This window comes from Desmodus rotundus, chromosome 3, assembly GCF_022682495.2.
Source record: "Desmodus rotundus isolate HL8 chromosome 3, HLdesRot8A.1, whole genome shotgun sequence".
In the NCBI taxonomy this organism is placed as follows: domain Eukaryota; kingdom Metazoa; phylum Chordata; class Mammalia; order Chiroptera; family Phyllostomidae; genus Desmodus; species Desmodus rotundus.
This window is the reverse complement of record NC_071389.1, coordinates 192753490-192822802: the sequence shown is the minus strand read 5'-3', so window position 1 is coordinate 192822802 and position 69313 is coordinate 192753490. Positions and strand designations below refer to the sequence as shown.

General features: G+C 56.9%; 2 protein-coding genes across 2 annotated transcripts; both read right to left on the bottom strand.

Moving 5' to 3' along the window:
• Positions 1–23573: 23573 nt before the first annotated feature.
• On the bottom strand, positions 23574–41790 carry MCM5 (minichromosome maintenance complex component 5). The gene is made up of 17 exons (XM_024579329.3): positions 41638–41790; positions 41221–41395; positions 39575–39701; positions 39366–39494; positions 36943–37115; positions 34913–35068; positions 33228–33394; positions 32590–32761; positions 31572–31683; positions 30115–30258; positions 29780–29845; positions 29396–29572; positions 28682–28794; positions 26966–27094; positions 25801–25943; positions 24766–24893; positions 23574–23893 (listed from the first exon to the last, which is right to left on the bottom strand). Exons 2-17 carry the CDS (start codon positions 41385–41387, stop codon positions 23792–23794), a joined length of 2205 nt encoding a protein of 734 aa, XP_024435097.3. The 5' UTR covers positions 41388–41395; positions 41638–41790; the 3' UTR covers positions 23574–23791.
• A 2318-nt stretch (positions 41791–44108) lies between these two features.
• On the bottom strand, positions 44109–50667 carry HMOX1 (heme oxygenase 1). The gene is made up of 5 exons (XM_024579258.3): positions 50510–50667; positions 49278–49398; positions 46896–47387; positions 45840–45939; positions 44109–44851 (listed from the first exon to the last, which is right to left on the bottom strand). The coding sequence occupies exons 1-5, from the start codon at positions 50530–50532 to the stop codon at positions 44721–44723; spliced, it is 867 nt and encodes a 288-aa protein (XP_024435026.2). The 5' UTR covers positions 50533–50667; the 3' UTR covers positions 44109–44720.
• Positions 50668–69313: the final 18646 nt, after the last annotated feature.

Here is a 69313-nt window from a genome sequence, read left to right as displayed (position 1 = left end):
GTCCAGTGAGGGGGCCCACGGGGGTGGCAAAGAGGCCTTCAGCTCTGACAGTCTAGGGGTTTGTGATTCAGAGGTCACCAGCTAAATGTCATTTGCATCTGCCCCAGCTGGTGTAGCTCAGTGGATTGAGCACAGGCTGGTGAACCCAAGGGTTGCTGGTTTGATTCCCAGTCAGGACACATGCCTAGGTTGTGGGCCACATCCCCAGTAGGGGGCACATGAGAGGCAACCACACATTGATGTTTCCCTCTCTTTCTCCCTCCCTTCCTTCCCCCCTCTAAAAATAAATAAATCTTTAAAAAAATGTCATCTGCATTCAATAGTCTTGACCTCCTTAGCCTTGACCGCCTCCCTACCCACTCCCAGTTCTGCGCCCAGAGGAAGCAGCAAGGGCCAGTATTTCAGCAAGTCCCCAAGGGGCTCTCGTTGTCACCCTGCTTCCTGGGTGCCTGGTGTGCAGGACAGCCTCAACCAACACCTGACACTCAGAGGCTTCCTCCAGGCCTGTGCCATCCGCCCACACAGAAGTTTCTGGAAAGACACAGACAGGACACTAGGCATCTCCATGCTCAGATGCCTTCCTGTGTATGGGAGAAACGCCACACTACCCGGGAAACCCTGGAGCACGGAGATAAACCCAGACCGGGGAGCTGGTGTGATGACCGGGTGATGGGCTCCTATCATACTCTTCTCTCTACTTGTGAGGCTGCTTGGTAATTTCCATAACAAAACATTAATGACAAAAGTTAAAAATGCTCATTTCCAAGACACCTGTGGAAGGCACAGTAGGTAGTCAAGGGAAAAATTCCACCCAAAGAACAAAACGATGCGATCCCTACCGCGAGTGTGAACTCTAAGGAGCCCTGGAGAGTGGGCAGTGCCCGGGGTTCCGCAGAGCTTACAGGTGTGTGGGTGCCGGCCCTCCACCTTGTTCAAAACATCACGCTCCATGGCCAAGTCCCTTGGATGTGATCAAGGGTTCAAAGTCATTCTATGTGATACGGAGTTAGCCACTCTGCACTGATGAATGCGTCTTGATTAGTTTCTTTGTGTTACAGGATGGTTTTTCTCTGATTTTCAATTAAGCGTATCCACCTAATTACTAACATCCTATTTTTGAAAGCGAAGAAAAAGAGTAATTTGGGTCAAATAAGTGTTTTCATGAAAATAAAGAAAAAACACCCCCAGCACTCTCTCAGTCCCTGCCTCCCTCTCCCCTCCTCCCCTCTGCCCTCACCGCCACCTGCAGCAGAGCACAGAGTGGCTGTGCCCCTTCCCTCAAGCTCCTGTCCCTGCCACAGGGCTGGCCGGGCTCCCAGGCTGCACTCAGCAAGGACTCAGCAAAGGCTGTTCCCTCTCCAGAAGAATCACGGGGCCGCAGGACGAGGGAGGCCCAAGAGTGGCTGAGATTGAAGGAGGCAGGTCAAGGCCACTAAGTGCATTTACTCTGGATGTACCTGATTTGAAGATGTGGTGCTCAGGCCCCGGGACAGGGCAGCAGGCCGGCCTGGTGGAGCTCTGCAAAGCGCAAAGCAATGGGAGCTGCTTCCTCACCTCCCATCTCCTTCATCTCCTTCGTATGCAAACGGCCTTTGGTGGGCACCTCCTGGAGCCCCGTGAAGGGCAGAGCACTGGGATCCTGAGCTCGCACAGTTGCCTAGCACCCCGGCATCCAAGGCCCTGCCTGGATCGGCAGGGTGTCCCTAGATGCCTGAAGGCAGCAAAAAATGCAACGGTCGTACTTCATGTGCTGAACACAGCGAGCATTTTAGCTCCCGTAGGCGAATCTCCAGCCCCGTGGCGTTTGCTTGGGGAGCGATACCCTCCCCATGAGATCACTCCGTGAGGTGACTGGCGGTCTGCTGAGCGTACGCCCCAGCTCTGCACCCCAACCTCACACAGGGACTCGGAGGGATCAAAGGACCAACAAGCCCAGCTGCCTCATTTGATAGAGAGGAGGAGACACTTGTTCAAGGCCACACAGCAGAGTGGACACGGACTAGACATCATCTGACCGGCCTCTCCCCTGTGTATGACCTTGTAGCGGCCCCCACTGCCCACAGGACCAGGTCAGACGCCCTGGCCTCGGCTCACAGGCTCTCACCACCTGTTCCTGCCGCCTCCCCCCACCCCCATCAGCCCCTGTCGCGCAGGACTCACCCGCATCACACTACGCCCTTCTGTCCATCTGTACCCAGACGGCTGGGACACCCCTTTGAGCTCGGCCCCAGGCCCTCCCCTCCAGGAGGTGCGCGTGCCCAAGCGGCATCACAGGCAACACAGTGAGACTCCAGAGCCCACAGTCCTACCCATCACACCCCCTGCCCCGGCGGGATGGGGACCAGTTGCCACTTCCCAAACCTTTGCTGTCCCTTTCGCTGGGCAGAGGCGGTCTGCAGGCAGGGTTGGCGGCCAGGAATTGGGAGGAGGGTCTCTGGAGCAGCAGGCAGAGAACTCCCCTCCTTTGCTATGTCCTCCATCACGCCGGTTCTTGAAAACCTCAAAGGGAAGGAAAGTCTGGGACTGGGCTTGTACTGAGAGAGAAAGAAAGATCCCCCCCCACCCACTTCACCCATCCTTTACTTGCACGGAGCTGGGGCAGGGCCACCTGAGGGAGGTCACTCTGTGCTGAGGATAGGGCTGGGGCCCCGTCCCACCCAAGGTGCCCCTCACCCCCCCAGTCCTTCACTCAGACCCCCTCACCTGCAACCCATAAGGCGGACCCCCAACTCCTGCCCACCTGGGGGATGCTCAAGGCATGAGAGCCAGAGGCCATCCTGGATAGGAACGGGGTCCAGGAGCCAGCCCTGTTGGGTTTGAATATTGCCTCTGTCACTTACCTGTCTGTGTGGCCTTAGGCAAGAGACAGAACCTCGCTCTGCCTCAGTCTTCTCATCTGGGAGATGGGGGCAATGACGGTTCCTACCTCCGGGGCGTTGAGCCGAGGACACACGTTCATTAGGAGATACTCAGGGTTCAGAACTGTGTCAGGCGCATCATCGGAACACCAGAAGTGTCCGTCCGTGTCGGTGGGCACCAGGCTCGGGGCTAAGTCTCATTCTCAGCTGAACTAGCTGGGTGACCCTGGGCGGGTCACCTACCCTGTGGCTGTGTCCACGGTGGCTACATGGGCACGGTCAGTGCTTTGCCCCACGTGCTGTGGCAGCCATTCTAAGATGAGATTGGCTACGATGATGAGTTTGCTCTCGAGGAGCTTACAGCCTGGTAGGCGCAGAAGACAAGGAACTGGCCTCTCATCCAGCAGCTCAGCACTGGGCTCCTGGAGTCCCTGGGACAGCATGCAGGGGCCACCAACCTGCTGGCCGCTCAGAGGGATCTACCTGGGCAAAGGTGGGCGGGGAGAGGACATGGAACAATGGAAGGATAAAGGACACCCCCTTTTTGGAGCATCTGTCCCCCACAGGCCTCCCTACCCTCTCCTAGACCCCTCCAATACCCCCGAGGGAATTAGCTGGAGACGGCAGCTAACTGGGGAAATAAAGAATGATGTTCTGGTCAACTCCAAGGAGGAACTTTTAAGGGGACAATGGTGGGCAAGGAGAAGTCAAAGAAAAGTTTAAACTGGACATTGAATATGGAGATCTGGGGCTAGCTGCTGTGTGACCTTGGACAGTGACCTGACCTCTCTGGGCATCAGCAGCATCTTCCATCCTGTGTGCGGTGTACAGGGGGGCGGAGATGCTCCTCAATCTGCACTGGCCCCACTAGCCTGGGAAACCAGGCCTTGCGGTCTGGGATGGTTGTCCTGCCTCCCCATTCAGGTCACTTCCCAGATTTCTCCCGCTCCCGGGAGAAATGGGAATGCCAAGCCCAACCTACTTCAAGCTCCCTGACATCCCCCCACCCCCACCACCCACCACTGCCCTGCAGCCCTAGGCAAAGGCAAAAGGCGGGCAGAGCCTCATCAGGGCCCCCTTCAATGAAATACAAGAACTAAGGTTTGTGGCACACCTACTATGCGCAGCAGCTGTCACCTCCTCCCTGGGCACCAGTATCCCTGAGGTCATCTCACTTGCCCCTTTCTCTCTGCTCTAGGAGTTCAGCTTCATCCCCAAAGCCACAAGCAGCTGCCACAGTGCTTTTTAGAGGGGTCACTAGTAAGTCATTCTCTCAGCCTCCCTCCTTCAAAGGCAGGTGCCCCAGCGGAGAAGCGGGGTGTGACGGGGCTGCTGTCCGTGTCTGCTCCGCAGCGGTTACACAGCTGGAGCTGTGCGCCAGAAAGGCCGCACTTTATAGCGAGTGTCACACCAAAGAAGCCGAACTGAGAGTCACCTACATAAATAGAAGCAGACAACTACACACGGATTTAAAAAGGAGAAAGACCCCTGAGCTCCGCCGCCTGACGCACAGGTGAGCCCTGCCGTCCTTGGCATCCTGGGCTCCCGGCCACTCAGGCAGGTCAGCAGGGAGGACGCTGTCCTTGGGAGAAAGGCGTCCCCTCCCTCAACTGCCTCTTCCAACCCACGAGCACAGCCTGCCCGCTCAGCCGCTCACATACTCCACCCCCAACCCCGAGGAAACTGCAGCCCCTCTCCTGCTCAGTTTCCCGTCTGTAGTCTGGGAGTAACTGTATCTCATTGCAGGGCATGGGCTGGGGGTGGGGAGAAACACTGCAAACCACTGACACATTAAAGACACCCCAAGCAGACCCCTATTGCTGTTCCCTCCAGCAGGCCTGCCCCACCGCCTGGCTCTGGGACTCACCAGGCCTGCAGAGCTGAGCCTGCCCCCTGAGCTCACAAGATAGGAGCCGCCTGCGGAGGAGCCCCACGCTGCCGGCCTGGCTGTGGCCAGGACTTACGTGCCCTTTCCTCTCGGGGAACCTCTGATCTTCTGGTCCTTTCCTTTCTCTACAGATGTTTGACCCCAGAGTCTCCTGTCTCCCACCCTGACCTGAGGTCCCAGGCAGAGCGATATGGAGAACAGAGAATTTGGGGGTCACGCAGACCAGGCACGAGGTCTTGCCCTATACCTTCCTTGCTGTGTGACCCCGAGCAAGTCACTGACCTCACGGGGCTTCCCTTCCCTCTCCTGGAGCCCATGTTGGCAAGAGGAGGAACTTAGAAGGATGCAGGAGGCGGGGGCCTCCCCATACATGGCCCCAGTGCCCCCCAGGAGCTGCGTGCGATTGAACCACATTTTCTGCACCCGGGAACCAGCAGCTGAAGGAGCCCAGAAAGGGCCCTGCTGAGATAATGAATGAGGAACCTCTGTGCGCACGAACCAGGCACCAGCCCACCCCATGCAGGCACCAGCCCACCCCATGCAGGCACCAGCCCACCCCATGCAGACACCAGCCCACCCCATGCAGTTTTGAAAACTCCTCACAGCTGGGGCGGTCAGACCTGCACGTGAGAACCCACCTTCCCTTCCCTGGGGCCCGGAACAGTGCTGGGGAGGTGACAGCAGCAGGTGTGCTCCCAGGGCCCTGTACTGTTATCTGCCTCTTCTCTGACCCACACCCTGCTGGCGCTCTGCCCCCTCACTCGCCCCCCTCTGCTGACACACGGGTGTAGGGAACAGAATGAAGCCATCAGGGCATCTGAAGATGCCAAGGGCCACATGCACACTGTCCCTCAGCAGGGAAGGGAGCAGAGGGGCTGCAGGACTGTGGCCGGAAGTCCCTGCACGAGGGTTCTCATGCCCCTGTGTCAGCTCCCACAAGGAGGCTGAGGCTCGGAAAGGGAAGCCAGGCATGCCCCATGCACGCAGCTGGGAAGCAGCAGCACGGAGCTGCCACCCTGTGTCAGCCACAGAGACCATGCTCAGTCCCACTGCAGCATGCCACCAGTGTCCTCCCCTTGTCCCCTCATCGAGGGGGCTCTCCTGCCTCCTACCTCCCTCCACTTTGCCCTTCCTCAACCCATGAGTGGAGGAGCTTTTCCCACGGAAAGCTCGCAGGGTGTTTCTGTCCTAGCCTTGCTTAAGAACCTGCTGCGGCTCCCCATTACTTCGAAGAATTAAGTCAGAAGCCCCAGCCAGGCACACAAGTGTCTCTGTAGCACCTGCATAGCCCACCCCCCTCACAGACCCTCAGCTCCAGGGGGCAGATCTGCCAGCCCCTCCTCTGAGAGGCCTCCCCAGCTGCAACATGCCCACCTAGCTCCTCCTGCTTGAACCCCACGTGTTGCAGAGGGAGGCAGAAGAGAAAAATCACAGTGATACAAAGTGACAAGGACTCAACTGCCATACCCGGCTCAGAAGACAGAAGGGGCCAGGAGCCAAGGAAGGCAGGCATCGGGAAAAGGTGAGGGAGCACATCCTCCCCGAGGGAGCCCAGCCCTGCCAACATCTCGACTTCAGCCCAAGAGTCTCCGCCAGACTACTGATCCACAGAATTGCAAGGACATCGTGTATTGTCTAGGCCACCGAGTCCGCAGTCATCAGGGAGGGCAGTGCTAGCAAACGAAGACGCCCGCACAGAGAAGAGCACGCAGCAGCCTAAGTCACCGGGGTCCTGGCACCACTGCTGAGCTGCCCACCCCTTCTAAACCTTCGTTTTCTCACCCACAGAAGCGGCAGATCCGAGCCTCGCGCTGGCTGCTCAGGAAGGCTGAGCGAGGCTGAGCGAGGCCGAGCGTGGTGAGTCCCAAGGCTTCCACCGGCAGGCGGGGCCTTTGGGTCAAAGACAGACACGGGTGTCTCCCCGGGGTTCCCTCCCCCAAACCTAACACCCCGGCGCCCGTCTTGCAACCCGCCCTGTGTTCTGCCCGCTGTGTAAGCAGAGGCTGGGCTCCACACACAGGCTGCTGGCACCCCTTCACTGCAGCCTTCACTTTTTAAGAACCATTCTTTTCGTTGGTAAAAACAATAGCTATGATTATCCGCGTGGCTCTGGGCCAGGGCTGATTTTGTCCCCAAGGGACATGTGTCAATATCTGAAGGCATTTTGGCTGTCACACCCAGAAGCTGGTGCTGGCATGGAGCAGGCGCTGGCCAAGGATGCTGCTAAACACCTTGCAATGCACAGACGCCCCCCCATGAAGAATTACCGGAATGCCCGGAAAGCTGGCGCTGTGTGGGCACTCATGCGTGCTCGGCCAGCTTCAGACACTTGGCGTCAGGAGCCTCAGCCTTGCAGCAACTTCACGAGGCCGTGATGACATCCAAGAGACAACGTTCACTCTCGGAAAGGTCGGAGAACTTGTCTAACATCACACAGCTGGAAAGGGGCCTTGCCAGGCCTCTGCACACGACTCCACAGGCTGCCCTCAAAGCCAGGGAGGGCCCTCCTGTGTCTGCCTTCTGCAGATTGAAGGGGCGGGGGTCCCGGCTGGGCTCAGCATCTATAAGCCCAGTTTGCTGGTACCGGTTTCCCAGGCTGGCAGAGTTGACATGCTTGGCTGAGAGTAAGAGCTACCGGGGCCTTTCCTGGCCCCCTGCCCCCTCAGCAGAGTGCCTGGGGTGGCCACTGGGTCAACTGTCCTTATAAACCAGAATCCTGGTTCAAGGGCTCCCCACAGGCCCCACCTCCCCAGGTCTGCTGGCTTTGCACTGGCATGGTCCTTCCCTTCCGCATCTGAACCCCTGGCATGAGCTGCCATCGGGAGAGGGAGACCACCCCCAACCCCGGAATATGAGAGGGGCGGGCGGGCTGCCCAGGGCCACTGATGGTGTCTCCTCAGGTGCCCAGCACCTGCTCACAAGTCGGGCACAGAGCCTCAGGCTCGCTGGCCTGCAGGCCGCCTCTCCGCCCAGCCCCTCTGGGTTCAAGGAAAGGCTACTGCAGTTTCAGTGTGATCAGCAGGCTGAGTTCAAGTTAGGTCTCTGTCGTGACCAGCTGTGCTACTCTGGCCAAGTTGCTCGACCTCTCTGAGCTCAGTGGGAGCAAAACCAGCACGAATGCCTTAAGGTCCTTGTGAGGCACCAGGCGGATGGAAAAGCGCCTTACGGGCTGCGCGGCCTTGCACAGCGTTGAGGGGTGAGGGGAGATGCTCAGGGGACCCTTTTTCCTCCAGTGACATCTGTTTGTTTAATAGAGAACAATGACATTTACCAGGACACCCTCTGGGTGTAAATATTTACCCATGGAGAGCTCTAGGAGGACCCGGCCCTGGGGGAGGTGAGATCCTGGGGAACATCCAGGCTGGGAGGGTGGAGCAGAGGGAGGCAGCAGAGGGGGGAAGGGAAAGGGTGAAAAGAGGAGAAATCACCACTGCTGTCTGCTGTTGGCCCTTCCACGCCCTGACCTCACGGGGGCCTCAGAGTCCTGCGTGGGGAGGTACTACTCTCCCATTTGACAGAAGAGGAAAGTGAGGCCCAGAGAGGGGCCGTCACCCGGCTGGGTGCTCGGGGCAGCCAGGGCAGGGAGGAAAGGGGTTTCCTCTGGGAGGCGGGGGTGGGGTAGGCTACCACCCAGAGCAGCTCCACCAGTGGAGCAACAGTGTGGGACTGTCCCAGCCTTTCCTCCCACTGAGTGCCCCCAACACCCCATCTGCATGCCTCTGTCTCTCTGGATCCATCTGTGGCCCTGTGCCCCCCCCCCCGAGTCCCCCACCTCTCCCTCCTTCTCTCCTTCTCTGACACAGACCAAACAGTCGATTCACTCCACGCGGTCCTGCAAGTTCAGAGCAGTGGGTGGTCGGCATTGAAGTCCTGCCCGGTGTAGGTGTCTCCAAGTGGCATTTCGCCTGACACCCCTTCACCGCTGAGACACCTGCGGCAGCCACCCCCCTCCTCCCCTCCTCCCACACACAGCCATGGGGCACCTCCAGGGGCCAGGCCCCGTCGTCACAGGGCCAACAAGGCAAACAGAGCTCCCGTCACCTGGAGATGGACAGCGACTCGGAGGGTGACACCGCCCACCCAGAGAGTGGGGAAGGTGGTAAGATACAGCTGGGGCATGGGGGAGACAGGTGAGGGAGGGCTCCAGGGAGGGTGGTCCAGGCAGGGGCTGCACAGGTGCGAAGGCTTGGGGGGCTGGGCCGAAGGAGGTTTGGGGGATCAGGGAGAAGGATGGAGGTGCTGGGACACCTGTAGTTAAGGGGACTATGGTGGGACAGGGTCAGGGTGAGCTGTGCAGCCCACTGTGTGAGGCTGAACCAGGTCCAGCCATGACCTGAGTGGTTTTACACAAGGGTTAGAGGACATGGATGGAGTGGGACGGGGAGAACGGAGGACAGAAGCCAGGGGCTGATGCAGCCCCAGGCAGGTGGGACCCAGTGGGTGAAGCCCAGTCCCATCTGAGCCAGCCCCACCCCCCTTGCCTTGCAAGACCAGGTGCTGAAAGGGGGTCCCGTGGGTGCTCTGACAGCCTCCCAGGAAGCCAAAGGGACCAATTCCATCCAAGGGGCCTTGTCTGTACCTCAGCCACCCAGCCTCTGTCCTCATGCCTGCTGGCCTCAGCTCCTCTCTCCTCCCTACAGAAAGGAGCTCATTTTTGAACCCACTCTGCCACTGCTGGTGACCCAGCCAGGCCCAGGGAGCGCTTTATTGGGGCGGTGAGCCTGGCCTGCTTCTGCAGGGGACAAAGGACAGTCCAGTCATCAAAGGGTGTGTGTGTGTGTGTGTGAGACAAAAAGTGCAACACAACATGAAGATGCACAAGGATGCAAAAGCCAACCCCAAGTGGACCTGTCCATCTGGGGGCTGCCCTGCTCAAAGCCAGATCGATTGATCGCCTTCCAACGCAAGGGCGCCCCCAGGCCGGGGCTTGCTCCGCCCCCACAGCCCCCTGTGCGCGCGCTGTTGGCAGTGGCGCCTGGCGAGAGGGCCGCATCTGTTGGACTTGCTAACGCTTATCTCCCCACACTGCGACCACGAAGTTTGACTTAAATATTCCGGTTGCTGTGGCAACCTTCTCCATTGCTTCTACCCCTGTCATTCTCTATTGCAAACCGCAGTAGGAACTTTTTGTTCAATTGGAAACTTATGGTTGCCAAGGCAACCCTCTTACAGCACCCTGAGTATGCAGGTGGGCAGCAGGTGAGGGTGGGGATCTGTCTATTGCGGCAGAGGACGGGTCCAGGGCAATGGGGGGAAGGGTGAGGGGAAGATGTTGGGGTAGAACATGGGAGCAGGGGGGAAAAAGGGCGTCCACAAGTTCACTCATTCGTTCTCTCCCTCACTTGCTTATAAGTCATTCATTCATTCGTTTACCTGCACCTACGGCCGCTCGAGCATCCGTTCTGTTTTCTGGCTCTTTTGTTTCATGTGGGTGGGTGGGCAGAGCCCTGCACAGGCGTACAGCCCACCTGGAAGAGCAGGAACAGAAAGGGCACTGCCTTTGGAGTCGGACGGAGCTGGGTTTGCATTTAGACTGCTGACTCTCCTCGTTTATAAATGGAACACAGAACAGAACCTGCTCCGGGACCACTGGGAGCAGCAAACATCGCATTGATACAGGTCTTCCCACTTGAGAGGGGCGAGGGCAGCGACCATGGCCCCCCGGTTGGTCCTACAGTGGTGGGGAAGGGGCTGAGCCCGAGCGGGGAGGCAACGTGGAGACTGGGAACAGTCCAAGGCGGAGGGCAGGGCTGGGGGAAGTCCTCATGCACTCGCTCGGAGAGAGGAACAGAGAGCCCTTCCTCCCCTGAGGTCCCTGAGGTCCCAGAGGAAGTAAGGGAGGGCCAGGGTAGGAGCAGCGGGCGGCATTCCAGGAGGGCTCCCTGCCAGAGCTTTCTAGGCACTGCCTCGCTGCACCCTAACCACCCATGGGAGAGTTTTCTTTCCCCCCGTTTTGCAGATTTGGAAACTGGCGCTCAGAGAGGTGGAGTTGGGTCACCCAGAAAGTAGGCGAGTTGATCCAGAATTCAACCGTGGGCCGCGTTCCTGCCAAACTCCTCATTTAATTCTCACAGCTTGGTCCCAGGAGGCGTGTTCCTGCACCCCCAGTCCCGCTGATGCGCGGAACACAGCCTGCGCCTGCGCGCAGCTGGGTGCCTCCGCTGAGGCCACGTGGTGAGAGCTGTGCTCCTTCCCAGCCCCGTTCGCCCCGCTGGGCTGTACACCCAGGCCTGGGACCAAAGCTCTGCCCTTTCCGGTCCAAAAGTCACGTGGGAAGAGGGATAGGAGGGGAACCTATATAAACCTGTTATTTCTGCTCCGCCCTCAACCTCCAACAGCCTGACTTCGTGGGGACCTGGGCCTGTTCATGGGTCAGGGTGTGGGATGGGGTGAGAGGCTCGGGCAGGGGCTTCCAAGCTCCTGTGGCCACACTGGAGGGTGGAAACCAGGCTGGGAGGCCAGGCGGGCGACTGGGACAGCACAGCACTGTTTCCTGCTCCTTCACTGTAACTGTCACCGCCATCCGGGCCACAGAGGACAGACCCGGAGCCCCTTAGAACTGTGCGGACTAGAGGTGGCAGAAGAGGAGGAGGGAAAGGGTGACCCTGGGAGACGGGCATTTTATCCCTCCTTCTGGGGGACATTAGGTGACACATCCAAGGCTCACAACAACTGAGGGACGTGCAGCTCTGAGACTGAGACCGGGTTTGCAGCCTGTACCCTGGGCCCTCTGGCCCCACCCTCTGCCCCCCGTTCTCCCCCCATCCAGAACATTATTCCCCCAGATGGCACCGGGTCTGCAGCCTGTACCCTGGGCCCTCTGGCCCCACCCTCTGCCCCCCATTCTCCCCCCCATCCAGAACATTACTCCCCCAGACAGCTGCTCATACTCCTCAGAGAGGCTTCCTCTGGTCGTCATCTCTGAAACAGGCACCCCCTTGGCTTAACATAATCAGCGTTAGAGGCAGGGGGTGGGGGGCTGGGCGCTTGAGACAAGAGGGCCGTGTAGGGGTTCTCTGCTCCATTCTCCATTCTCTCCACCTGCCCCTATGAGTATAGTTTCCATCACAACAGTTTTTAAAATAGTAATAGAAATCAACATTCCTCCCACCCTCCTCTGTCCCTTGCCCGGGTTCATTTTCCCTCGGGGTATCTCGCCCCACCTGCCGCTGCCCCTGTGTTTATTTGTCCATAGGTAGATGGGCCCAGGAGACGGGGCTTTGTCTTACATCTGCAGGCTCTGTGCGGGCAGGCAGGTGGCGCTCAGTGAGTGTTTGCCCATCGACGGAAGAATCAAATGCACCAACGGGTGGGTTTGGTCTAGAGAACAGCGGTGCCGTGGTTCAAGGCTGGGCCTGGTCCTGTTCCAACCATAGGTGCAGAGTCGAGAGAAGGACAAACTTCTGCATTTTATTCATTCAACAAACGTTTAAGCACACCCCTGCTTGTCGAGTCCTGCGCTGACGCCGAAGGTGCCAAGCGGAGTCTCTGACTGTGTTGGAGATGGGAGAGGGGCTGTGGGAACCCTCACAAGGGGCACCTCACCCAGGCCTGGGCAGCAGAAGGGCTTCCTGAAGAAGTGATACCTAAGTTTAATCGCAGGCTGAGTGGCACACAGCCTGGGGAGGAGGGCGGGTGTCCAGGCAGAAGATGCAGCTCAGCCACAGGCCCGGTGGGAGGACGGGGCGAGGGGGCTGGGAGAACCGTTCTCCGTCAGTGTGGCTGGCACAGAGGGTGGGGGTGGGGCCCTTCCCAACCTGGCAGTCCAGCCCCGAGGCCTCCCACTGAGCCCTTCATCGCGTCCCTGTGTTCCAGCCTCACACCGCAGAGCAAACACCAGTGGGGCTCAGACACACTTCACGGCGTTGAGGGGGCCAGGGTGCACCCCCAGCGTGTATGCCAGGAAGCTCTGGCTCACCACCGGGGGGAACCAGGGAAGGTATGGCTGCATTCTGTGCCTGAATTCATGCCTTGGCGGTTCACTGGGCACAAATGCCAGGCCCTGTTCCCCAGGGTGGACTGGGGGGAGGGGGTAGGCAGAGAGGCTGAGGGCTTCCCCAGACCATGCGGCTGCCCCTTCAGTCCCTGTTCCCTTCTCCTGGCCCACCCCACCCTTGAAGTGTGTGTGGACCCTCCACCCAAAAGAGCCGACGACCCACATGTAGGCCACTCACTTGCTCTTCCCAGGGTTGAGACAAAGCAGAGAGACATTCCTCGGACAGACTCTCGGCCTGGTGGGTTCCTGTGCAGGCAGCGAAAACTCACCTGGGGTAGGAACCCCCAGACCGACGGGAGGGGGCATGGAGGGCGACACTCCCTCCTGCTCCACTCTCTGCAGCTGACCGAGCTCTCTGCCATGCAGCTCCGAGTTTAATCCCCCTCCTACAGGTGGTAAGACTGAGGCTGTCACTTTCCCAAGCACACGCCACCTTCAGGGCCAGAGCTGGGGTGGCAGCCCCGGCCCAATGCCCCCCCCCCCCACCCAGCCTGGTCTGCTCACCGAGTGGAGCAGGGATCGTTCCCAGGAGCTGGAGGGCCAGGGCAAGCTGGGGCCACAGGGTGAGGGCTCTGCCCACGCAGGGGCCTGGTGACCCCCCAGGGGGTCTGGGCACGGAGCAGGAGGCGGGTGCCGGGGGATTTGCCTCCGTGAAGGGAACGAGGACCTTTAGAACAAACCTCGCATTCCCAATAGACTCTCGGAAGGAAGATGCTCAGAGAACTGGGCGAGAGGAGAAGGAAGGGGGTGAGCAGGTGAGCTGCTCAGGGTGGATCTGAGAACCAGTCTGGAAAAGCCTGCGGGCAGAACCCACGGAAGCTTCCCGATCCTTGCTTCTTCCTCCTCCCTCGGACCACCCGCCACCCCCTTTACGAGGCAGCCTGGACGTTCCTCCGCTCACCTTGAAGACTGGCTGGTGGTGCGGTGCCTGGGGCACTGTCGGCCTCCCTGCCAGACCTGGAGCTGCCCTCCTACCCACCCTTCCCTCGTGCATTCGCTCACAGCGTGCGGGGCAGCGGTTCTGGCTGCCGGGGACCCAGCGGCATAACAGACAGGCCTTGCACGTTGGTGGTGTGACAGGGTCAGGAGGGAGGAACTTCTTTGGCTCCACACCTGGGTTACTCGGTGGGGAATCCCGGATCCAGGGGCTAGAATGTTCCAGCTGAAAGCTGGTTACAGGGGCTCATCCCCCAACCCCACGAGAGCCTGGCATTCCCCCGCCAGGGCTTTGCTCCTTTCGCTGCAGACACCGGCTCTTCCACCTCTGTGTCAATGGCCCACCTGCCCAAAGGGCCTGAGAGGGGCTTGAGGGACACGGGCCCAAAGGAGCAGTAGCTGCTCCTGAGCTCATCATCTGGTGGGCAGCAGTGCGGACTCACTGTCCGCATGGACACAGGTACCCTCTCCAGGCCATCCCCGGGCTGGCAGCTGCAGGACTGGAGGAAGGAGCCATAAAGCAGGAGAAAGTGAAGTCCTGCATTGGAACAGGCGGGCAGGAGAGGCCAGGCCCCGCAGAAGGAACAGCCCGAGGTGTGGGCAGGGACCAGCCAGGAAAGATGGCAAGGACACAGGGTGGGACCCTGCGGGTGAGCGCCTCTTTAAACCTGTAGCCTGGGTGTCTCACTTGCTACGCCCTCACGCCAGTCCTCTGCACGTGCCAGCACGGAAATGTCAGGGACTGTAATGACAGCGGTGACTTACGAAGGTGTGGTCCTCCTGAGGAGGACCGGGGCCGGGAAAGCAAACGCCATCCCTCGGCTGGCCAGAGCAGGACGCAGCTCCTGCAGGCCAGGGCAGGCATATGGCCTCTGCAGGAACGCAGCCAACTGTGACAGCCCCACCAGAGGGAGCCTAGAACGCCCCCCCAGCCTCAGCCCCCTCCCGTCGGCCATCTATAGCAAGCCCAGCCACACACTGGCCAAACCCATCAGGATTACCCAGTTGGGCCCAGTGGGGTCACAAGGGCCCTTAAAGAGGAGGCAGGGGAGCCAGAGACAGAGGGGGTACAAGGACAGAATCAGAGGGTGAGAGGGAGACAGAGAGGGGCCGAGGTCACCTCGAATACACACAGTCCCGTCACCACATGCTCCCCGGGCCCCGACACTGTGCCGGGCTCTGGGGACACCGAGAGGAAGAAGGTGCCCTGCCCACCTGCAGGAACCCACAACCTTCTGGTGTGCGGGACGATGTTCCAACCAGCCCAGCCACCAGCCAGGGCTCATCACTGTTGAATCGGGCTTAGTGGGCTGCTGAGGGCAGGTCCACACCTCCTCCCGTCTTATCCCCTGTAGCACCTGGTATGCGGAGAATATTCTGGTCAGTTCGTGGGTCACAGACCCCCAGAACCTCAGAGCCCCAGCGGCTTCAAGGACCAGCTAGTTCACAGCCACGCCCGGCATGGCTCCCCGAGGGGCTGCCGCACACCTCCCCAGCCCCAGAAGGGCCTGTTTACCTTGCTCGGGCTCTGCCTCCAAGCCAAGTCCCCGTTTCTCCGTTTTTTCACTAGCACCCTTTATCCCAGAGCCTCGGTGAAGACTGAGAGTATCTAAATATTGTGATGTGACGGGAGGGGCGCTAGGACCCACACGCATCTGCAGTACCACCACAGCGGCGTAGAAGTGATGCCGTGGATGCGGACTGGAGCTGCTGGACAGTTTCCCTCCTTCTGGGGAAACCCAGCAAAAGACGGCGTGCCCTTCCCACTCTCCAGGAGGCAGGGGCTCGACAGGTGGCGGCAGGCCTGTGGCGGAGGCAGGATTCGAACCCAGGGCCCCACCTCCTGTCCGGCCACTTAGGGGGCCGGCGGAGGGTGTTCGGGAGGGCTGAGGTGGAGGCCCCGCAGAGCTCCCCTGTGTCCTTCTGCCTGCCCCTCCTGGCCTGGGCATCACAGGTCCCCGGGACAGAGGCTGTGGCAGGTGGGCCCGGGGACAAGGCTGCTGCTCTGTGGACCACGTTCTAGAATAAGCCCCATTCCCTGCGAGTCATCACGGCAATGCAAAAGTTGCTCGCAGAAGCAGATTCAAGAGCTGCCGTCACTGCTACTGTCACCAGGAAGAGCCTCTGTGGCCAGGCCCCAGGGCAGGCCCTTCACTTGTTCACCACTGGGCTCGTCACCTGCAGATGCTGGGGGGGTGGGGGGTGGGGCATGGCCCTGCTGTGGAGACTGAGACCCTGACCAGAACCACACCAGGCCCGGGCCTGCCCAGCTCCACACTCAGTGGTGGATGGGAACTGGGGGCCTGGACACAGATCCCGTCTCCCTGTCTCCCGCATCCCGGGCAAACTCATTGCTTCTGAGCCGCACTTGCTCCTTCCCCACCCAGAGCATAGGTCTGTGTCCCACTGTGGTGGCAGGGAGCAGAACAAGCAGGATGGCCGGTGAGCAAGGGACCCTGGGACTACTGCTATAATCTCCCGCCCTCAGGGCTTCGTCACAGCCTTGTCCCTGGAGGGACTGGTTTACTGCGCCACCATGTGGCAGTGGCATCAGACAGAGCGGGCAGCCATTGCTTTCTCCTCCCCTCTTCCAGGTGTGAGCAGCAGCTCTTGCTTTCTCCTTGGGGTGGAACTTCCAGTGACTTTGTCCCGTATACTCCGGAGAAGATGTGAATATCAGTCAGACTCCAGTGTCAGATGACAGTGTATTCTAGCTAATCTAAGCAAAAAGATTTTTTTAAATTTTTAAACCATATTCAGTGACTGAGCATCCAGGAACAGCAGCCCAAAACACCCCACACAACCAGGCCACCATGGGGGCCGTGGCTCCTGCCTCCACCAGAGAGCTGAGACTCAGAAGTCACCGCGCGGTGGCCAGCTCCAGAGCCATGCCCACTCCACCAGGCTCCACACGGGTGCTCTGTGCCCTGTCCCCCACCACGACACTCAGTGCCAGCTTCCCGTCCAGACCAGGGCTTGGCACGGCAGGGTTTATGTCCCCGCTGGATGGCTGGTGCCTGCAGGGGAGTCTGGGGAATGAGGTGGCGTGCGGTTTTCCAGCTTCTGCAGCACAGGCGGCATGCCACGTGGAGGGTGTGGCATGTGCCACAGGCAAAGTCTGACCCTCACCATCATCACTGCCCTCGCAGGCGCTGGTAGTCACAACTTCCCACCCCTTCCCCTGCAGGGTCAGCCCCGGGGAAGGGGGCAAGAGCCGAGTGCAGGGTCACACACACCAGCAAGGACAGTAACACGGCCACCCCACAGACAGGGCCTTCCCAATGAAACGGGAGGCCCCTTACTGTGTGTCTGTGAGAGAATGGCAGGTCCCGTCTGGGCCTCAGTCTCCCCAGCTGGAACAGCGCTGGCCATCTGCTGCTGCCCAGGTCCCTTTGGGCCCCAGTGGTCAAAGTCCTGCTCCAGCAGAGGGGATCATGATTGGATGGAGGCAGCGCCTGCCCCAGCACCTGCCTCCCTTCCATCCTCCCTCCTCAAGTGCCTGCATCCCCCAGCTGGCTAAGGCTAGACTGGGCTTGAGCACAGGGTTGCGCAGATGCTGTGGGCCAGGGCCTAGACCGTGGCTGGTCCACCTGAGGCCAGGGGCTGGTGCTGGAGGCTGGCCTCTTGTCTTCCTCCCCAAGGCAGGGGAGGAGGATGCAGCAGCTGCTCTCGGACATTCCCCCCACTCCCCGTCCCAGCTCTGCTGCTGGGGGGGGGGGGGGGCTCCACGTGGGCACCGTGCACAGGACTGTCGGAAGCAGTGTTCCAGCTCCCGGGCTGGGGGATTCTGTGCTCATGCCTGCCGCCCCCACCTCAGCCAACCATCCCAAAGCACAAGGCCACCCTGGGACCTATGCACCAGGCAGACGTGGAGGCCCTTCCTTGAAAAGACCCCAGAGCACTGAGTACTCCCGCAAGGCCCTACGTGCTGGTGCAGACATTCTCTGCAGGCCTTCCTCCTTCCAGGCAGGAAGTGAGCTCTGCTCGCTGTATTCCACTGTCTAGGAAACAGAGCGGATGTTCCGAGAATTTAGTCGAACTAAAAAAGTCAATAATAACGGTAATAGAAACACTGAAAGAGTGTGTACCATGTGCCAAGTTCTTCTAAGAATGCTACATACAGGAGTGCGTTTAGCCTCCGCTACACCCTGCACGCTGTGGGTATGACCAGCCTCTCCATGACGTGACGGACGCGTGAGCAAAGGCCACATTCTCCCAGTGGGAAGGCGCCGACCCAAGGGAAAGGAGACCCATCACGAGGCACACAGCACAGGAGGGCGAGTGGCCAGGTACCAATCTGCTCCCTATGACACCCATCTCTCCAGATGTAATCGCAGCTCTTCCAAGAGGTGCAGCGGGCAAAAACACTGTTGTCTTCCCCATGTTCCTGACCTGTATCCATCAGGACAGGTCATCTTAAACTGTGTGACAAACCAGCCCCAAGCCTCAGTGGCTGAAAACAATAAAGGCTTATTTCTCACTTGTGCCACATGTCCATTCGAAGGGTGGGGACAGGACAGGGCTGTGCTCCTTGCTGTCCTCACTGAGGACCCCGCCGGAATTTCAGGAGGAAGGGAGCTGGAAGAATTATGAACTAGTCCCAAAAGGTTTCCACAGAGAAGTGACACGTTCCTTCAGCTCCTGTTTCATTGGTCAGAGCCTGGAACATGGTTAACTGAAGGGGCAGGGATGTATGATTTCCAATGGGCCCAGAAGAAGGGGGAACTGTGGGTTCTGGTGGAAAGTAGTGGGTTAATGACTCCCTCCTGGAGTGTGCTCTGTGCTGAGCGCTGGGGAGAATTACAAAACTCAGCAGAGCCCGTCCTCCAGGAGAGCTCCGTCCTCCAGGAGAGCTCCTTTTGGAGGGGAAACAGAAGAAACTACAATCCAGCGGGACCAGTGTTCTGACAGAGAGGGGTGCTCAGGGGGGCCCTCACCTGGTCCCGGAGAGCAGAGAAGGCTTCTGAGAAAGGGACTGTCCACAGAGCAAGGCTGGGCGCAGGGGCCCCGCCCTCCCACATGGAGAGAGGGGTGAGCTGGCAGTGTTCTGTGGGGGAACCACTCCCTGAGCCCCATCTCACAGGGCAACCCCAGGGGGATCTGGGATCTGGCCTCCATGGACCCTGGAGAAGTTCTGCTCTTCCCTCCGCAGGGCACACTGAACATGGGTTCCCACCAGAAGCAGGTCGGACTGTCTGGGATGAAGACCCCGGGAAGAGGGGCGAATGCAGGCCCAGCTTCCCCGTGCTAGAGGGCACACCCTTTTAAGTGCCACCAGCCCCTCTAAAGGGACAGGCAGGCTTGCAGCTGGGGGACTCTGGCAGCCAAGAGATCCCCAAACCCACCCTGGCTGTGAGCAGGGCAGCAGCCAGTGACTGAGGGTCCCAGACCACATCGCCAGTCTAACTCTAGTACTGGGGCGCCTACAGCTAGGGAGACCCAACAAACTGTAGCTGTGGTCGCCTCGAAAGAGGAAAGTGGGTGTTAGAGGGGCAGCTTTGGGCAAAGGGGACTGAGTCTTACTTTCGTTTTTTCCAATCTAAGCAGTAATTTTTAAAAAGTTAGATATATATTTGACTTGAATAAAAATTTCCGAGTGTAGACTTTTAAGTCTCTAAGATAGTAAGGTCCCTCTAAGACTCAGATTTTGTGGTCCTCAGAGGTTGTCGGCAAGGTTTGGGGGTCAGCAGCTCCCAGGTGTGGACCCCAGCTTCACCCATTGCTGTGTAACTAACCTCAAGATGCCTCTGCCTCCTCACCTGCTATCGGAGGTGTGGACACCCCCTTCCCCTGGGACGGTGTAAGGTTAAATGGGATAAATGTGCCAGGTGTCCCTGGGTCTGGCACCCGGCGAAGTTTCTGTCTAAACAAGGCGAGTGGTGAATGCCCTGGAGGATTCTGCAAGCTGAGTCTGGGCTGCTGAGTCTGAGCCAGGGAGTCTCTTGGTCCCCGGGAAGCCACTGAAGGGAGCCTGAGAATGGCCAGGCAGGGGCCAGGAGGTAGGCTGATGACTGCAGCTGTGCCTGGTGCTCTGGCGCCCCCTTGTGGACACAGTCCTCCTCACACCCATAGGAGGATTGGATTGCCCTAACTGGTGTAGTTCAGTGGTTCTCAATGTTTCTCTCCCTCTTTCTCCCTCCCTTCCTCTCTAAGAATAAATAAAATCTTTTTTAAAAATCTGATTGGGGGTAAAATAAAAAAGGACCATGACTTGGGACAAAGAAAGAGGCAAACTGGCTGCTCTCTCTGAAGCCCCGCTACGCAGGACTTCAGGCCAGCAGATGGAGCGCCATACCGGCCACAGGCCCCATCCGCCAAGCGGGTGCCCGGGCTCACACCCCGACTGTCCTCCACCTGCGTCACCTCACCGTGTCCTCCCACACCTTGCGCAACTTTCAACATTACCCTCTTAAACGCTGGGGAAACGGAGGCCCGGGGAGACTGGAAAAAACAGAAGTCGATCAGGGCACACGGCCCGAAGCGGTGGCATTGGCGCCCAGCCGCCGGACCTCACCCTCAGTCCGTAAGGATGGGTAAGGGTATTACCTTCTGTGAGTGACGGCCCTGCCTCACCCCAGTCAGACTGGGCTCCTCACTTAATAGCTGCGTGACACAGCCTCCTCCCTGAACCTCAGCCTCCACATCTGTGAAGTGTGCAGGGCTTTTGTGACGTTAACAACAAAAATCCTGCATCCCAGGAACCTCAATCCCACGTAAACTGGGAGAGCTGGACCCCGTAAATACGGGAAACAGAAACCCACCTTAGAGCTGTGGCCACAGCTGAATGACAGGCAGGAGAAGTGCCCACTGGCCCTGCTTTTCTGCTTCACAAACAGTAGCACGTGCCCGGAGTCTTGAGCCCACTCTGAAATGTCTGTTTTCTGTAACTTCAACACCAGCACACACTCGGAGCAGTCTCGTGGGCGTGAGAAACGTGACCCCATCATTCTCACGCCCCTCCATGGAGAGATCCCAGGCTACAGAGGAGGAGATCGAGGCTCAGGCAGGTACGGTAAGGACCCAAGGTCACGACTAGAAAGTGGCAAAGCTGGGATCTGAACCCAGGCCATTTGGCTCTCAGTCCACGCTCTTGGCCACCAGGCTTTATTGCTCCACATTTTAAGTGAAAAATGCTCATTTGTGATGTGTGCACTACCACAGCTGTGTCAGAATCAGTGTGGTGCACTCTTCGGCCAGACCGTGTTTTAAAACAAACATCTGCTTTTGCTCATCTAGACTCGAAGCTTCCATCACATCACTGATTGTCAAATAAATACAAAACTGTCATATTCTTACTTAAATACTCATATTAAACATTAAACAATTAAAGCCATGTAAAATACACATTAAGCAAATTACAGTTAAAGCCACGTAAGTTTCCGAACCGACAGGTAGAGGGACTGAGCTGTGAGTGAGCCCACCCGGCCTCTCCTCACTCACGTGCGCTCCCTGCATCGGGCTGGATGTGGAGGTACGAGGTAGCCCTTCATGGGAACGGAAGTGAAGACCCACGGAGGCCTGGGGTTCAGTGGGGGCAGGGGGCACCAGGAGAGGCCGAGTCATGGAAGGCAGGAAGGGTGAGAACAGAGAAAGCAGCTGGAGGACAAGAGGCATGGCCATTCTGTGAACACCGGTTTGTGCCCGGCCAGCTGACGCCTGACTTCTATCACCTTGGTCAATCCTTGGAGCCACCCCGGGAGGGGACTGAAGGCACCCCCTTTTTACAGATGAGAAAAGGAAGAGAGACAAACAACATGACCAGCAGAGGAATGTGTATGTCCCTGGAACAGCATGTGGCAGGAGGGCAGAGAAACCGAAGCCCTGGCCAGGTTCAGAGCCTTCTCCTCGGATCTCCCTGGGGCCCGGGGCCCAGCCCCTCCGTGGGTCCTGGCCTGAGTGCTCCCCTCCGGACACAAGCTGACTTTTATGAGAAAGATGATGGTGCATGGAAGACATATACAGTTGGACAGGCAGCAGGGACAATGGCCTAGAGAAGTAGACCCAAGACACACAGCTGGGAGGCACCCAACAGGGAGTGACCCAGGAGAGGGATCAGCCATGCTGGAGACATCTGAGGTGCCTGCAAGGCCTCACCCTGGCAGACATCCCCCAAACAGCTGGGCTGATGAGCAGCGGAACTCTGCTCACCTCCCTTACCGCTCCTCACTTGGTCTTTCTCGGGGCTCAGTGATCTCCCCAAATGCCCAAGTACTTCCTGGCCCCAGGCCTTCTGCCTGCTGCTCCCTCTGCAGCAATGAAGGGGTGGCTCTGTGTGCTGCCCCTCCTATGAGCCCTATGCCCCGCCCCCACCAGCCACAGCCAAGCCTCTGGTCCCTCCACAGAGTACCTGCCAGTCATCTACCCAGGAGACAGGGACCAAGCCAGGGCAGTCCTCTCCCGAACTGCCCCTCTTACAATCAGGACGGGCTACCCTGAATCCTGGCCCGGCCATCACTCGCTGAGACACGTGGCTCTCTGAGCTCGCTTCTCCACCTGTGAAATGGAGGGGACCACAGTACCAGCACCCATGACTCCTGCGGGACTAAGTGCACCCCACTGCACAAGCATGGGGTGATGGGCAACAGCCATCACCAGATGAAACCTAGGTGAGCGCATTCCCTGGAGAAAGAGCCCGCTGCATTAAGAGAAATGCGGCCCACAACAGCAGGGTTAGGGCTCAGTCCCCAAACCAGGACCCGAGGACCAGCTCTGCAAAGACGACTCTCCGGTGAGGAACCGGAAATGCGTGCCAGCTCTCAGGAAGATCTCCATCCAAACGAGAGGAGAAAACACTGTTTAAAGTTCCCCGAAGGTATCAAAGAAGAAATGGGCTTTGAACACAAGTGAGTCAGAGAGAAACGGATTTAGCTCCTCTCATCTCTCCACCTCCTGGAAAGCTGCAGTGGGAGCTGTCAGCAGCTGGAAGTCGTTCCCCAAAGGCTCACGCAGAGGCGCATGCGGAGGCCCCATTGTCCTGTCCCGTCCGCGATCTCCGGAGGACCAGAGACCCGACTCCGCCGCTCGTCATCACTGCCGTCACGATTCACTCGGTGGTTATTTTTAAACATTCCATCTGCTAATAACGTATTAGAAAGAAATGTTTAACGTGTTTTTCTAAATTCCTGTTCTGCTTGAGGATTTGTATTACTAAATGTGTTTTATTTCACTGATTTAATTTTGTGAATTCTGGCTTTGCACGAACAAAATGATACTCATGTAGGCATTTCAGTATCAGCAAAAAGATAATGAGCTAACTAACGGCGTCGTTCACCTTCGCTGGTATTGCTGCCACTACTGCTTTCTACCCCTCGAACCGCACAGCTCAGGGTGGCAGGACCCGTGGCCTCCAGCTTACTGACCGCCAATCCGACACAGAGAAGCCAGTGCCACCCAAGCCCCCCAGCACGCAGGCGGCCCCTGGGAGAGAACCGCCTGCAGAATCCCAGCGCTGTGGCACATCCCTACTCTGCTCTGAGGCCCCGGCAGGTGTCCACGCCCCTGCACATTGAGACCACCAGTCTCGCCGCACAGCCAGGTCAGCCTGCCTGGGCACCTCCCCTGCAGCCCACTCGTCCTCAACAGCCATGTCACCCCATTACAGACTAGGAAACTGAGGCACAGAAAAACTGGGTGAATCCAGCCAGTCTGACTGCAGAACCACACCTCCTGCGCAACCACAAAGCTGCAGGGAAACAACCATGAGGCTGCCAAGGCTTACACACCTTACACAGTACTTCCCGCACACACTGAGCTTGCTGAACTCTCGCCAGGGCCCGCGAGAAACCAGCTTCATCATCCCCACAGAGCAGCTGAGCACCTGGACCACAAAAGTAAGAGCCTCGCCCAGGAGCCCGAGTGGCAGATGCAGGTCAGGAACCCAGCAGAAGCCCACACATACCCAAACACACACGGCTTTATTATTACAGTGAACTCCAGAAGCTCCCTTCCTGGACCTGTCTGGGCCCAAAGTGCAGAGGCAGCGAGCAGGACAGGGTGGCTCCTTCCCCTGGGCCAGAGGGGAGGGCCCGAGGGCGTCCGAGGCGACGGCGGTGGGGAGGGGAGGCAGAGGCGGGGCGCGAGTGCTGCAGCGGGTGCTGGGCAGGCCGCGCGGGCTCACTTGAGGCGGTAGAGGACCTTGCGCTGCATGCGGTGCTGGATCTCGCCCCGGCGCAGCATGAGCTGCAGGACCTTGTGGACGGCGTGCTCTGGGTATTTCTGCGGACACAAGGCCGGATGCAGGAGCCTGCTTCCCGAGGGGCCCCCAGGACACCCACCAACCCGCCCCCGCACACACGGAACTTTCCGTCACACCCCGTGTCCTTTGATCATGAGGGCTCCCACTTCCTGACCGCCTGTCACACACCAGGCACTGTTCCAAGTCTCCGCAAACACAACTCACTCCACCGCCACAACTGCCGGTGCGGCTGGCACTGCAACCACCCCCACTTCACAGCGGAGGAGACTGAGGCAGAGAAGCTCCGTCACTTGCTCAGTCACACAGTAGCTAAGTGGTCCACCTGACCCTAGAACTCAAGTTCCTGACCTGTGCTAGCTCAGCCCTGGTGCTCTCGCCTACCGAGTGGGCATGGTTCTCCCCACTGCAAAAAACGGCCCTAAGGATCGGAAGGGGAGTGTCCGTAAGAGGAGCCAAGACCAGGCCCCAGGATTGTTCTTGAGACTTAAAGATGGCGACAAGTTCTCCATAGCAGCTGGAAGGCCAGTGCCTCTCTATGGGGTCAAGAACACTGTCCCCAGGAACCTGGGAGGCTCACCCACCTGTCTCTGCTCATCCCCACCCCACAAAAGCCAGGGAATGGGGGGAATGGATAGATGGAAGGGCAGGGAAAAGCCTGGGTGTGGCTCCACCGGAACCCCAGCCACCTGTCCCCTCCCCCTCACAGGACAGAAAAATAGCCCTACCCCAGGCTAAAGCAGTCCCAAGGGGAGGCATGACAGGACCGGGTTTGGGACGAGCAACAGCCGCCCCACGACGGCCCTTTTGCCAGACAACTGGACACCGGTGTTGGTGGGTGGGACCTGGGCTGAGGGCACCCTCCCCTCCCCTGCCAGACCCAGCAAAGGCCCACCTGCTTGGTGAAGTCCTGGACGATGCTGTGCTCTGACACCTGGGAGCCAATGGCAAAGCGGCGCTTGAGCTGCTTCTCGATGCGGCTCAGCATCTCCTGGTCCTCCTGGCTGGTGAAGCCCTCCACCCCTGTGGGCACGAGAAGGGAGGCGGGTAGGTGGGGACAAGGTGCCGGGGATCTCAGTCAGCCCAAAGCAGGAGGCTTGGAGCCATAGAGGCCTCTATCCCAAGGAAGAGCGGCTAGAGCCACACCCCGAAGAGGAATTTAGAGGCAGAGGAACAGAGCATGCTGGGGAAGCGAGGGCCCGAATGAGATGATGGCTGAAGAGACGAGGGCACCAGGCGAACACGTGGGGAAGGATGCTCCAGGCAGAGGCAGCAGCAGGCACAGAGGCACGAGGCAGGAACACACCCGCCTGGTTCAAAACCCAGTCCTCTGGGGCCCCTGCAGGCCACGGCACAGGTTGCGCTTGGACTCTGGTTAGAGCGGCAGCCACTGGCGGGCTCTGCGGACAATGAGCTGACTCCTGTCTGGGGGGAGAGGGAAGGGAGTCGTCCCAGAGAGGCCCACCACAATCAGCGCTCTGGGAGGTTGGCAGACAGGCTGAGCCTGCAGCAGGGAGGAGGCCTCAGGGCACTGCAGCCCAGGGGCAGAAAGACCGGCATTCCAGCCACGCAGTGACCTTGGGTGCCCTGAAGGGACCTCTCTGAGAGTCAGCTTTCCCGTCTCTAAGGCGGGAAGGACAAAGTGGCCAGCCTGGCTTCCAGGGGCCGCTGCGAGTAAAACGAGGGGAAGAGCTTTACAGGGGTGCGGACCGCTGTCCTTGACCCACAATGAAACGGCACCCGTTCATAACCCCAAGAGGGCTGTGTCCGAGGGTCTGGAGAGAGAAGCGCCGCTTCTCCTCACCCTGGCGGAAGACGGCCAGGGGAGAAAGTAAAAAGGAGGCAAGTGCAGAAGAGCAACAGACATTCCGGGCCTGCAGCATGCCGCACAGCCCACGGGGCCCCGGGCCCACAGCCCACGCCCGCTCACCCGACAAGGTGCCCGACAAGGCGGCATCCAGTGTGGACACCTGGAAGAGCCTCAGGGCCTCCTCCACGTCCGCCTCCGTGGCAAAGGGCTGCAGCTTCATCTTGCTGAGGGCCTCGGCGATGCGCACAATGGCCTCCAGCTGCCTGCGTGGGGGCGATGGGACAACATGGCGGCCTGAGCCCACCTCTGCTCCCCCGCCCATCCTGACACCGGGTGGTGCCTGCCCAAGGGAGTGTAAGACTGCAGGGGAGAGCACAGGCGGTCCGTGACCTGTCACGACCAGTCTTCCTTTCCTCCTCAGTAACGAGCCCCAACCTTTATTCTGGCATGTGACACCCAGCTAAATGACATTCTCGGCCTCCCCTGCGTCCAGTGCATCTGTGTAACTCAGCTGTGGCCAACAAGTCCTAAGTCCAAACATTTTGCAGAAATTTTAGGAAGTGTCCTTAAAAGGTGGGCCCTTCTTTCCCTTCCTCTCCTGCCTCCTGGAACACAGAGGTGATGGATGAGGCTCCAGCAGCCATCCTGGACTATGAGGATAAAGGTGAGTCTGAAGGAACCCAGGCTGCTGATGGCAGGAGCCACCACAACGATCCTGGACCACTACTCCCTCGATAATTTTTATCTAAGAGGGAAACAAACTTCCATCTTACTTAGACTACTTCCCTTGGGTTTTCCGTTGTATACAGTCAAACCTACTTCTAACTAATCAGTGCTGAAGGCAGGATTCCAACCAGGTAGGTCCAAGCTCTTAATCACTACACTTGACCTTTTAACTCACAAAGAAGAAAAGAGTTAGGAGCTGAGAAAACTGAGGTCCAGAGAAGGAAAACAATTTCCCTGCAGTCACACGGTGGTCCAGAGGCAAGGACCCAGGTCTCCTGACTCACAGGCCCGGGCCTTCCCTCACCCTTAGGCTTTCCTGCAGTGGGGAAGCCAGGCAGAGTCCAGAAAAGAAGGTTCTAGGTTTTCCTGACCTTACATAAACCAAGAAATACAGATGACCAGGGGGACCACTGTTCACACTCCGAAAGGACCCCTCCCCGCCCAGCAGGCCTTACCTACGGCCTGCGAGGTGTGGTTAGCCACGGATGAGGTTCCCCGTGCCGGGCACACCCTGCCTGTGAGGTGCGGCCTGCATGCCCAGCTCCGCCCACCGGCTCACCGCACAGTGATGGGAATGCTGCAGCGGCGCTCGCTGTCCCTCTCGTGCTGGCGGGCCCCGCTCCGCATGAGGATATACCTGTTCTTCAGCTTCTCTGCAGCCGCCTCCGACAGCCGGGGACCACACCTCCTGCAGAATGGCGGGGAGCAGCTGCCATGAGGCCAGGAAGGAAACCTCCCTGCCCGATGCTGGCTTACAGTCACACACTTTCCCCCAACAGGCTGGATGCAGCATTGGGAAAAGATTTAAGTAAGATCTGGGCTATGAACAGGTGCCACAGAGATCAACAGTGGGAGGGAAAAACAGGTGCCTTTGCCAGAAAACAGGTGGAGAAAAGCCAGGCCCATCTGCAGGGACTGTCGACCATCCAACCATCCCTCTTTACTGCCAAATGACACGTGGCTCTTGTCGTGAAGTGAGGGTGGCCTCATCCGCAGTGCAGAACACCGGCAGCACCACGCAGCCCAAGGGCCCACCGGACGGCAGGATCCCAGCCGTCCTCGACGCCGAACTTCTCCACCCCACACAGCAGAGGTCGTGATGTGTTAGGACGCCCCCTGGAGGCTTGGCCGTGAGTGCTGCCCAGGGACAGGGAGTACTCAGAGCCTCCCAGCAGGGAGGGAGCACAGCGGGGGTGTCCCACGTCCTGTCCCCTCCCACCACCCACCACCGGCAGGTCAGCTGACAGTGATTTAGGGGAAGCCTCAGACCTCCTAACCCAACCCTCATCCTGAGGATGAGGAGAGACCAAGGCCAGGGGGAGGGGGCAAGCTCCCCAAGGCCATGTGGAGGAGCTCAGACCTGGAGGAAGACCCAAAAATGACTGGGCTCTACACGGCCCATCACCCCTGAGAAGCTGGTGAGTCAGGGGCCTGCACAACGGCAGCGTTCACCTCCCATCGAAGGGGCCCTCAACGACTCCTCCACCCTGGGGTTTTGGCTCCAACGAGACAGCCGGGGCGTATGTCAAGAACCCTGGCACACTGGCTAAAACACAGCCTCTGGAGCCAGGTACCTGGGTTCAGATCCTGGCTCCACTACCTCTTCTCTGTGACCCTATTATGGATAAGTTACCTAACCTTTGTCTCAGCTTCCCTATCTACAAAATGGAACAGTAATACACCAGTCTTGTAGGTGTGGTGGGGCAAGGGCTAGAGTTCACTTGTCCATAAAATACTAAGAGTAACGCCTGGCACAGAACAATGACCCTATTACGTCACTGACCATCTGTGACAATAACAGTAATTAGTGTCACAACGGCCACTTACTGAGCGTTTACTGGGTACAGGGCTGTGCCGTGCGCTTGCTCATGGTCTCGGGCAATCCTTACAAAACGCCCAGTAAACACCAACCCGGGGAAAACAAGGCTGAAAGGTCACGTGACTGGCCTAAGGTCACATAGTGGGGGGCGGGCACTACCCAAAGCCCGTGTCCACACTGACCACACTGCCTTGCCTCCCTGAATGTCACGGGGGTGGGACCATCTAAATCCTACACCCTCGCTTTAGAGATGGAGAAACTGAGGCCGACAGCCACGGAGTGACCTGTGTACGATCAGAAAGCAGCAGAGCAGGTTCAGCAGAGCTAAAGCTCAAAGAACAGCATCGTCTCAGGTGTCCTCCACAAGGCGCAGGCCCAGGGAACGGGGTTCTCTACCCGCCCCCCCCGCAGGGGAGCCAGGCAGCCGCAGCCCACGGGCCAGCATGCAGGACTCACGCGCGGCAGTAGGCGATAAACTTCTTCAGCCTGGTCAGGTCAACCTCACCGTCTGCGGCCTGGGTCTGGGTCAGCGCACTCACGTGCAGAGTGATGACGTGTTTGGCCAGCATCTGGCAGGCAGAGGGGACCCTGGGTCAGCCGGCAGGCCCTCCCAAGCCCGGGTCCCAACACAAGTCGAGCAGGCAGGGAGGGAGCTTGCGGGACTCTAACCAATGGAATAGGGGCGCAACCCTCCTTCCCTGGGGCTGTCAGCTGCTAAGACAACATCCTGGAGCTGCCGCCAAGGTGGCAGCTGCCAGAGAGCCCGCCTCTCCCACAGAGAGCAGAGCGAGTAGCAGAGACGGGAGCCCTGACAACACCAGGGGCCCAGGCCAGGGACCTAGATCCCGCAGGGCCCACACCTCTGGGCTTGTCCACTACATAAGCCACCGAGTTCCTTCCAGAAACTTACTAACCAGAACTGGGTGAGGGTCTGTCACTCGCACCAGGGGGAGTGATCTACCCCAATCCCATGGCGCATCGCTCACAGGAGACGCAGAACTCTGCACCCTAGTTTGATGCTCTCTGCAGTCCCCAACTGCTGCCACCGTGGCTACCCACTTAGGGCCTCAGCTGATGGTCAGGACTTTGGCCACGCCCCTCGTCCATCCTCCCCCAGAACTGTGGGCCTGGCTGGAGCCGAGCCCCTTGCACCCTGTGGCCCCACCTCACCATATCCCTCTCCTCATTGTGCTCGTCCTTGACGATGAAGATCATGTCAAAGCGGGACAAGATGGTGGGCATGAAGTCGATGTTGTCCTCCCCCTTCGTCTCATCCCAGCGGCCGAACACGGAGTTGGCAGCAGCCAGGACAGAGCAGCGGGAGTTGAGGGTGGTGGTGATCCCAGCCTGAGAGAGGAGAGTGAGGGGGTGGATGACAGATCAGAGAGGACCCCACGCCATGGCTCTCAGGCCTGAACACGTGCCCACGACTCTAGGCTTGCTGCTGCTGCCGCAGAGGCCTAGGCAGACAGGACTCGGCCCAACGCTGAGCACCCTGGGCACCGAGGCCCAGGAGGCCTCAGCCCAGTGGGCTTGCCGGGGAGGACCGCTCACCTTGGCGATGGAGATGGTCTGCTGCTCCATGGCCTCGTGGATCGCCACGCGGTCGTCCTCTCGCATCTGAGCGGGGGAGAGGGGCGTCCATCAACCAGGCGAGGGGGAGGGCGCAGTGCCGGCAGGAAAGCTACAGCACGACCATGCCGGTCCCGGCTTAGCACCAGGCCAACGGCAGGCGCCGGTCACCTGTCATCCTGGTGACAACTGTATGGGCTCGGCTCTCCCCTCCTCACTCCCCGGATGTGGAAAAGAGGTCAAGATTCTTCCCTGCAGTGACGGGCAGGGCACTGAATACAAGTCTCCCGTTCACCCCCTGCCCCCGTCACCCTCACCTTGTCAAACTCATCGATACAGACGACCCCGCCGTCAGCCAGGACCATGGCTCCACCCTCCATGATGAAGTTCCGGGTCGAGGGGTCCCTCATCACCGAGGCTGTGAGGCCTGCCGCGCTGCTGCCTTTCCCAGATGTGTATACCTGGGGGACGGCATGGGTGGGGGAGTCAGGGCCCAGCACAGCTTCCACACTCCAGCCCCACCAAGTCAAGGCCACATATCACAGCTGGCTACAGAGGGCAGAACAGGACTCAGGGAGCCTCCCTCTGGATGAGGAGATCACCGGGCCCATCTGGCCTGGAGGCTCGGCCCCACTGGGCAGTTCCAATCCATCACACCCCTGAGTCCCAGCTGAGGCCCTGCTGAGCCCTGCCATGGCCCCACCAAGCAGCCCTCAGGGGCCCGGCTCACTGGGAGCAGAGGCCCAGAGGACAGGAGCGGCACACTTCTACGTGCCCTCAAAACCGTGATAGACTTCTGACTCCCAGGAAAAAGCTCCCCCCGCCCCGAGTCCCTGTCAGCTTTGTAAAGACCTGCAGGCCCCTGAGCCCTTCGACTGCCAATGTCCAAATGGAGACGTGCTTAAGTGCAAAATACACACCGGTTTCAAGCAGCGCTAGGAAGTAAGTATCTCCTTGGTGTTTGTTATGTTAAGCTGCATGTTGAAATACTTTAAGTATACTGGATTAAACAACATTTTCAGTATTAATTTCACTCGTTTCATTTCACTTTTTTAATGCAGCCACTAGAACATTTAAATCACACCTGTAGCTCACGCTTACTTCTATTGGACAGCCCTGGTACAGAGCACTTGGCACACTTTTTACCTGTCCAGAGACCACCCCCCCCCCACCTGTACAACCCGTCCCACTGGACACAGCAGGCATCCTCGCCTCCCCCGACCCACAGACACCTCCGCCACTGCAGAGGCCCTGGCTGTGCAAACACTTGTGCGCAGACCCCTGTGCGAGCACTTCCTCGCGAGACACTTCGCTGTTCCGTCCCAGTTTCCTTGCCCGTAAGACGCGGCCCCAGCACCTACCGCAGAGCCGAGGTGCGCAGTACGCGAGTAAACCTACGTAAAGCACTTCCGGCGCACCTGGCCCTTGGCTTCAGCCATGACTATGACCGGTGCCATGATTCACTGGACAGATAATAAACTGAGGCTCCGGGAGCCTAGGTGACTTGCTTAAGGCCCACAGCCAATGACTAGCCAGGCTGAAATCCAAACCCCACCCTGCCTCTCACCTGGCGTTCTGTCCACCACCCCAAGACCACACCCACCTGTTGATTTCCTCCCTCCTTTCCTCCTGTGCCACCTGGCCACGTCCTAGGGGGATGAGGAAGAGATTCCGGGTGGCCCTGCCCACAAGGACCCAGGGGACCGAGTGGCCCTGCCCTGCAGCCTGCCTTCCTGATGCGGAGGCCAGGAGAGCAGCCCCTCCCGGCACTCACCCCAATGGGAGAGCACTTCTCCACGAACTTCAGCAGCTGGGACTTGGCCGTCCCCGGGTCCCCCAGCATCAGCAGGTTGACGTCTCCTCGGCGAGTCAGTCCGTCAGGGAGCCTAGGGGAAGACAAGCAGGTGGGCAAGGTGAAAGCCCACTGGGGCCTGGGACTCGGGCTGGTCAGAGCGGTGGGCTGGCAATCGGCCCCCAACTACTATGGGCCTCAGAGCAAGGGGAGAGGCAGAGGCTCAGGCCTGAGTCCGAGGTCGCAGTCCCATGCCCCCTAGCCTCACCCACGGTAACGTGCCTCCCAGGGAGGGCAGGGTCAAAGGAACGGACACTCGGGGCTGGGCTGGGCGCTCACAGTGAGCATCTGATTAACAGCCCTGGCAGCTAGACGGAAGGAAAGCAGGGGAGCTGCCAGTGGGCAGCACACTGGAACCGGCTTCCGGTTTCCTCATCTGTAAAACGGGCGTGATCGCAGATTTCTCACGGGGTTATGAGGAGGACTGACTGGGTCTCAGACAAAATCAGCCCTTAGAAAACGGCCCGGTGCGCGGTAGGAATTCAGTGAACGGTAGCTGCTAGTGATACTACTTTCTAGACCTGTATTACTTTACATTTTAGTCTCAGCGGACACAGGGAGCCCTCTGAGTGCCAGGTTTCTCACCCGTCACGCCCACGTGGACACGTGGGTTCAGAGAGGCAGTCTCTCCCGTCCAAGGCCACACAGAAAACAAGCAGCACAGCAGAGATTTAACCGCCGGCCTCCAGACTGCAAACCCAGAGATCTCCCCACGGTACCCGCCAGGTCCCCCGCAATCCACCCCCTAGCCAGGGTTGGGCGGGATCGGAGTCCCCAGCCAGCTGACAAGGGGCCTGGGAGCTAGGGAATGTGCCTGCGTAGCAGGCAGGGCTGAGAGTCCTGGGCAATGAGGAGAGCATCCCTGTCCAACATTCACAGCTCTCCTACGATGGGCCGAATGACTGTCCCAGCCCCAGACCCGGGGGACCTGAACCTCTACCTTTTTCGGGAACCCCCAAAGAGTAGGCAGGCGATAGCCTTCTTCATGTCCATGCCCCCAAAGATGGAGGGGGCGATGCTCTTGGAAATGACCTCGTAGACGTTGGGGAGGGCTGCCAAGCGCCGAAACTCCTCCTCCTCTTGTGGGGTCACAGCCCCGGCAAAGCTTCGGCCTAGGTGGGGCGGGGAGGGGGTGCATGAGAGCTGTGTGAGGGGGAACCAGCTCCAGCCCACTGCCCCAGCCTGGGCCCTGCTCAGGGCGTCTCAGAAGGGAGGATCCTCAGAGTGGAGACAGCGCAAGCATCAGCACAGACACAGAGCCCCAGCTCTCCCCTCAGGAGTGGGCCTTCGTGGGCCAGGGTCCAGTGCGTGAGGAAAAGAGCAGGGGGAAGTCGGAGGAACCGAGACTGTGGGGACTCCTGGCTAAGACAGGCGGAGGGTTCCGAGCCAAGGACTGACGTGGTGTCCTTGGTTACGACAGCACCACTTATCCTGACCACCATGCAGAAGGGTGTGGGGGATGGGGGGTGGGGGAGAGCGGGGCACAGGCCCAACGATGATGTAGCAGAGATGTGGGATCAGCCCAGGGCACAGCACAGCCTGTGTGCAGGGCCAGGCAGGGCCCCACAACCAACTCACCAGAGCCATCTGTGTCCACCTGGATGCCCAGGACCCGGATGTAGGAGCTGCGGATGCCCACACCCACCCTGTCTCGGCCCTTGCTGGAGGACAGGCCAAACTTCTTAATGGAGTAGATGCCCATGATGGTGACCCTGTTCCCGGGGACGACCTTGTCACACAGGTACCTGAGAGGATGATGGGGAAGAAGGGGAAAAGCAGGTGAGAGCCTGATGGAGATAGTGTTCTGACTCTACCCCCCTCATCACAGCCCACCCTGTGCCTGGAGGGCTACGCCACTCAGAGGACGATGCTGACAATCCTGGTCACAGTGGTGGCCCGCCCCTTCCGCTACCACTGCCTTCAGAGGCTCATGCTCTGCTGCTCGGGGCTGGAGGGGAGCCCAGTGCTGGCCCCCCGAGCCCTCAGAAGCCCCATCTCAAAGTATATGATTGTCTATTCACTACACCACACGCCTGACACCAATACAAAATAACACTGAACACGAACTGTAAGTGAGGAAGATACAAAAAGCAAACATGAAATAAAAATAAAAAACAAAATGCTCCATCTTCTCCACGGTCGGCCTTGCCCCCTTCGCCACCTCCAGGAAGCCTTCCTTCCTCAGGCTCCCCCAGCCCCCTTGCAAGCACCACTGCCCATTTCTGCCTCTTGGTGGCTCCTCAAGTTCAGCCAAGTCATTTTGCCTCTGGACTTTCTTGTCCTCTTTTGAAAAATAAGATGTTGAAACAAGGAAGCTGGAGTCCCTCCAGCCAGGTCAGTGGCTGGAGGAAACGCTGGGACGCGTATCTGCTCGCTGCCGCTGAGAAGCTGTGTCACTGCAGAGGTCGCGGCCACTCGGAGCCTGGGGGGGGTTGGATCTGACCCCTCACCCGCTGTGGGATCAGGCGAGGTAACAGACACGAAGTGCTTCATAGGCCAGAAACTGTCACATCCTAGAAAGGGCTGGCAGGGGCACTGTTAACGCTGGACTCCGTGCCTCCTCTCTTCGTGTACCCCACTGTGCGGGCCACACAGCTGTGTGGGTCACAGACCGTGTGGAGGAAACCTAACACATAACGATACTTAGCGTGGATAAGGAACTGAGCTCAATGTCTGGCACGCGTTTCCCAGTTTACATCTCACAGCAGCCGGTGAGAGGTTAGGGACTGTCGTGACTGATCCCTGTTTCACTGGTGAGAAAACTCAGGCCCAGCAAGTTCATGCAACTCGCTCAAGAGTCTGACTTCCACACACTCTGCTGACCCTGAAGCAGCTGTTGAAACCTGCAGGTCTGCTCCACAGAGAAACGGACCAGCCCAGAGCACCTGCGCGGCCCGTTCAGAACCCCAGTCACCACCTCCCAGATCTCTGCCTATGTTACCGCGAGGGGACCCGGCCTCGACGCGGCCCCTCTCCCTCTTTCCAACCGTTCCAGGGACAGCATCTCCCAGGAAAAACACAGGCTAAAAGCTCCGCCCCGCAGAGTCAGTGACTCGTTCTCAATCTGCAATACAGGGGCTGACGTGCCCCAGCAGGTGACGGGAAGACAAAACTATGGGAAGCGCCAGGCACAGAGCAACAGTCCCCTAACCAGCCATCTCTCCTCCCCCACCCACCATGCTGGACGGCCCACACCAGCACCAGTTTAGGCACAGCCAGACACCCGTCCTCGTGGGTGCCGCCCCAGCCCCTGCCCGCCTCACCTGTCGCAGTAGAGCTGCATGTGCCTGGGCATCTCGCCGTGGGGCACTGCGTCAGGCAGCTCCTGCAGCTTCAGGGTCTGGAAGTCCACGCACTTGCACTTGTCAGGCATGATGAAATACGGGTCCAGCGGGCACTTGGGGCGCCCGGCCTGCTCCCTGTACGGGGGAAGAAGGGTCACCAGAGCTACCCTGAGAAGCCCCTACCAGGAGTCAGCCACCAGGAATGGAAGGTGTGGCGGGCAGCAAATTAAGGGTCTCCATTAGCCGGGAAAGGCCCTAAAAGGGCGGGTCTGTGGGGACTGGGCACTGGATTAGCAGTAGGGAGACCTGCTCCAGGCCAGGCTCTTCCATGAACCTGCTGGGAGGCACACGTCACAGGGTCTCAGTGTCCCCACAGGTAAAGAGGGGCCAGATTGCCAATGATCTTGCTAACCCCCCACTCAAGCCCCAGGGTCCCCGAGGGTCTGGGCATGTTGAGGCATCTGCAGGGCGTAGGCTTCTGTGTGCCCCAATGCAATGAAGCCACTGACTACTGTGGCAGTGTCACAGCAGAGCACCTCCATGATTCTAGGGGCCAGGGACACAGCAGTGAATAGAAGCCCCTGCTCTTACGGAGCCTGGGTCCCGGTCAGTGGGGCTGGAAGACAAACCAGCAAGTAACCACGTGCTGGAGTGACAGGCAGCTCACACAGGCGGGGGGGAAAGAACGGCCACGTAGGTGCACACCAAGAGCAAGATGGCAGGTCAGGGGGCAGCCAGGTGAGGAAGGCAGAGGAAGGAAGGAGGAAGTGAGGCCACGGGCTATGGAGGTCGGAGGAAAGAAAGTTCTGGGCAGAGGAGGCAGCACGTTCAGGGGCCCAGCGCCAGGAGCGTGCTCAGTGTATTTCTGGGACAGGAGGGAGGCAGCAAGGATGGGCCTGGAGGGGGAGGGAGGCTGGGCGAGCCCGGAACAGAGCGTGGAGGGCGGTGCAGGACACAGTGGCCTCCACTTTGGGTCAGACGGAGATGACCACAGCACCTGCAGCATGGGGTCACCTGACTGTTGGCTGAGGAGTGACAAGGGGACAAGGGTGCACACAGGGGTCAGGGAGGAGGCTTCTGCTAGGCTGCAGGAGAGATGACAACAGCTCGGAGCCGCGCCACAGGCGGCAGGATCGGTCTGCGTCTCTGACAAGGCAGAGCCAAAAGGACTCCTGCTTGTTTGGATGCAAAACGGAAACACACACCGTGAGCCCAAGGACTTGGGCCTGGACACCCGAAGCCATGCTGTCCCCCTTCTGTCTGTCCCCCCCGCAGTCTTCCGGGGAGGGTGGGGGCTGTGAGGGCAGCTGTGGGCGTGGGGAGGGGTCAGCTCCGTGTGGGACTTGGGGCCAATTCCAATCTGGGAACTGGGCGGCCCAGCACATGGCCGAATCTGAGTCCGAGTGTCCTCTGCACGTGGACCTCATTTAACAATCTAAGGTCACCTGGAGGACGCAGAGAAAGGAGGCAGGGCTGGGCCCTGCCTGGGGCACTGTAACGCCTGGGGCAGGAAGCTAAAGGCAACACTCAGGAGGCCAAGAAAGAGCAGCCAGGGAGGGAGGGTGGAGCCTCAGACCGGGGCTCAGCGGTGGTTCTCTGTGAGGGGCCAGAGAGTATTTTCGAGGCCGAGAAGCCACACACTCTGCCTTTACAGTGCGAACAGGGCCACAGGCACAAACCAGTGAGTGGCTGTGTTGCTGGGGCCTCCGGATCCGCCCAGCACGCCAGTTTGCTTCAGAAGACTCCAGATGGACTCGTTCCTCTGAAATGCTTTCCCCTCCTGATCCTGGACTCCCCACACGGGTCATCCAGGTATCCTGGCCGGGGCAGAACTCACCAATGCAGAGGGACACCGAGGTTCAGAGCCCTGAGCCCCAGGGTGTCAGCGCTGTGCCCCTCCTACTGGGTGCTGCCTGCCCAGCCCCTCCCTGCTGCAGCGTCCCCATCCTTCACATCTCCACTCGGGTCACCTCCTCGCAGCCCCGGGAGGCTGCTCAAGACCCACTCACGTGTTGCACTTCCTGGGCAGGGCGTAGCCCTCCAGGCCGGGCCGCATGGCGATGTTGGTGAGAGTGTTGCGGCAGCTGCGGCACTGGATGGAGATGCGGGTGGCCTTGGCGCGGACCCCGGACGCCGAGATGATGATACCGGGGATCTTCACCAGGTGTGACATCATGTCCGACTATGGGAGAATCGTTGGAGGACAGCCAGTTAAAGGGGGCCAGGCACACGTGAGATAATGCGCGGAAGTCTTCTTTTAACGAGCACTACAATATTTAGGGGTAAAATGCCACGTCTGTAACTTACTTTAAAAATGCTTTAGCAAAAAAAAGAAAAAGGGAAAACACGGCGAAATGTCAACAACCATTAAATCTGGGTGAAGATACATGGGATTCCTTACACTAGTCTACCTTTTTGTAGTACTTTACAATAAAAACCAAAACAGGGGAAGTTTCTTCCATCACCTTTTCTTCCCCATCCCCAGTGGTTCGTCCTGGACAGACAGGCAGGCAGCAGGTCATGCTGATGCCCGTCCTCCAAAGCCCGGCGCTGGGGAGGGGGAGACGCAGAAAGGAGGCCGGTCCCCCTTGGCAACTGAGGCCAGAGCCGCAGGTGCCCGCCATGGCCCATGGGGAGACCAGGGCTGTTCAAACCACCTCAGAGCATGTTTTCTGGAAAACAATCTACAAAGCTGCAGGAATCCTGGCACTGCAGAATTTCAGAGTTGGCAAGGCCTGGGGTGCCCGGCCCGGCCTCTAAGGCACCTGACAAGAGACCTGTCTAGAGCAGCCTCTCCTCTTGCTGTAGGAAACCCATCGCCCAGAGCAGGCCATGCACTGTGTTTTCCAGTGAGTCTGGGAACAGGAGGCTTGTCCCTGGCTGGAGCTGAGGCTGGCCTCTCTGATGAAACAGCTGCCCGCAGAGCAAGCCTAGTGCCACTTCCAAGGACAGGGAAACCGTCGGAAACTCAGTTTTGTTCCGAACAGGGTCCTGGAGCCCCTCCCTGCTGCTGAGAACCCCTGCTACCAGGAACAAAGCAGCAGCCAACAGGCTGCACAGCCTCCAGAGTCCACAGCCTTGCTTCTGGAGCAGACCTGCCGTCGTGCTAACTGAGGAAGGCTTCATGGCGACTCCCCCCAGAGCTGCGGGACTGGGGGATGCGAGCAAAGGCCAGAGCAGGGCCTTGTGGGGGCGGTGCACGGTGAGGAGGGACACTGGGACCCTGCTGTAGCGTTAGCCGAGCACAGGCACCTGCTTCCTCTCATTCGACTCTCACACCCCCCTTGTCACAGGACAACACCCTGACACCCCTTCCTCCTCGCTGCTCTCAGGCTTCCACTCCTGCCTCTTTTATAAACTGTCCTTCCACACGGCGGCCAGAGGGACCTTTCAAAATGCCATCCGCTGTTCTGTGTAACCCTCTCCTGCTTTCCTCCTGTGATTCAAAACCCAAGCTCCTTTCTACAGCTGGAAAGGTCTGCCCCCCGCCTCTCCACCCTTTTCTTCCCATCCTGTCCCCAACCTTCCCTCCCTGGGGTCTGGCTACAGCGGCCTCTTCCTGTTGCTGGAAACACACCACGTCCCCATGTTAGGCCTTTGCACCTGCTTCTCCCTGAGCCTGGAACGCACCTCCCTCAGGCTGTCACGTCCCTCAGACCAGCTCCAACTGCCTTTCCCAGAGGCCTGCTCCGACCACCACCACCTCCCTGCCGCTGTCACGCTGCCCCCGGTCTCACAGCTCCTGTCCCAGCACCTGAAGTGGTCTCAATGTCCCGCCCTGCTTCTCCCTGCAAGCTCCCTGCGAGAGAGGCCCTGCTGGCTAAAGTGCGGGTCTGTCCCGGCACCTAGGGTACTGCAGGCACCGGGCACACATTTGCTGAATAAAACGGATAAACAACTGGATGACAGACAGGCCCCGCCGACCTCTCCTGCTTCCTCGGTACATGTCAGCCATGCCGGCTGGCTCTCACCGTGCCGTGGACACCCCGTGCCCTCCTCACCAGTGGCTTGGCACTGGCTGTGCACCCCACCCCATCCCAACGCTCTGCCCAGCTGCTCGTTCTCATCCTCTGATGTCCACTCAGTGTCACCTCCTCAAAGAAGCCGTCTCCATCTTTCCCACCTTCTGTCGCCCTCTTCGTTTCTGCCACTGCACTGACGACCACCTGAAGCGGTCCTGGGGGCTGCTCACTAGCTTCCTCAGCCTCCCCCGGGGGGATACACCCTCCTGAGGACGGGGAGCTTGTCCTTCAGTTCACCATTATTTCTCCAGGACCTGACTCGATGCCTGCCCACAGGACCTCAGTAGACACCTGTCCATTGGGCTAGTTCTGCTCAGGCTCACACAGCTGGCACCCAGGCCACCGGCCTCTGAAGCCCAGACCACGCAGCAGCCACTGCCACCCTCCAACCCGCCTCTAAGCAAACCCACCTTCAGGCTACGAATGCTGGACGGGCTGGCGTCCGACTTCAACATGACCTGGATGTCCTGGAGCGCCTCCTCCCCAGCGGGCCGGGGCCGGGTCACCTCGTCGGCCACCTCCTTGGCAGCTTCCTCCAGCTGGAGAAGAGGAAGGAGCAGGCTGTCAGTGACTGGAGCAGAGCGGGCCCTGGGGGACGCAGGGACGGGGTCCCACTCACCAGCTGCAAATGCTCGGTAGGCTGCTTGTACAAGAAGTCGGCCAGGTCCTCGTCAAAGCTGGCCAGGTCCTCCATCTCCACCTCGATCCAGTACTCCCCCAGGTTGTAATGCCGCTTGAGCTCATCCCTGCAGTGGGCAGGCGGCAGGGTGCAGGGAAGAGGAAGCCGACACTGGCTGAAGCGCGCTGCACCCTGAATGTGCCCTCCCCGTCGCCAACACTGCTCTACCACTTCCCTCCCCAGACACACACCGAATCGCAGGGGCTCCCACTGCCGGCAGACGCACCCCCCACCGAAAGCTCCGTGGAAGGATGTTTCAGCACTCAGACAGGGCTCTGAGACAGGTCAGTTTGGGAGACTCACTGCACACCAGTTCCTCCGTTCAGGACGCCCTGGGCCCTTTCACTCTCTGGGGGAGCTGACAGGGCACACACCTCAGAAGTTGGGGACTGAAGACAGCAGACACTGTGTCTGCCTTGTCAACTTACCAGACTATATACAGAGCATCCCATGGGACTATTGCCCCAAAAGCATATTTGGGAACCAAGGACCTACACAGAGCCCTCTCTCTCCCCTTCTACCTTGTGCCCGGGAGCCACACAAAGCAGCCAGCCTGGCCTAGAGAGCCCTCGCTGTAACGGGCCACCCAAACATCTGCCGTGCACCTGCTATGTGGGCCGCTTCCCACACGACGCTTCTGTCAGCTCCAGAGTCACCTTGAACTTCGGCTCCTCTGGAAGCCTCCCCTAACTCCGCTTTTACATTCCTCTGAGGTGATCATCACCCAGAAATGCCTTGTTGGTCTCTGTGCCTCACTTCCACCGACTTCCTGAGGGCAAGTAGGACGAACCTTTCCCTGTTGGTATGTCAGTGCCCGGCCCAGTGCCAGGCACCCGGGAGGGCCATGACCGCTAGTGTGTGAGCAAGTGGAGGCAGGAACAGCTATGCCCATTTTACTGACCAAGAAATGGAGGGCCAGAAAGACTGTCACTTGGAAGTCACTCCACCGGAGCCTGGACCCGCAAACTCCTGTTGCCCGCGTTTAAAGAGCCTGCGATGCCGTGGTGTGGCATCACAGGCTGCACGGTGGCCAGGCACAGGGCCCTTGCCCAGCGTGTTCAGTGCGGCAGCCCAGCACCCGGAACAGCGCCTGGCAGGCAGGAGGCGCTCAGTCGACAGGGGTTCCAAGATTGGAGTGAATGAATGAATGAATGAATGAGTGAGTGAAGAAAACCACAACTCCCCTCTTCACCTACAGCACCCGCAGGGAACTTGCATTTCCCAGATATCTGACACTCCGCGGAATAACAATGAAAAGACACAGGAACGAGATCTGCAAAAAGAACCAAAGGGCCCAAGTGGCTCTAGCTGGGATGTTGGGGGCAGACTCAACAGGTGACTCACTTGAAAGTTACCTGCAGGTATGACATATACAAAACCATATTCCACCACGTGCGGGGGTCTGATGAGGCACCGCTGGCACCAAAATCCCTAGAATAGGACAGGCTCCTTCGCCTCCCCGCCAGTTTCCCCATCTGTGTCCCGACCAAGACACCAAAAGGCTCTGGGCGGAGGCGTGTGCGCTGCTCCTCAAGCAGAGGGAGCTGCAGGTGCCCCGTCCCCTCCCGCCCCGCTCCGGCCCGCACCTGTATTTGAAGGTGAAGCCGGTGCGGTCGGTGCCCACTCGGTACTGCCGCAGGAACTCCTTAAAGCGCCTCTGCAGCTGCGACTTGCGGGCCTTGCCCTCATCGGCCGCGGTATCCCCCCCGAAGCTGTCGCTGTAGAAGATGCCGGGGTCGTCGAAGCCCGACATGACTGCACCTGTCGCGGGGACAAAAGGCTGGAGCAGACTGGGGACAGCTTGCGGCCTCCCCTCCGCGTCGACGTCTGGGCCTCGGCTCCGAACGCGGGGCGGGGTGTCCCGCTCCTACTCCCGGATCCCGACCCCCGTCCTCCCAGGACAACCCCCCGGGCACCCTTACTGCACGCCCAGAGGCAGGCGCCTGCCGACGCCCCATGGAGCCGGCTCCCGCGTCCCCACTCCTCAGTGCCCCCTTGCTCACCTCTCTCTTCCGGCACCCCACGGACCTGGACACACCAGCAACCCACGAGCTCTGCCGCCGAGTTTCGCGGGAAAAAAGAGACGCCGCGTTCGGCCGCTGCGTCCCCATTGGTTCGCTTGGGCCCCGCGGCCAGTAATTGGGCCGTTCTGGGCCCTAGAGTCAGCCTCTTGGACCGGCATCCAAAGCTCATTGGTTTGGGGGCTCATGACGTCAGGCTTCCTGGCCTCCCTCCGGACTCCATTTTGTGTGCCAAGAAAGTTGGCGCGAAATTGCTGGAGTGGGAGGGGAGGGGCGGGGCCGGGCGCAAAGATGGCGGAGGGGCGGGCCTTCAGGCCGGGAGTAGGCGGGGTTATAATGTGCGCTTCTCAACCCTTTCGAAAAAAGACCCCTTTCAGGGCCACCGGGTGAAAGCACCGCGGGTTCAGAAGGCATAGGTCCCATGGGGGCTGGGAGGCCACCTGCACACCTGCTGTGTGTTCTCACCGTAGCGCACACTCTTCCTAACGCTGGGCAGTCATCAGGCATCACGAGTCACCTCTGATCTCCTTAACGCAAGTCGTCCCAAACTTGCAACTCGACGTTTCCGTAGACCCCGAAAATACTGGGGGGTTTACATTGAAGATTTAAAATTATTTGGAAATGCTTAAAATTTGCGAGAACTCACGATCAGACTCCCAACCTACCTGGAACAATGATTCAGATCTGGCAAAAATGGACACGTGCTGAAGCAGCAGCAAGGGCTGCATAATCTCCCCGCTCTTTCACTCCCAACCCCGACACGAACGGGGAAAGAACTTTTTATTCCCTTGGCCACCTTCACACAAACGTATATTGATATTTATAGCGAGTGTTTAAAGTGTATTTTTACAGTGCATAAAAAGCGATACAGCAAATGAATGTGAAACTGGCTTTTCTCATTGATACCTCGTGGAAGTCTCTCCGAATAGGCACATCGATCTAACTCGGACAAGCTACTATTTGCCATAGTAAGAAGAGAATACGAGTTATTCGGCCATTTCCCGGTGGGTCCATTTCAAGGTTTCTCTCCCTTCCCCTCCCTCCCTTCCTGTTTTCCCCAGGACAGACAATGACTCCCCCTGCCCCTCCACGGAAGGCAGGAAACCCTTAGTCTCCTAAGTCCTCACTCCTGGAGCTCACTGCACTTCCAAACCTGCCAGGGAGCTTGTCCCTAACCGGATTCCAGACTCCAGTCCCAGGGGTTCAGAGTCGGGGCCTCCCAGGGTGGGCCCAGGATTCCGCCACCACCCCGCAGAGACTGGCATTGGGCCACCGCCGGGCCCTCCCTCCCACTGTGGGAAGTAGGTGTTTTGTTCTCATCTTGCCAGAGAACAAAAGGAGACTTGCAGTGACTTGTCCAAGGCCTCAGACTTAGTGACAAAGCCAGGACTAGGGACAAAGGACCTCCTGACCCCCAGTGCTCTGAACCAGTTGGATAAGGAACCGCCTTGTCCCCTGAGCTCCCAAATACACCTGCAAGCAAAGGGCCTTCCCTTTCCCAGACTGGGAGGCTGTATTTTTATTTTCTTATTTTTTCAAATACTTTAAAAAAATAAAATGCTATTGTTTTTAGACAGAGGGGAAGAGGAGAAGACAGAGAGAGAAACACCAAGGTGTGGTTGCCTCTCAAGACCCCTGTACTGGGGACCTGGCCCACAACCCGGCCTGTGCCCTCACTGGGAATCGAATCAGTGACCCTTCGGTTCGCAGACCGGCACTCAATCCACTGCCCCACACAAGCCGGGGTGGGTGGCTGTATTTTTAATGTTGCAGTGGCTTTCAGGACTTAGGGGAAAGACTTGGGTTAGGGATGGAGGTGCACAGACCTGGTTTAAGTCCTTCCTCACCCTCGGCGAGGGTGCCAGTCCTCACAGATGTGCCGTGGGAATTACATGATGTGACATCAGTGAGGCGACTTGCGTACAACCACCACTTAGCAAGAACACAACACCCTCGGCACCGTGTTTCGTAACAGGAGCTAACAATGTAAAGGTGGCATTTCCCACGCATCTCTCTCATTTGCATCTCAAGACAGGTAGGCGAAGTGGGCCTCCCGGCAAGCAGGCTCCCGGTAACAGAACCGAGCCCTTGGAGAGGTTAATCACTAACCTTTTAAAGGCAGAGCTAGAGTAGCAGGGACTTCAACCCAGGGATCACATGGGTAGACTCGTGGTCCAGGACTCAAATTTTATCCCAGGCCCTGCTCATGGCAGCCTAATACGGCAACCCCATCCTCAGTCAAGGTGAGTCTTGTGTCAAGCAGGGTTCACCACAAAGATTCGCCCACCAACTGCTGAGAGCTCACCCCCCATCAAGCCATCCTCAGAACAGAACACAGCGTCCAAACCGGCTCCGGCCATCCACACCCTCACCCCTTCTCCCCAGCACCCGAGAAACAAGTGAAAAAAAAGGTCAGTTCCCCAACGGTCACAGCCCAAGAAAAACACTTCAAGTTACTACCAGGCAACAGTTTATTATTTTACACACAAGTTAGAGACCAAGGCCACAGTGCTGTTTAAACATCTCTCTCAGCACCGAACCAACCCCCCAAACCCACCCCAACCCTGCTATACAAACACAGAACACACCAAACGCCTCGGTCAGGCCGAGCCGGGAACAATGAGGCTCCAACAAAACAAGACAAACACAGGACACAGCATCTTGGCACATGGGCATGAAAATCGCCACGGCCCACGGGGGACTGAGTGGTCACGGCACGTCGGCAAGGAGACAGCCAGCCCAGGGTGTCTGGAGGGTCAGGGCGACTGCTTCTGGCCATGGCTTCTGGGCTCTGCTGCAGGAACAGGGGAGGCCGTGATGGGAGGGCTGGGCAGGGGCCCTCGCCCCACTCTGGAAGTCCAGGTCATTGGCTGGACGTGCTTTTCGGTTGGGAAGATGCCACAGACTCCTCCTTCCTTGCCAGAGGGAGGGGGATGTGGGGGGAGGGGGGAGCTGATAGCTCCCACTGCCCATGGGCAGGAAGCCAGCTGAGAGACCTTCCCTTTCTAGAAAGAGGGCTCTCCGCTGGACAGAGTCCATGGCCCTAGGAGCCAACACGGGGGCCTTCACATGGCATAAAGGCCCACGGCAACCGTTGCCACCAGAAAGCTGAGCATGAGAACCCATCGGATGAGAGACGCCTGGGAAAGAACACTGGGCTGGGGCTTCCCTCTGGGAGTCTCCGTGGGAGTCAAGCCTGAAAGAGAAAGGAGGTCAATGTCAACAACAGGAGGCTAGAGGTGGGGCACACGGCAGAGGGTCCTCAGCAGTCTCTAGTAAAGTCCCACTCCATGCCAAGATTCTGCTAGAACACAAACAGGTGGCACTCTAGCCACTGCTTGACTACCTCCCAAGACAGGGAGCTTACTACTTTACCACTTCTCCAAGCTGTCTACTCATCCATTTTCAGTCAGCCCACATTGGGAGACCTCCAGGGGACTCCAGGGGACCACACTTTGAGAACCACTGCAATAAGGCCACGTCACCTCATCCCACCAGGTAGCCAATTCCATCGGGACTGGCCACATTCCTAGACACTATTCCCACAGAGGGGTCCACGTGGTCCCGGCACATGTGGGGAAGCCACAGGGCAGGTGGGTGACGGTGGCACCAAGCAGGCGGTGAGCTTCACCTCTCCACTCGCCCCCAACTCCCAAAACCACATTCCTGCTCACAGGTGCCAGGCCTGGAGAGGGTCCATTCTCTGGTACACTCTGGTCTTTCTGGAAGTTTCCCAGCTATTCTCTGAGGACAGCCACTGCCTCCATACCTCTTCGGAGGCACATGAGGGAGGGCTAACACCCAACAAGGCCCAGAGCAGGGCAACAGCTAGAAATGGCCCCAAGACACCCTGCCCCACGTCAGGGGTGACTGCTCAGGAATCATTAAAGGAACCCAAATTAAAGGAGAAAGGCTTCACCTAGGACTTCTGAGGGTCCTCTGTGTGCAGGTGTTCACTTTTGAGCCAACAACACAGAAATAAGTCAACTGCCCTTGGTTTCAGAGATGGGGAAACCGAGGTAGGGAGAGGTCACACAGCTTGCCCAGAGTCATGCACTGAAGGGTGTGACCTCATGCCCTTCTGCCTGCACCCCACTTCTCACTTAAAACACTCAGGAGACCGAAGAGCCGAGAGATACTGGCGCCAGATAGCTGAGCCACGTGGCCCTCCCACAGAGCCTCACCTTGCACCCAGCTGCCGGCCCGCCGGCGGAGCCCCTGTGCCTGCGAGGGGCTCTGGTCCTCAGCTTTCCCAGTCAGCAGCTTCTGTAGCTCCTCAAACAGCTGAAAGACAGAAGACACACAGGCCTGTCTCAGGGAGGGATGGTGCCAGGCCCCAGCTGATGGCTGGATTTGAAGTCTTGTTATGAAGTACATAGGGCATGACAAAACTCCTAAGAAAAATACTGACCGCTCATGCGCCTTTCACGCCGTGCAAGAGATGAGATGTTGTGAGTGCACTGGACTCGCAGGCCTGCTCTCCCCCTCAAGTGCCATTTACACACACACACACACACACACACACACACACACATACCCTGTATTCCTATGCCAATTAAACCCAATAAAAGCCTGTCAAGGCAAGGGTCAAGGCACGCTCCTCTTGAGAGAGTGGCCGTGCCATCCCTGTTCCTCCACAGGACTTGGTAGTCCATGTGAATTTGTCTCGTCTCAGCCACAACTCCGTGGACACTACTTGCAGATGACTGCGTCACTTCTAGGCCTTCCTAAACGCCCCCCTTGCCCTTGGACTTGAGGCACTTGGAGAAAGTGGTATCCCGACATCCTGGCTGGGCTGCGAGGCCCCAGAGGTCAAAGGCCACATCTGCGGCACCTATAACCTCTATGGTGCCAGCCCGGCTACACCCAAGGGCACGCACAGCCTGTGTGCTGTCACAACTGTGACGCTCACGCCCCGTAAGGACAGCGGCTACCAGCAGAGGGCTGACCCTGCAGCAGGCCCTGCTGTCGGGGCTTTATTCATATAAACTCCCTTAACCCTCACAACACTAAGAGGCAGCTACAATTATGCCCATTTTACAAATGGGGAAACTGAGGTACAAAGAGCTTGAGGGATGTGCCCAAAATCACCCAGCCACTAAGTGACAGAACTGGAACCCTGGCTCCATGCATCTCTGCACTTAACCGTGACCTTCTGCCCACCCCCTTCCCTAATATAAATGTCCCTTGAAGGAGCAGCTAGAGGAGGTCGTGGCTACCCTGGGCTGCCGGCGCCTCACCTGAATGTTGAGCAGGAACGAGGTCTTGGCCTCTTCGATGACCCTTTGTCTGACCTCAGGGGTCATCTCCAGAGTGTTCATGCGGGAGCGGTACAGCTGCTTGAACTTGGTGACACTGGTGATTTTGGGGAAGGTGAAGAAAGCCAGGCCCTTGCCGGAGCTGGGCAGGTCCAAGGCCTTCTGAGCAATCTTCTTGAGGACCTGGCCCCCAGACAGGTCACCCAGGTAGCGGGTGTAGGTGTGGGCCACCAGCAGCTCAGGCTCCTTACGCCCCACCTCTCGGAGTCGCCGCACATAGCGCTTGGTGGCCTGTGTGTAGGGGATGGCCTCCTGCCAGTGGGGCCCGTACCAGAAGGCCATGTCTTGCTCCAGGGCAGCCCTGCGGTGTAGCTCTTCCGCGAAGTAGAGGGGGACGTAGACCAGGCTCTTCTTGTTGCGCTCAATCTCCTCCTCCAGGGCCTTGTAGACATGGTACAGGGAGGCCATCATCAGCTGAAACGGGAGCGAGCAGGTCAGGCCACCGCTGAGGACAAGAACCCCCACCCAGCCTTCACTGACGCCTTCACAGCGGCCCTCATACCCTCACCAGGCTGGGCTCCCACCTCCTGGGCCCCTCCAACCCTCCCCACAACAGCGGCCAGAGGGAGCATCACGTGAGAAACACCTGATCAGCACTTTCTGAGCCTAAAGCCCTTCCGTCCCCCCACTGGGTTAACACAAGGCCTAACTGAATCGTCATGGAAATCCGGCACTGATGCTATCCGCATTTTAGAGAAAAGCACACGAAGGCTCAGACAGGGTAGGAGATGTTGAGGTTGCACAGCCAGTAAGAAACGAAACTGGCACCAAGACCAGGTGTCACTAGGAAGCCATCGTGGCTCTGGAGCAAGGGAATGCCTGCATGAAAGCGCCTTCAAGAGACTCAGGAGCCTCTAGCCCTTGACCTCTGAGTGATCTGCTGCAGGGCCCCACTCTCCTTCCTAGAGGCCCACTCTGAACCCCACCACGCTGATAACTGGGCTGGAGTAACAAGTCCAGTGTACCTTGGCTGGGTAAGGGGAGGAATTCCTGTTACACATTAATTCTCTAGCTGTGGGGCCATGGGCGAGCCATGCTCCCTTTCTGGTCTGAGGTCTGAGTGATTCTGTGCAAGTCAAGTCTTGGTCCCCGCCCCCTGCAAAGGAAATAACCCAAGTGTGTACTAACTAAGGCTGGTGTGATGGTCAGGGAGGGTGACCCAGGTAAAGCCCTGGGCACAGCCTGGCACCTCGGTGCAGCCTGACACTCAGCACTCACATCAGAGGCCGTGGTAACGAATGCCACCTCGTTCAGCATAATCTAAATGAGCCCTGAGTCCTCTCATGGACCTTTGTACCCACTTTACACTCAGTGGCTTAGGGGTAAGATCCAAATCTATGGTTGCTGGGGAGGGGATGTTCCAGCAGTCACGTCCCTGCTCCCACTGCCCCAGCCACACAACAACTGTGTGTATGTCATCTTTTTGAGGAAGGGCTAGACCCCGCCCCCACAGGACGCTGCCAAGGGCCCCGACCCCACTACAACTGCACGTTAATCTCCCTTCGCTGGAGCATTTCTCAGGTTGGAAGCGGGACTGGGGGGCGGAGGCTGTCAGCAGTGGTGGCATAAAGTTCCCCCACCCGCTCTGTTCAACCTGAACAAGCCTTTCCTCATGCTGATGTTTTAGGATGAGGCTCTTGTCTGGTTCTCTGTCAAGTACTTCCCTTCTATTTGCATGAATTTCACAACCATGCCGGGAAAGAGCACAGCCAGTGTCAAGAGTACAGCGAGGGTTTACGGTGAAGGAAAAGTTGCCTTAGGCAGGGAAGATGAGGGCCCCCCGTCTTGCTGTTAGGAAAGGGTGGAGCCCGGGCTCGAGCCCATCCTACCTCTTGCCTGCAGAGGCAGATCAGAATTAAGGCAGGAGCACAGGCTCTGAAACGAGACCAGCCTTGGTTTGAGTCCGGCCTTTCCCAGTTACTTACTGAGCCCTGTGGCCTTCTATTAGTTACTTAACCCCTTCGAGCCTTCCCTTCCTCATCTTCCTTTTCGGGGCTGAGGCACAACGTAGGCATCAAGCGTATAAAATGCCCAGCTTGGAGTGAGTGCTCAGCTGATGGCACTACTGCCCCAGGCCCTCCACAATACTATACAGCAGGTCATGAATTTGCTGTGTGACCCTGGGTAAGTCACCTCCCCTCTCTGAGCCTCAGTGTCATCATCTACAAAATCATCCTCTCAGACATTCCCATCTGGTGCCTCGGCATCCCATGTCCCAGTCCCCACTGAAACACTGGCCTGAGCCTTGGGCACACCCATACCTGTCATACCCTCCACCAGGGCTGGTCCCTCCAGACCACATACCTTAAAGCCTTCTTCAGTCACTTGGCCCTTCTGAAAATTCTTCATGAACTCGGAATTCTCTGCCTGGGTATGCACCTCCTTGGTGGCCTCCTTCAGGGCCTCGGACAAATCCTGGGACATGCTGCAGAGGGAGGATGAATAAGAGGGAGGCTGTGAGCAGGGTCCTCCCACAGGCTAAGCCTCTGAGGGGGCTGGTCGCCTGCAGGAGGACCTTCAGAAGATTTCGGCTATATTAGGCTTCTCTTCAGAAATTGGTCCAGCCTCCCACCTAATACACCAGCCACGTTTCCAACCACCTTACGACGCAGGCCCATCACCACTCCCCAGTCACTAAACTGTGATACGGTCCCCAAAGCCAAGAGGAAAAGCCTAGCACCAGGGATTCTAAAAAGGCGGAGAAGGAAGCAGCACTACCCAGGAGGGGCAGCAGTGGGCAGGGTGAGCATTTGTACTCAACGGCATCATTGCTTCCGTGAGCTTTTCGACCCAGGATTTATCTCATTGATTTTGTTGAGGTTTCAGGTACATTTCTCATGACCCCCCATGATATACTTATTATAAAAGCATTTAGGTTAAAACACCCAAATAAATCTGTGCTTTACTCAAAGCAAAAGTTTCTTTCTGGGAGTATTTCTGCCGTATACATCTGATTCTGCCTCCCAAAGAATTATTATTTCTCCTCTCTGCTGCCACACCCCTTCCAAAAAAACATCAACCCCTGTTCTGTACATGCTCTTGGGAGAAGTGAAGGAGCCAGCCTTGGCTGTGGACAGACAACCAAGGTTCAAACCTCAGCTCTGACACTGCTAGCTGAGCGCCCCCGGGCTTGCTTCCTCCCTCCTGTGTAAAACAGGGGCACGGGGGCCACAGCGACGCCTTGACAGGTAGTGAGTGAGAGGTGGGCTTGACCCAGGGTGGGCTCTGATGAGGGAACCACACGCCCAGGCTCCCGCAGCCCAGGCTCCCGCAGCCGGAAGGATCCTAGATTGAGCAGAGGACACCTCTGAGCACATTCAAAAGCCCGACACTAGAAACAAAGTTGGATACCGGACCGACACTCCGTTCCATGGACCACCCACCTCCGTGCCAGGGAGCCGGGCACGTGAATCACCTCTCGTCTAACTAACACGGGGTAAAGCAGGATTGGAAGCCAGCCCCGGGCTTCCCGGCTCTCTCCGGGCCGGTCGGGAGGCCAGGTCCCCGCGTCCCCCGCCCCGATGCCCAAGGCTTACGTGTCGGGCTGCGGGCGCTCCATCTGGCCGGTGCTAGGATCGCTCGGGGATCGCTCGCGGCTGGTTCGGGGCTGGCTCTGACGGCTGGGGTCGAGCGGAAAGAGGTTGGCGAGTGACGGTCCGGAGCTGCGTCCCGCCGCCCATTTATCTCCGGGGGCGGGTCACGTGGCTGTGGCCCAACAGCTGATCCCAAGTTTCTGGAGCGACCTTTCCACCCCCGCGCCCGCCGGCGCCCCGCCTCCGCCCCTGGCCTGGGGGCGGGCGGGGGGTGAGTGGTGGAGGAGGAAGTGGTCACATGAGCCCTGGAAAACAAAGCCTTTGGAAACGTGAGGTTTAAAGTAAAAGAGAAGAAAGAGGGGCACTTACGGAAATCTGAGCAACTGTGTGATTTTGCCCGTTCCAGAATTCCCCGCCCAGTGATGGGACTCGAGGCACCCCAGGAATCAGAGTTCCAGAGAAGCGGGTGTCAGAGGTGGAGGCTCGTGGGCAACATGAGCGCCTTCAGCGACCAAGGGTTCCTAGCTCGCAGTCCAGGCTTGCTGGGGGGACCGCCCCCCCACCCCCAGCCCCAGCCCCTGACTTGGCTAGAACAGCACCCCGGGCCCCAACGCCAGGGCAGAGGAGGCCCCGGGTCAGAGCTGGTCTGGTTGTTTCCTCTGTCCCACTGCAGAGCTCGCTGATTCAGCTTCCTGACTTCCCCTTCCCTGTCCTCCAACCACAGGAATGGTTCAGATGCTATTCTTCGCCTCCTGTGATGGCGAAATAAGCTCCCCTTCCCAAGGATTCCACATCCTAATCCCCAGAACCTGCGGATCTGTCGCCTTCCAGGGCAAAGGGGATTTTGCAGGTGTCAGTAAATCGAAGATCTTGAAATGGGGAGATTATCCTGGACCATACACCTGGGCCTAATGTAATCCCAAAAGTCCTGATAAGAGGGAGGCTGCAGGGTTACAGATACAGAAAAGAATGTGACAAGGAGGCCAAGGACGGAGCGAGAGGCCAGAAGATGCTCTGCTGCTGGTTTTGAAGGTGGCATTAGGGTCCGTGATGCAAGGAAAGCAGGCAGCCTCAGCAGCTGGGGGAAGCTGAGGCAGCGTCTCCTTAGAACTCCAGAAGGAGTGCAGCCTTGCCAACACAGTTTTAGGACTGCTGGCCTCCAGAGAATAAATTTGTGTTTGAAGCTACTGTGTCGGTGGTATGTCATGACAGCCACAGGAAGGAATACAGCGCCCCCTCCAGGCCTGTTTTCTTCATGCCCAGGGCGGAGCCCCCGCTTTGGGAAGCACGAGAGGGGAGTGGGTAGAGAGACCCGGGCAGGTTTACCCTTCTGCCCTCTCCCAGCACGATGCCTGGCCTTCCCTCCTTAGAACTTTAAATCTGTCAGAACCCACCACCCCCTTCTCTGGTCTCTCCTTTCAGAGTCATCTGCTGGAGTAGAATGGGCTAGTTGCTGTTATTGTCGTTCTGTTTTTGGTTCTTGTGAGCACTGGAGGTAGAAAGTTGAAGGGCTTGAAGCTCACCCTGACGGAGCATGCATGCTCAGGACCCTAATGGAGGGTGTCTGGAGGTAGGGAGAATGACCCAGAAAGGAGGCCGGGGGACATGGAAGACAATGTGGCTGGAAAACTGGAAGGAAACACGGAGCCAGCATTCGCACGTCGTCCCCACCAAACCAGGAGGTGGGAGTTGGTGTGTTGTGGGCAGAATGGGGGCCGCCCAGGACTGTCCATAGGCTAATAATACCTGGAACCTGTGAGTATGTCGTAGGTTACTTAGACTTTGCGGATGAATTCAAGGTTACCGATTTTAAAATAGGGAGGTCATCCTGGATTTTCGGGGTGGGCCCAAGCTAATCACGAGTTCTCAAAAGTCCAGAACTTTCCCTGGCAGAGGAGAAGAGATGTGGCTGGAGAAGTTAGAGAGACAGGAAGTGGAGGAAGGACTCATTCAGGGCAGACCTCACAGGTTGGGAAGTGTGGGAGCCCCAATGTTTTGGGCAGCAGAGAACAGGTTCCCCAAATCAAGGACAAATTAAGGCCCCCACATGGGACAAGCATGACATGTTGGCCAAAGGTGGCGTGGGCAAGCAGCAGTGTGGACATCAGTGTGGCTGGAGCAGAGAGAGGGAGAGGTCAGGCGGGAGGTGAGAGCAGGGAGAGACGGGGACAGAGCCCATGGGCCCCATAGGCTGTGGCAAGGACCTTTTGTGAGTAGGGGACAGTGGAGGGTTTGGAAGGGAGGAGTGATGGGGGGGCATCGCTTCGGTGGTGCTGGGGTCAGTGGTGAGACTGGGCTGAAGAAGGTCCAGGGCTGCAGGCTGCCTACAGCAGTGATGCAGGGGAGAGACGGTGGTGGCTTGGACAGGCTGGAATGAGAAGTGCCCTAGGACCGCCGTACATTAAAGATACGTTAAAGGCAGAGGCATCAGGAATGTCAGAGTAGAGAGTGGGATGTGAGGGAGAACTGCAGTCAAGGATATTAACCCCAAAGGTTTTGGTTCCACCACCCAGGAAGGCCGAATTGCCAGTTTACTGTGATTGGGAGGCGGGGGGGGGGGGGGGGGGGCGGATCTCAGCAGCTCCGTCTTGGACGAATCAATTTTGAGATGTATGGGACAGGGCTTTGCAAACAATGTGATAAACAGGAGGCTTTTGTCCTTTTCTGGAAGTTTCACTTCTGCCTGCCTGCCTTGAAAGCTGCCCTTTCACCCACCACCAGGAGGGAGCCTGAGGAAGCAGCTGGTGACTCAGCAAAATGCGTCTGCCGTTTGCCTCCGAGAGTCCCCCCTCCCAACCATGACACAGCAGAAACGCAGCTGCTGGGGAAATGAGGAAATCTGGACTCTGCACTTGGGTGGTGCTGGCGGTGCCTGGAAAACAGAAGTGGTTTGCCTGCAGGGAGGGGCCAGAGCTGTGGCCTCCAAGGTTCTAATAGTGAAAAGCGGAGGCGAGGCCCCAGCTAAGTCTGGGGGCGCAAGGGGGAGTCTCTTGTCTCAGCTGGACTGCTTCCCAGAGAATAGAGAGACCCCTCCTGAATATCCTCAAGCAGGGGACACCCCGGATCAACAAGGTTACACACAGTCTTCTGACCCCACCCACGCCTCTCGTGGACCCAAGAGGACAGGCCTCTGACCCCACAGGGCAGGACCCCCGGGGGCGAGGTGCAGCCTAAATGGAGCGCAGCCCTCCTCAGCAAAGGCAGACAAACCAAGTCAGAAAACACATCCCCAGACTGGACACTGGAGCTTTCTGGGTTGTGGGCAAGGTTGTAAACCCACGACGGACTGGGAGAAAATGTTTCCCACGTATAACAGGCAGAAGATGAACACTCCTAATGAAAGTGTGCCCGAAAGCAGTAAAACCGTCACCAGGAAAGAGTAACATTTAACTCTGGGTGCTTATCATGAGCCTCCTGGGAGGGCCGGGAGAGACAGAGTCTGAGAAGGCGGCTGGCTGACTGCCAAAACACCCTCCCGGTCTTTATCTCCTTTATTCCTCCTCTTGCCCCCTATTTTGCAGATAAGGCAGTTAAGGTGACGGTACCACTCGGTCCTCCGGTCAACAGCCGGCAGGAGTTCCCCTGGCAAGCTCTTTAGCCTGGCACTCCTTGCCCTCCACCCTGGGCCCTGGCCACGCTGCCAGCAGGAGGGTCCCAGCCCACTTGCTCCCATACTCCATGCACGCTGCCAGCCTCAGGAGTACTTACCACCACCTCTCACAACTCTTAAGGCACAAGTCCCTCTGGGTCTTTGCTGGAGTGGCCCCTCCTGCCTGGAACGCCCTCTCTCACCCCTTTGTCAGGCTCATCATCTTTCAAGATTCAGCCTAGAAAGGGGACTCTGGACCTCAATGAAAGAGCTAAACCTATAAAATTTATTCTATAGAATAAATCATAAAGGAAGCGGGTAGTATAAGGGGCCTCAGTGGTTACGGGAAAAATACAATAAAGATTACATTTAAAAATCATAAAGGAAAACCTTAGTGATCTTAGGTTCAGCAAAGATTTCTCAAATACAACACAAAAAGCACATAACTTCAGGGGAGAAAAAATCAACCAGTGGGACTTTATCAAAATAAAACCTTTTGCTCTTCAAATGACACTGTTATGACCTGGCTGGTGTGGCTCAGAGGTTGAGTGCAGGCCTCAGGAAAATGCAAATTAAAACCACAATGAGATACCACTATACACCTATTCAAATGGCTAGAATTGAAAACCTGTCTACTTGTGTTGAGAATGTACAGTGACTGGAATCTCACTGCTGGTGAGAACACAAAATCATACTGTACGGGCTCAGAATGTGCCACCCCAAGACACACCGCTTTGGCATAAGGGTATTTTGAGCTGCAGGCAACTGAGGAACTGAGGAAATGCCAAAATGGCTCTCTGCCTTCCTCCTATCTGCCCAGAAGTCGGCTTAATCACCTGAGACAGCTTAGACTCTTTTATCAGCCCAGAGATGGCACCCAGAGCGATCCACATAACAAACCTTCCCAATTTAACCCTTCTCTTGCATTCTTCTTCCCCATATATCTACCCTGCCACCGCCTGCTCCCTTTTCTTCCCTTGTCACTTCCCTACAAAATACGAATGTATTGTTCTTTGTTCGGGTGTTGGATATTAAGCTCCAGTTCTAACCACGCTGTTTAGTTCCTCCTCCCTGAGTTTCTCCTTGTGTATGAGCACTACCCCTGCTCATAAACTGTTTGTTTCTCTTGTTAATTTGCCATTTGTCAGTTTGGTTTCTAGGGCCCTGGCTGGAAAACCTAGGAGGGCAGAGGAAAAATTTCTTTCCCCTCCCCTATAGTACAACCGCTTTGGTAATTTTTTAAGAGGCAAAAGATACACCTGCTGTACAACCCAGCCACTCCACTCCTAGGTATTTATTTACCTACGTGGATGGTCTTGGTGGCTTGGTTTGTAATAGTCCCAAACTGGAAACGACCCGTATGAGTGTCAGCAGGTGAATGGGTTAGTGTACTGTGGTAAAACATACAGTGGATACTCAGCAATAAAAAGGAATAAGCCACTGGTCCACACATGAGTGAATCTCTAAGAAATTGTGCTGAGTAAGAAAGCCAGACCAAAAAAAAAAAAAAAGATGCTTACGGTCTAATTACGTTTATATAAAATTGTATATAGAATTATATACAATTCTAGAAAATCCGATCAGACCAGTGGTTACCTGGTTGGAAGGTGGGAATAATTACAAAGAACCATAAGGAAACTCAGGGGGCTGGAGTAAGGTCCTGGTCTGGATTGTGGAGGTGGTTTCCCGGGTGTATTTATTAAAACTCATCAAATGTGTACTTTAATAATTTTTTGAAAAATTTATTTATTTATTTTTAGAAAGAGGGGAAAGGAGGGAGGAAGAGAGGGAGAGAAACATCGATGAGCAAGCGAGAAACAGCCATCGGCTGCATCCCGCGCACCCCCAACCCAGGACCTGGCCCGCAATGCAGGCTTGTGCTCTGACTGGGAATCGAACAGGTGACCTTTCAGTTCTCAGGCTGGCACTCAGTCCACTGAGCCACACCAGCCAGGACTCAAAATTATATACTTTAAACATGTAAAGTTTTTGTATGTCAATTATTATCTTAATAAAGCTGTGAAACAGATTCACCCAGGCTTTCCTGAGGTTCTTCCCTTCACTTTATGGGCCCCAGAGCCTGCCACAAGGCAGCCAGCCCCTACATATTTAATGAATGAGGCTTAGCAGAGTTATATGCCCTGCTTATGGTCACACAGCTTACCTGGGACTCAAGGTCAGATGCATCTGTCTCTACAACACACTCAAGGGCAGCAACAATCAGCTGTCCAGAGAGAGACCCTGGGCCTGAGGCAGTGAGGGGTGTAGAAAAAGCAATGTCTTTCTCCAACACTGTCCATCCTCCACTAGCACAGGTCCAGCGACCGAAGACTTACGGCCAGACCAGGCAGCAACCCAGCCTAGCACCTGGGCGCTCTGGCTCGTAGGGTGGCCTGGCCACCACGGCGCCTGACCGCGGCCTGGGGTTCGCAGCGATCAGGGCACTTCCAAGCAGTGCAGACCGAGCAAAGCAACGAACTCTCAGCAGAGGAGCTGCCGTCAAATCCGGACCCGTGACTTACGTGGGTGCCCTTTGACCCCTCCCCACTTTTATTTTCTCGTCGGACAAAATCAGCTCAAGGGGACATGGGGAGGTTACATCAGTTTAATATCTGTAAGAAGCTCCGAATGGGGCCGGGCACAGAGGAGCCTCTCAGGAAGCATCAGCTGTCAGGTCTGGTCAGAGAGCAGCATCCGCTTCCCCTTTTCACAATCCTACCAGAGCCTTTTCCTACTTAGAAATTTCTGGATGATTCTGGGTAGGGCGGGGTCACTAGCATCTGACAAACCTTGCTCTCATTTGGGAATTTTGAATCTCAGATACTTCAGGTTTACGTTTTTTCCCTCAAAAAGTAAACGTCGAAATAATTTCACATGTCTAGGGACGTGGCAAAAATAAGCAGTCCAGAGGATTCCTAGATTCACCAGGGTTCTGTCATGTATTTGTTTGTGTTCCCTCATATCTGCTTTATCTCCCACTCTCTCTCCATTGTATGTGTATGTGGACATATATACACATTTTCCTGGCTCATTCAATGGTAAGTTGCAGACATCAGATCCCCTTTACCCCCAAATTCTTTGGGGGCGTAGTCTCTTGTGACAGCAGGACAGTTATAAACACCAGGAAATTGGACTTCCATACAAATCCATTACACAGAGCCTGCATTCAAACTCCCCCTGCTTCCCCCGGGGCTCCAGCCCAGACCCTGCCTTGCATTCCCTTGTCCCCCGTCTTTGCTCTCAGGCAGCCAGTGTTTCAGGACCCTGCCGTTTTGGAAAAGTTCCTGCTGTCCCTGCATTTGAGTAGATTCTCACCTCTCATTGAGATCACACTGCCCAGCCTGCTAGGCTCTTCGATTTAATGAAGCTCCTTGGCCGTGGGAAGCTACTGAGAAATACTAGTTTCCTAAAACAGGGGCAAGAGGCCCACAGGCCGAGGACCTGTGGGAGGAGGGCGGTTAGGCTTTGTCAGGACTCAGCAGTCAGCCAGGACGTGCCTGCAGGAGGGAGTTGCCAGGCAGAATTCCAGGACTCTGGCCGAAGGGCTTAAACACCCAGCAGTTGAAACAGTGACTCAGCGAAACCGTGACTCAGCGAAAAGCTGCCGGGTGACCATGACTCAGCAGGAAAGACACAGCCAGAGCTGGCTGGGGAAAGGATTACTCAGCAGGATCGGGTGCCCCTAGTGGTTCCTGGGATGGGGACCCAGCGCTCCTCTTCAGGCCCTGACCCCTGCCTCTTCAACTCTCTGACCTTTGTGCAGGGCTGTTGGAGGCTTAAGTGAGCCCGGGAGTGACAGACACTCACTGGGGATGGAGCAAGTGACTGCCACTCACAGCCCCACCAGCAGCGTGGGAGCTGCTGTAGCTGCCTGGGAGGGTGGAACGATAGGAAGAAGTCCTTCTGCCCAATTGAAGACACATGTGGAGACTCTCTGGGGCCTCAGTTTCCCCATCTTAAAACTGAGGGACAAAGATAAGGTCCTTCCGCTTAATGACATCCCACAGGTACATTATCATCCTTGACTTTTAAATAATCCATTTTTATCCCCCAGTTATGAAATACTGCATGGCCACCTAACATTTAAGCATAATAATCCCATACCTGGAGACAACCATTTGTATTCTAGTGTATTTCTTAGGATTAAAAAACGATAAGCTGTCTCCTATCACAGAGCTGTATATTTACAGTATGATTATATGTAAAGGACAATGATAATAATAAAGGACAATAATAAGCTGAATGCCGCTTAAGAAATACGTCTTTCTTTAGCCTTTTTCTATGCCAATTCTATTGAAATAGGAAAAGCTGGTGTTCGTGCTGCCTGTCACCTACCAGACTCAATTAGCAGAGACAGGGATCGAATCTCTATGGGCACTTGATTCAGATGGCCGGCGATCTGAGAAGACGGTGAGTTTGTCTAAACCCTAAAAGACTGTCTTAAATTCCATTTTAAACTGACCCTTTTTATAAGAGGAAAGTGGAGGTAAGGGGTTTGGAACTCAGGGGAACAGTTAATCAGATAGAAAGCTGCAACACTCACTTGCGTCCTGGGCGGTGGGCCTCTCGCCCCGGAGCACAGTGGCTCAGACGCCACCTTGCTTGCTTGCAGTCCCCCTGGGGCACAAAGGTGGAACTGCTTATGGTCACCTGGAGTCAGGGCGGGGCATACCGTCAGTTCCCGAAACAACTGCTTTTTATGTACATTGATTACTGAGTTTATTGGCTATTACCTGAAACTCAAGTTTTTCCAGCATTTGAGTCTGCCATCACTCTGACTGCCATTGTAATGTCCATTTTGTACCTTTTTCTCCCTTTTCCTTAACATGTTTTCCCAAATTATAATGATAATTCCCCCTGCAAGTAAGCGCCATTTCAAAGGCTGCACAAAAATTCATTCGGTGGACATATTCATTCATCACCTAGTATCCTGAGTGCCCAGCCCCTGCTGTTCAATGGTATCTTCCTATTTTTTTTCCTATTGAAAGAGAAAGATGAGAAGGATTATTTAAAACAAATAAAGAAAAAATAAACTCAGTGGCTTTCACCCACTAGGGGAGGAGTGTAATTCATATCAGAGAATTATCTTTTTTATTTTTGAAAATACATTACTTAACCTTCCCCTCCCTGCCAAGGTCTAGAGGGAAAGGCGCAGAAAAGGAGGAAGAAGTGAGGAGGGAGGGGCCTGGGGGCCTTGGCCTTCTGCCTCAGGCCCTGGGAGGCGGGTAAGCTGACTTCTCTGGGACTGAAAGGAGGCTTTGTGCCCAGGGCTCCACAGAAACGTTTTATTTAAATTTCTTTTAAAGTCAGAAGAAAAAAATACAATGATAAAAAATATAGAACAATGAAGCCAGCCTGGTGTTTATTCATTTTTATCCTATTGCAGTCCTCCTCTGTAATGAAAGACATTTTTTTCAGGGAGGAAAGGGCCCTCCGACACAAAGGTGCGGCCGTGCCGGGAGGCCACGGTCAGGGTGAGAAAGTGGTCAGGCAGGGGTGAGAGAGAGATGGCCCCCGTTAAATTTTATAGACCCCCCCCAAACCCTCAGTCAAAGTCTGCCCTGAACCGAAGCCTCGGGTGGGGCATCTATGGGAAGGAAGAAAAGGGCTCCCAGAGAAAAGAGGAGGAGGTTTCTGAAGCAGCAGGACGTGAGCCTGAGGAGTGGCCTGTGGGACTGCAAGTGCCCCCCCACCCCGGCCCCCTGGGACAGGTGCCCTGGTGGGTGCAGTGGGGGCTGGGGCCATTGCATTTGAAAATTCAAGGACAGGGTGTTTCCTTCAAGATCGCAGGGCTACTCTTCATTGTAAATAACGACCCGAGGAACATCTTCGGGCAGAAAGTGCTTCACGAATTCTTGACGATGGTTTAGCTGGAACCCAAGAGCAGAGTTACTGGATCGAGTGGAGATGTCTGTTTAAGGCTTCTGGAGCGTTTCACTTAAGTAGAAGTAAAAGTACATTATTAATTTTTATACCTTTACATATTTCCTACGTTGCTATAGTAAATGTGGCTTTGATCACTGGGGCCGAGGGTGGGGGCAGCTTACTTTAGATTGGGTGACAGCCAGGAGAAAGGGCCACGTCCGTGTTCTGTTTGGCTGAGTGGAGGCACACAGGGCTCTAGGAAGAGGCCTGTTTTGCTGCATCCAGGGCAGGGAGGAGCCTGGTCACAGGTTACGTGGCGGGACTTTGACGCGGAGCAGCTGGCCGTGCAGCTGGGTGTACGTGTCGCGTGTGACGGGTGGGGTAGGATGCTGCGGGGAGCTGGGGAGCTGGCACCGAGCGGAGGAGGACGAGAAGCTCCGCGGTGTTGAAGGTGGAGGAACAGCTCTCCCTCCCCTTGTCCTCTCCCTCCCAGCAGGAGCTCAGCCGCAGGGCTCTGTGGGAAGGACAAACAGGGACTGAAAAGGCCTCTTTGTGTCCCTGTGGAGCTGGGGTGAAGCTCAGCGTAGCCGTAGGTCTGTTATGGGCAGAAATTTGCCCTCCCTCCCAATTCATGTGTTGAAGCCCTATTCCCCAATGCCTCAGGATGTGACTATCTTGGAGATGGGCCTTGAGAGAGGGGACGGAGTTAAAACGAGGCCCTGGGGGTGGGCCCTAATGCAATGCCACTGGTGTCCTTATAGGAGGAGGAGTGATGTCCGGAGACACGGGCCCAGGCACGGGAAAGAAAGCTGCCTACAAGCCTCGCAGAGCGGCCCCGGGAACCGAACCAGCTGACACTGGGACTTCCGGCCTTTGGGACTGTGAAGGAAGAAGACTGGGCCGCTGCAGCCACCCAGTCTGTGGGCCTTGGTGATGACGTGCCCGTCACTACAACAGGGTCCTGGACTCTAAAAACAGGAAGGGGTTGCAGACTGTCAGGCCCACCCAACAGCTGTTTCCTCGTCCCTTCTCTCTCTCCCTTTTCTTTTTGGGAAAAATTCAGACCCACCAAAAAGTTGAAATGAATATCCCAGTGAACCCCCACACCCTTTCCTCGGGTCACTCACAGCCCATCATTTGCCGCTTTTGTTTCTGTCTCTCCTTTTCTCGCTTATTTTTCTTCCAGAACCATCGCAGAGTGTGGTGCAGACCTCACGGCACTTGCCCCGTAAGAGCAAGGACAGAGTCCCCTTGTCAGCATCATACTCCAGAATGGGAAGGCTGACTCTGTAATGTCCCTTAATAGCAGTCCTCGTCCAGCCCTTCCCGGTGATCCCCAGACAGTTCGTGAGAGGACCCCTCGTCCCCCAGCCCCCCACAATTCAGTCAAGGCTGTCGTCTTTTTAGCGTCTTTCTTGACACAGACTCTTGAAGAACTGTGTTGAAGAGACAGGCCCGTCACGTTGAAAATGTCCCCTGTTCTGGGTTTGTGTATGTTCTCACGATGAGGTGACTCTGGCATCATTTTTGGCAAGAGGACGGTATGGCCGTGCCACGTCCCCTCCTCACAAGGGAGATAAGGAGACCGAGTCCCACCCGGCTTGTTGCCGGCAGAGTTTAGAAGCATGCCGGCACCACATTTTTCACTTGCTTTTATCAGGCCTGTGACCGATGACGTAGGACAGGAAAAGCACCTTTGTATGAAGTGGGAAATGCTCCCTGACGAAGGGAAATGGGATCTATTAATACCCGTGACGCCGCTCTTCCTTTCGAAGCCTGGTGGTGAGACCCGTTAGGAATGAGCCCTGGGACTTGGCCACGTCTTTAAATGCCGCTGGGCCTCGGTGTTCTGCTCTATAAAATGAGGATAATAAGAGCACCTACCCCCTAGGCTTGTGTGAAATGAAATGACCACGTCCAACATTTAGCATCGCACCTGGCTTGTTATGGCTCAATAAAAAGTAATCATTATTGTGGGCATGTTTTTATCATTGCGATTATTGACGGACAGAAGTGCTCTGGCCCGGCCACCTGCCTCCTTCCCCACGCCCTGAAGGCAGCGAGCGGATGTGAGGAGGGGTTCGGAAGAGTGGGCCCGGCGTGTGGCTTGAGCTCGAGCCCCCACACAGGAAGAAAGATGTGGCCGGAAGCCTGGTGTCCCAGGATTCTCTGCAGGGCACAGGTCTCAGGGGCATGGGGCTGCACCTGTCCATGGGAATGGCATCTGAGGAGGTTGCTACAGTGGAACCTGGAGCCCCTGGAGTGTAGGGGGGGCTGTTTCCTGTCTCCCTGGGAAACAGTGGGATTGTATTTCCTGACTCCCTCATGGGGAGGGGAGGCTGGGTGATTTAGTCAAGGCCAGTGTCTCAAGACTGGAAGGGATTCCTGTCGTATTTCAGGCCTGAGCATTCCTGGGCTGGTGCGAGCCGCCCCCCCCCCGCCCAAACCTCTTTTTCTCTGGCTCAGGATAGGCAGTGTTCAAGATGGGGGCACCTCCACCTGCCCGGGACCCTATGCACCTCCCTCGCCAGCCCTCCAGGGTCACGGGGTGTGCCCAGGACATATCCCTTTTCATGGTGACAATAGTTACTGAGAGAAAGTTGCTAAGACAGTAGATCTTAAAAACTCTCATCACAGAAAAAGATTTGTGGCCCTGGCTGGACCACAAAACCTGGCCTGGCTTCATTGGTTAGAGTGCTGCCCCCGACATCCCACGGTCTCAGATTCCACCCCTGGTCAGGGCACGTACAGGAAGCGACCGATGAACGCATCAGTGAGTGGGACAACAAATAAATCGATGTTTCTTTCTCTCTCTGTCGACCCCCTCTCTAAAATCAATACATAATTTTAAAAGAAAAAGATGTGTAACTATGTGTGTGGATGGATGCTAAGTAAACTGACTGGTGGTGATTTCGAAACCATTGTATTGTATACGTTAAACTAATACGATGTTACATGTCCATATATCTCAATAAAACGGAACAAAAAGAAGCAGCGCTGTGTTGCTGGCAGTCGCTGGGAGGAGCGGTTGTTTCTTTCCTCCGTGTGCCTTGCCCGTGCAGAGTCCTGGCCGGTGACGGCCCTTCAACCGTCTCTCCGCTCTTTCCCACGCTCCTCTCCTCCTGGCGCTGCGTGCTCTCCCCCACTCTTTGCGCTGAGTCCTAAACGTACCCCAGGAACCTCAGTTCTGCTGGCCACAGTGAGGACCCCCATTTTACAGATAAAGAGCCAGAGCTCCAGAGCTGAGGGGGGCGGGTAGAGTCAAGGTGAGACCAGGCGGGGCAGGGATTGTGGTGAGGCATGGGGACCACATCTCATCGGTCTCCATGCCCTGCAGAGGGGTAGGTCTGTAGTCAAATGACTGACTGCCTGCCCGCCTGTCTCCTCAGGTTCCCTGGTCAGCCGTGGCCACCTGCCCCACACGGGTGAGGCCGCCTCGCGTTGCCGCCCATCATCAGAACCTTTCAGAGGTTCTTTGGAGGACCGGAGTGCCCCACTGAGATTCTAGATCTTTTGGGGCCCAGATGAGTTACTGGGGAAGTCATGTGCACTCCGGGCCTCTTTGAGCTCCTCAGGGACTCTGGGGTGTTGGGTTAGATGGCAAATCCCAAACTGAGAGGCCTCCAGGGCTGAGAGGCAGCTCAGTGAGTGAAGCTGATGCGGTGGGGACTGTGGCAGTTGGGGCCTCCACGCCGCCCCTGAAGGGGGCAGTTGGAACTCAGTTCTAGCCAACTCTTACCGTGCAACACCTCCTCTTCTATTTTTTTTTTTTTAAAGAGAAATGAGATGCCCTGACCACTGAGTGCCATAGCTGGAGTGTCGTCCCATAAACCAAAAGCTTGTGGGTTCAGTTCCCAGTCAGGGCACGTGCCTGAGTTGAGATTTGGTCTCCACTTGGAGGAAGTGCAAGAGGCAACCGGTTGGTGTCTCCCTCTCTCTCTCTCTCCCCTGCTCTAACTCCTTTCCTTCCCTCTCTCTAAAATCAATAAGCACGTCCTCAGGTGAGGGAGGATAAAAAAGAGAGAGAGACAGAGAAATGAGAAATTTCACATTTTGCCACTAAAGTCAATTTTTAAAAAATCACTCTGCCAGGCTCAACGTGGCTGATGGACTGCCAGTGGGAAGCCTCTGGCCAACCTGGGTGTCTGTCCCCGGCTCTCCATCTGCTTCTCTGGTTGGTGGGTCTGTGACCCCTGGGGTCCAGTGGGGTTGATCCAGGATGGGATTTCAGAGGGGGTTATCCCGGCCTTCCTCCGGCCATCAGTATAGCCCGTGCCGTCCCGTGTCACCCGACATTCCCAGGGGGCCACAGGCTACAGCCCCACACACGTTCTGTTCTGTGAGCTGAGAGCTCAGGGACAGGTGACATTCTGTGCTGCCATCTTCATTCCACCAAGTGAGGTCTTAGGGTTGGGTCGCCCTGGGCCAGAACCAGCGGCTCAGCAGCTGGGCCTCGTTTCGTAGAGACCCTGTGCTGCAGGTTACTACCGGAAAAATATCTGATTGTTCCCTGTGTGTCTGGGAGCACAAGGACCGTGGCTTGTCCTCTGAAGCACCCTCAGAGCTTAGGGAGCGTCACAGTGACATTTCCGCTGCAGGGACAGAGGCAGGGTCTGAAGCTGGAAACGCTGAGCCCGGATTTCCGAGCTGGGGAGGCAAGGCTGAGTCAAAGAGACGGGGAGCACCTCAGAGTCTGCCGCAGACTGCCCATTCGATTTTTTAAAAAGTGGCCTTTAAAAAGGTTCCTTAAAATGTACTCAAAGCCACACAAGCTTGTAAGTTGTGAACCCCAGAGGAGGTCCATTTTTTAAAATTGTGGTACATAACATGAAATTTATCATTTTAAACTTTTTTAAAAGTATATTTTATTGTTATGCTATTACAGTTGTCCCATGTTTTTCTCCCCTTTATTCCCCTGTGCCCTGCACCCCGCTCCCACCCGCACTCCCCGCCCCCTTAGTTCATGTCCATGGGTCGTACTTATAAGTTCTTTGGCTTCTCTGTTTCCTATACTGTTCTTAACCTCCCCTGACTATTTTCTACCTACCATTTATGCTTCTTATTCCCTGTACCTTTCCCCCTTCTCTCCCTCTCCCACTCCCCTGCTAATAACCCTCCATGTGATCTCCATTTCTGTGATTCTGTTCCTGTTCTAGTTGTTTGCTTAGTTTGCTTTTTTTTTTTAGGTTCAGTTGTGAGTTTTTTAGGTTCAGTTTTGATAGTTGTGAGTCTGTTGTCATTTTACTGTTCATATTTTTTTATCTTCTTTTTCTTAGGTAAGTCCCTTTAACATTTCATATAATAAGGGCTTGGTGATGATGAACTCCTTTAACTTGAGCTTATCTGGGAAGCACTGTATCTGCCCTTCCATTCTAAATGAAAGCTTTGCTGGATAGAGCAATCTTGGATGTAGGTCCTTGCCTTTCGTGAGTTCTTCTTTCTAGCCCTTTCTTGCCTGCAAGGTTTCTTTTGAGAAGTCAGCCAATAGCTTTATGGGAACTCCTTTGTAGGTAACTCTCTCCTTTCCTCTTGCTGCTTTTGAGATTCTCTCCTTATCTTGGGTAATGAAATTATGGTGTGTCTTGGTGTGTTCCTCCTTGGGTCCAACTTTTTTGGGACTCTCTTAGCTTCCTGGACTTACATGTCTATTTCCTTCATAAGATTGGGGAAGTTCTCCTTCATTATTTTTTCAAATAAGTTTTCAATTTCTTGCTCCCCCTCTTCTCTCTCTGGCACCCTTATGATTCAGATGTTGGAACGTTTAAAGCTGTCCCAGAGGTCCCTGAGCCTCTCCTCATTTTTTTGAAATAAACATTCTGGCTGAATGTTTATTTCTTCCTTCTGTTCCAAATTGCTGATTTGAGTCCCAGTTTCCTTCCCTTAACTGTTGGTTCCCTGTATATTTTTCTTTATTTCACTTTGTATAGCTTTCACTTCTTCCTTTATTTTGCATCTGAACTCAATAATTTCTGTGAGCATCCTGATTACCTGTGTTTTGAACTCTGCATCTGATAGGTTGGCTATCTCTTCGTCGCTTAGTTGTATTTTTTCTGGAGGGTTGATCTCGTTTCATTTGGGCCATATTTCTTTGTCTCAGTGCACCTGGTATGTTGTAAGGGGCAGAGCCTTAGGTATTCACCAGGGTGGGGCAACCCGCTTTGTTGCATTGTGGCTCTGTAAGTGGGGGAGAGGTCCGAGAGGGAAAAATGCCGATTGCTTGGCTCTCGCCCCAATTTCAGTCACTTCCCTCGCTCCCCACAAGTGGATTGTGCCCTTTCAGGTGCTGATTTCAGGTTAGTGGTTTTGTGTACATTCTAGGACTCTGTGGGTCTCTCCAATGAACTCTCCTGTGAGGCTGGGAGTTTCTCCTGCCACTGCAACCCCCACAAGTTTTTACAGCCAGAGGTTCTGAGGCTTTATTTCCCCGTGCTGGAACCCTGGGTTGCACGGTCTCTCTCCCCAGTTGTCCCTCCTGCTTTATCTGCACGCAAATGTGGGACCGCTCAGTCCACCAGCTGTTGCCCTGCTGTGCGTCTTCCCTGCCCTGGCTTCCCGTCTCCGCCCCTCCTACCGGTCTGGATGAATGTTTCTTTAACTCCTTGGTTATTGGACTTCCATACAGCTCGATTTTCTGGCAGTTCTGGTTGTTTTCTGCTTTTAAACTAGTTGTTATCCTCCTTTGGTTTGTGCGAGGAAGCGAAGCATGTCTACCTATGCCTCCACCTGGGCCGGAATCCTCATTTTACCCTTTTTCCAAGTGTACAGTTCAGTGGCACGTTGTTGTGCGGCCATCACCACCACCCGTCTCCAGAGCTTTTTCATCTTCCCGAACTGAAACTGTACCGACTCAACAACGCGCCAATAGATTTCATTGCTGAATTGATTGGCCAGCGTTGGGAGGCTGGCCAGGTGAAATGGGCTTCTGTGAGAGGTGGTGAGTCTCCCATCACTGGAGGTGTGCAGGCAAAGGCTGGACTTGACATACAGGGATTCACTGGGTGCCACCACTGGTCTGACCGTGTACAAGTCTTCTCCAGGTTTCCGTCAAAGGGCAGACTAAAAGCCTTACCTGCGGCGAACTGAGGCAGGAGGTTTTCCTGTGTGGGTTTTTGTGCCCCGGGGGACGGGATTTGACCTGCGGTTTGCCTGCATTAAAAACAAGCTGTGCGAGGAGGCTCTGTTATGCCTGACGCGGCCCCCAGTGTCGTCAGCCTGCCCACGCGCTGCGTCCATTTGTGCCCATGCCGTCCCCTCCCAGGAAGGTCTGACAGCCGCCCTCCTCCTCTGCAAGGAGGGTGAGTTGGAGAGTGTGCACCCCCACCCCGTGACAGACCCCCAACTTGTTCATGATGCAGACAGAAATGTATTCAGGGAAGGTGGGCCCAGCACAAGCATGCGAATCAAGACTAGGAGTCCCTCCTCTGAGCTGAGTCCTGAGAGGTGAGTGAAGTAACTGGGGGTTGGGGGGAGGGATGGGGCAGTTCTAGAGGGAACGGCAGGTACAGAGGCCCTGTGCTCAGGTGTGGATCTCTCAGGTGGGAGAGACAGCTTGTGTGTCTGGGGTGCAGAGAGTCTGGCAGGGCCCAGACCCTGACCACCTTGGAGGCCAGGCCGGGAAGTGGGTCTTTAACCTGAGAGCAAGAGAAGGGCTTTAGAGGTGTGTGTTGGGGTTTGGGGGTGTGGATCTGTAAAACATGGCCAGCTTAGCCTGTTGAAATTTATTCTGGCGCGTGTGAGGAAGACACCGCGGGGAGGGCAGAGTGGACGCTTTCATCCCCTAGCTTCATGTCTGGTCAAAGTCCAGAGGCCCTGCTGAGATCCCAGGGCTGGGTGTTTACCTCTTCCCCTGCTGCTCCCGCTTCTTCCTGAGAGGTGTCTGCTGGCCATGTGCTGAGTTAGAAGAGAAACCTCTCCCCTTCTCCATTTCTACAAAATCCTGCCCCGTGTGTGAGCAGAGAGAGCGTTTACTCAAGATCTCAGGGTGACAGCAGGCTCCACCCCGAAGACACTTTTACGTGACTTCTTACAGAGGTCTGTTCTTCCAAGCTTTTTCAGGGTACACTGTCCCCGCGCCCCCCCTCCCCCCCCCCCCCCCCCCCCCGCCTCCCCACAGCAAAGTAATTCTCCTCCAGGGAACCCTTTCCCTGGTCAGTCACCTTGGGAGGAGGGGCTCACACTCCTGACTCCTCTCTCCGCCCTTCCCCTCTCTGTTGTCTCTGAGCTGGCCGCCCCTCTTCCTACGATGAACCTACGATCCATCTCCCTCTTACTGATTCTGTTCTCCCCAACTCCCTCCTGGAGCCTGCAGATCCAAAGTCACTACTCACAAACCTGACCGTGACAGGGACATCGTGACATCCTTCATTTTCTCCAAACACCACCTTGGACTAAGCCCCGCCTACCACTGCAGCCTCAGTAGTTTTGCTGACATTCTTGTCACTCTGAAGCATGACAAAGCTCAGTCTCTCTCCATCTGATTTGACTCCCACCTCCACCACCCTCCCAGCACTTCTGTGGGGGCAGCCTGCTCCTTTACTGCCCTGCCCCCTTTCTGGGTCTCTTTCTTCTCTGACCGGCTGTGGTGGGGGAGCAGGGAGACAGAAAAGACCTGTCTCTTGTCAGCAAGTGCCACTGTGGTGATGTCCCTGCTGTGTGAGGGGCCCTGGATGTCCTTCTCTGTGTGGCAGGTGTCTGTGCAGGCCCTGGGTAGATGGGTGACAGAAGGGAGGGTGGCTGACTGGCGTGTGTGTCGGATGAATGAATGGCGGGGTGGTGGACGGCCCGGCTGAGAGGACAGGGACAAGGAGCGATGGAGGAGGGGCCAGAAGGCACCCTGGCTGTTCTCAGCCTCAGGGACTCTGACCACCCCTGCCTGGGTCTTCCGGCTCCACTGCAATGCCTGAGAAAGCTCAGTGGTGTCTGCCCTTGACCTTCAGCTGGGGGCTGCGGGTGAAAGGCCTGGTGGGAGAGGAACTGGGGAGGGATGAGGCAGAGAAGGGATCGGGCTTCTCGGCAGAAGTTGGGCTCTACAAGTCAAGGTGCCCAAGTGTCAGGGAGGGCGGGACAGATGGGAGGAAGGAGCCCGGGTGAGAGCCAAGGAGCCTGCCCTATGTAAGGCTGGGCTTGCAGAGTTGAGGTTCGGGGACAGGAAGCAGAGCTGCGTCCCCTGAGACTGGTGCAGAAGCCAGGGGACAGGGGACAGTGGGAGTGATGCGGGTGAAAGCTGGGGCCGTGGGAGTCCTGGTGGAGCCTGGCCCGGGGTGAGCACACTGACCTCAGCTCCTGCCTCTGCTGGTGGGGGTTTGGCCCAGTGGGGCTGGACCCACAGGCTGTGGGGTCAGTTCCTGGGATAG

Bases quoted from the DNA above. Each gene is read 5' to 3' on its own strand.
- MCM5 (XM_024579329.3), bottom strand. From the start codon at position 41,387: ATGTCGGGCTTCGACGACCCCGGCATCTTCTACAGCGACAGCTTCGGG. The intron at 37,116-39,365 runs GTGGGTTTGCTT...ATTCTCCCATAG, and splicing joins CCAGCATTCGTAGCCTGAAG to TCGGACATGATGTCACACCT. The intron at 29,846-30,114 runs GTGAGGGTGACG...TCCCCCGCTCAG, and splicing joins GTATCGATGAGTTTGACAAG to ATGCGAGAGGACGACCGCGT.
- HMOX1 (XM_024579258.3), bottom strand. From the start codon at position 50,532: ATGGAGCGCCCGCAGCCCGACAC. The intron at 49,399-50,509 runs GTAAGCCTTGGG...CTCCCTCTGCAG, and splicing joins GAGCGCCCGCAGCCCGACAC to CATGTCCCAGGATTTGTCCG. The intron at 45,940-46,895 runs GTGAGGCGCCGG...TCTGTCTTTCAG, and splicing joins CGTTCCTGCTCAACATTCAG to CTGTTTGAGGAGCTACAGAA.